The sequence below is a fragment of the Microplitis mediator genome, chromosome 6 (assembly GCF_029852145.1).
Source record: "Microplitis mediator isolate UGA2020A chromosome 6, iyMicMedi2.1, whole genome shotgun sequence".
NCBI classification, from domain to species: domain Eukaryota; kingdom Metazoa; phylum Arthropoda; class Insecta; order Hymenoptera; family Braconidae; genus Microplitis; species Microplitis mediator.
The window spans coordinates 16093167-16154114 of record NC_079974.1 but is presented as its reverse complement, the minus strand read 5'-3'; the positions used below and the strand labels follow the sequence as shown (position 1 = coordinate 16154114).

At 29.4% G+C, this 60948-nt stretch overlaps 8 protein-coding genes across 9 annotated transcripts; 5 read left to right on the top strand and 3 right to left on the bottom strand.

Moving 5' to 3' along the window:
- The first annotated feature begins 399 nt into the window (after positions 1–399).
- Positions 400–3434, top strand: LOC130670329 (cap-specific mRNA (nucleoside-2'-O-)-methyltransferase 1). The gene is made up of 2 exons (XM_057473698.1): positions 400–636; positions 793–3434. The coding sequence occupies exons 1-2, from the start codon at positions 555–557 to the stop codon at positions 3366–3368; spliced, it is 2658 nt and encodes an 885-aa protein (XP_057329681.1). The 5' UTR covers positions 400–554; the 3' UTR covers positions 3369–3434.
- On the bottom strand, positions 3431–6880 carry LOC130670334 (nudC domain-containing protein 1). Its single transcript, XM_057473704.1, has 3 exons — positions 6703–6880; positions 5263–6238; positions 3431–4236 (listed from the first exon to the last, which is right to left on the bottom strand). The coding sequence occupies exons 1-3, from the start codon at positions 6815–6817 to the stop codon at positions 3681–3683; spliced, it is 1647 nt and encodes a 548-aa protein (XP_057329687.1). The 5' UTR covers positions 6818–6880; the 3' UTR covers positions 3431–3680.
- A 937-nt stretch (positions 6881–7817) lies between these two features.
- LOC130670338 (N-alpha-acetyltransferase 60) lies at positions 7818–11081 on the bottom strand. The gene is made up of 2 exons (XM_057473709.1): positions 10299–11081; positions 7818–8977 (listed from the first exon to the last, which is right to left on the bottom strand). Exons 1-2 carry the CDS (start codon positions 10759–10761, stop codon positions 8400–8402), a joined length of 1041 nt encoding a protein of 346 aa, XP_057329692.1. The 5' UTR covers positions 10762–11081; the 3' UTR covers positions 7818–8399.
- LOC130670336 (tether containing UBX domain for GLUT4) lies at positions 11060–15273 on the top strand. Of its 2 annotated transcripts, none has more exons than XM_057473707.1 (8): positions 11060–11178; positions 11330–11568; positions 11632–11687; positions 12997–13246; positions 13321–13812; positions 13886–14243; positions 14791–14956; positions 15047–15273. In XM_057473707.1, the coding sequence occupies exons 2-8, from the start codon at positions 11482–11484 to the stop codon at positions 15240–15242; spliced, it is 1605 nt and encodes a 534-aa protein (XP_057329690.1). In that variant the 5' UTR covers positions 11060–11178; positions 11330–11481; the 3' UTR covers positions 15243–15273. The 2 variants fall into 2 exon arrangements, with proteins under 2 accessions (XP_057329690.1, XP_057329689.1); XM_057473706.1 differs by having other exon boundaries at positions 11235–11568.
- LOC130670333 (protein ecdysoneless) lies at positions 15270–18492 on the bottom strand. The gene is made up of 3 exons (XM_057473703.1): positions 18108–18492; positions 16995–17488; positions 15270–16796 (listed from the first exon to the last, which is right to left on the bottom strand). The coding sequence occupies exons 1-3, from the start codon at positions 18352–18354 to the stop codon at positions 15702–15704; spliced, it is 1836 nt and encodes a 611-aa protein (XP_057329686.1). The 5' UTR covers positions 18355–18492; the 3' UTR covers positions 15270–15701.
- Positions 18493–20145: 1653 nt separating this feature from the next.
- On the top strand, positions 20146–25465 carry LOC130670328 (xylosyltransferase oxt). Its single transcript, XM_057473697.1, has 5 exons — positions 20146–20600; positions 20760–21244; positions 21657–21799; positions 21930–22096; positions 23283–25465. The coding sequence occupies exons 1-5, from the start codon at positions 20418–20420 to the stop codon at positions 25215–25217; spliced, it is 2913 nt and encodes a 970-aa protein (XP_057329680.1). The 5' UTR covers positions 20146–20417; the 3' UTR covers positions 25218–25465.
- A 3431-nt stretch (positions 25466–28896) lies between these two features.
- Positions 28897–30670, top strand: LOC130670337 (TD and POZ domain-containing protein 2-like). Its single transcript, XM_057473708.1, has 2 exons — positions 28897–29109; positions 29199–30670. The coding sequence occupies exon 2, from the start codon at positions 29416–29418 to the stop codon at positions 30535–30537; it is 1122 nt and encodes a 373-aa protein (XP_057329691.1). The 5' UTR covers positions 28897–29109; positions 29199–29415; the 3' UTR covers positions 30538–30670.
- Positions 30671–32887: 2217 nt separating this feature from the next.
- LOC130670341 (E3 ubiquitin-protein ligase ZNRF2) lies at positions 32888–38880 on the top strand. Its single transcript, XM_057473711.1, has 5 exons — positions 32888–33069; positions 33157–33835; positions 35712–35807; positions 36468–36573; positions 37731–38880. Exons 2-5 carry the CDS (start codon positions 33445–33447, stop codon positions 37786–37788), a joined length of 651 nt encoding a protein of 216 aa, XP_057329694.1. The 5' UTR covers positions 32888–33069; positions 33157–33444; the 3' UTR covers positions 37789–38880.
- Positions 38881–60948: the final 22068 nt, after the last annotated feature.

Below are 60948 nucleotides of genomic sequence, written 5' to 3'. Positions count from 1 at the left end.
AAATTTTCAAATCCAATGAGTGTAAATGTAGCAGATGAGACAATTTATAAAATTGAAATAAATAGATTAATTAATGAAAATGCGCGTACTGGTTTTTCAATTATCTAAGTGCGCATTTTTAAATTTTCATTCTCACATTTTATTTTTTTATTCTTATATTTAAGAAATTACCAATTGTCGGCTACATTCACACTCATTTCAATTCACTCTTATATCTTTATTTAAATTTAATTATTAATTACATAATAATTTTACTTGAATTTAACTCAGAACAATTAAATGTTTTTTTGTTCGCCGGTAATTTAATTTAACTTGAATAAATTAAAGATTCAGATTTTTTTATCGGGTTTAAAACTTATCAATCTATAGTTTATGTACGCAAAAGTATCATTAACTTCCTATAGTCAATAGATTTAGTACCAGACACATACACGTTGATCGTGTGTGTTCGTCGTTATGGTTTAATTAACAATGTTTTTAATTGTTAAATAAATAAATAAATAAAATAATAACAGTGTGTCAGCAGTGTTAAATTTACTATTAATAAATAAAAAATGTCAATAGCTGATGTTTTAACTAAAAATAATAATTTATCACTAACAAATTCAATAATGGAATCTTCGAGGTTAAGTAGTGGTATGTTATTAAATTTATTTTGTAAATAAAATACTTTTTAAAAATATTATTATATTTAAATAATGAAAACAATTATTTATTATTTATCTATTTAATATTAAACATATTATTTGAATATCCATTAATTACCAACATATTTTAAATTATTTTTAAAAGATTCTGATGGAAGTGCGCAGAATTATTCAATGATGCCATCAAAACACAAATTATCCGAGTCAGAAGATGACTCGGATCATGATGACAAACGTCCTAAGTTTGATAATGATTCAGACAATGAATCAAACAGAGAAATGTCACATCAAGTGACACCTTTAATGGAGCAAACAACTTCGGATAACGGTCGTCGTTCAATGCATAAGTTTGGTAAACGTAAATTTCATAAGTCAGACGACTTGGAACCCGATGACAAACGCGCTAAGTTTGATAGTGAGTCAAACAGAGGACTGTCACATCAAGAGGAACCTTCAATGGAGCAGACAACTTCGGATATAGGTCGTCGTTTGATGCAGAAAATGGGTTACTCTGAAGGACGAGGTCTTGGTAAATACGAGCAGGGTCGTGTGGCTCCAGTAGAAGCGTTTCAGCAGAAAGGTCGTCGTGGTTTGGGTCACGATAATAAAAAATTAACAGAGGCTACACTTAAATGGGATCCATCAGCAGAAGTGGTTGATGTCCATGAAAATATGCTTTGGCTTGATAACTCTAAAACACCACCTTCGCTCGACGAAATGGAATCATGGATTGTTTTAGGACGTAGACCAGATACTATTGACAACGAAACAATGTTTTGTGATCCCCAGATTGTTCAGCAAGTTGTTAATTCAAAAACAATATTTGACACACTAGATAAAAATGAAATGCATCGGGCACGTAGTCGTTCAAATCCTTATGAAACAATTCGCGGAGCTTTTTTTCTCAATCGCGCTGCTGTTAAAATGGCAAATATTGACAAAGCATGTAATTTTATGTTCACTCAACGAAACATTGATAGCAATGAGATACTTTATTTTGCTGATGTCTGTGCTGGTCCTGGTGGCTTCAGCGAGTACGTTTTGTGGAGAACTCAGTGGGGAGCAAAAGGTTTTGGTTTTACGCTGCGCGATTCAAATGACTTTAAGTTAGAAGATTTTTATGCTGCATCACCTGAAACTTTTCATCCATTCTACGGTCCAAAGGAAGATGGTAATGTCTATGATCCAGATAATCAACAAGCATTTAAACGTATCGTTATGCAGTCAACAAGAAATAAAGGTCTTCATTTTATGATGGCCGATGGTGGGTTTTCAGTAGACGGCCAAGAAAATATACAAGAAATACTTTCAAAACAATTGTATCTCTGTCAATGTCTTGTCGCACTGATGATCGTCCGTGAAGGCGGTCATTTTGTTACCAAATTATTTGATTTATTTACCCCATTTAGCGCGGGATTAGTTTATTTAATGCACCGATGTTTCAAAAGAGTTTGTATCTTCAAACCAAATACTTCTAGACCAGCAAACTCTGAACGTTACTTAATTTGTGAAAAAAAATTACCAGGCACTGAAGACGTCATACAATATTTGGATCACGTTAATAAATTACTTCTAAAAAATGATTCAAATCGTGATGTCATTGGTCTAGTGCCGCTGGATATTCTACAAGGGGATGAAAATTTTTTTATGTACTTGAAAGAATCAAATGAATCACTTGGTAGTAAACAAGTAGTTGGTTTATTAAAAATAGCAGCTTACTGTGAAGATCCTACCCTCAGTGAAAAAAGACAGGCTCAAATGCGTAAAGAGTGTCTTCAATATTGGGAACTTTCTGATGAAAGTCGTAAACGACCACGTGATGAAAGACCCGATGATCGACTGCAAACTATTATTGGTTCACCACTTCAAGCACTTTACACAAGTGAACCAATAATATTAAAAAATGAAAATTTAACAACAACAATATTGTCTCGCCCTTGCAATTGGTTTTGTTTGCCATGTGAAGCTAAAAATTCAGCGGACGTTAAAAAACTTCCGACTTTTTATTTCAGTGCCGGTCGTACTAAAGTTTATCGTTACGTTCGTAAAATGTGGTCGCGTGTTGAAAATATTGAGTTACCAGCGCACACATTTATTTATGCTGAAGTTGTCACTGAAATGCGCGGAGAAAGCAGAACCCAAAGAAGAACGAATGCACTTCATATTATCGATGCTTGGTTTCTTGGTAATAAAGAAGTTAATCAAAAGTACTTACCAGATCGTCATGCTATGATTGAACAATTTTGTGAATTATTGTGGTCACCGGGTAATAAATCAACGATGCGCGTACGTCCTAAGCCACTTTACTCATTGGACGATGATTTACCAGCTGTAATGAATTTAAAAAATCGTGTTTTGAAAAATAATTCTCAAGTAGAGGCTTTGCATCCTGGAGAACCGATTTATTCAATAAACTCCGAGGATGAACGTGATGAATATTATATTGTACCAAATAGTATGATATTTTTAAATTCTATCCAACCTCCGTGGGCTAAACATCTGAGTCGTAGTACTGGTTATCATTACTTCTTTAATTCACAGACAAATGCTAAATTTTATAATGACAGAAGACCCGATGAATCGGCTGCTGATTTTGCCAGTACTATTTGCTCACGTATTTTTTGGTTTTGGCAGGATTCGAATTCTCCAAAGTTATTTGATCTTAATGCTAGAATAAAAAATGTATGTCCGGGTAATACTATTACTAAATCATCAAAGTAGTGATTAAATAAATTTTAAATAACATTACATATTTTTTATTCAGTCAATTTATTATTTTATTCATTTTAATTAACCTACTTAATATTTTATTTTATAAAATTGAATGTTTTAATTTTATCTTTCTTTGATTTTACGTTAGACTGATTTAACTTTCAAAATTAATTTTAAGTAATGTAAATATTGTACATTTATATAAAATGATTGTGAGAGGTTTTTTGTAAAATACAAAAACGATAAAAAATTATGTATCATGTAATTTAAATAAATGATATCAATAAACTTATATGATGATTTAAAAAAAAAATATGACAATTATGAAACATTTAATTTATACAGTTTATCTTGAGTTAATAAAATAATAAAATTATCTGTTGCAACAGCACCCAATATTGCCGTTGAGTCAACACCTATATCAATTATTTTTTGTTTAGCAACCAGAGCATTTTGTTGAGGTTTTTCATACAACAATCCACGTTTTTTGTGTCCAATGATAGCAACATAACTGCGGTTACATGGTGATATACAAAATTTTTTGTTTGTTTTACTGGCTTCGACGTAACCGAAACCAGGAAAAACATCTTTATGAACTAACTCCCATTCTGCGTCTTTGTCAATCGATTCCCATACACAACCATCGTGATTATAACGCACACAGAGTACTTGGCATGTTTTTAATTTATGAGTAAATAGTATACGGTTGTGTGGAGTCAATATGGTTAAATGTGTTGTCATATGATTTGTTAAATTTATTCTCTGTAATGTATTTTCATCTCCTTCTAAATCACATTCTTCTAATTGTTCAGAATTAAAACCAATTGCCGGTTGGTCCCTGCTGTTACTTTGTTGATCTGAACACAGATGGGCCAGTCTAGAAAATAAAATTAATTATCTATATTATTAAGAGAATAAGGAAAATTTTGTTCCAGCCATATGCCGTAAGATGGACGGTGGAGTCGAATTAGATATTTCCTATTTGCTATTCTCGACATCGGATAGCAGAAAATAATCATGGAAATGAATAGCAAAATCCATGATTATTCTCATCTATCCTCATCCTTTCTCAGTAAATGGTTCAAGATTCATACTTAAAAGTAGTAAATTTCTTACTCTTTGTTTAAAATATGAATTTTCTATCACATCTACATGATTGAATAAGTTAACTTTATTAAATTTGGTATCATTAGAAAGGTCTTGACCTGGATTTCGGCCTTTTCATGGTTTAAACTCTTTTTTTATTGCGAAGTATCGAGATAAATAAATTTATCTATATTATTTGAATTTCATTTAAATTGCGCGGGAAAAAGACGATCGTATTTATTTTCTTTAAATAAATTAATATTTTAATTATTCTGTCACTAAATATGACTGAATATATATAACTATTATATAATTAAGAGAGAATAAGAAAAATTTAGTCTATGTCATGTCTACTATGATAATAAAAATTAAACAAATTTGATTTGGTATCAGTGAAAAATATATATATATATATATATATAACGACTAACAAAAAAAAATTTGAACGTGTGTAAATGTTTTTTTAAGAATCCCATGATTATACAATCATAGAAATCAATAAGTTTGTGAGTTAATGATGAGATTTGTCTCATTAAATTTCAATAATAGAAATAAACAAAATTCTAGAGTTAATTTTAGAGTATAGATTTTAATAAACAGTTAAATTCAAATCATATTTTATAAACTTCGTAGTAATACTCGGGTAGTCACGTAGTGACTGTAGGTTGCTCGTTTAATATTGAACATCTAATTAATTACACTAACTTTCATGGTTTTCTTTATTAAAAAATTTTCTGATACTTCTAAAAAATTTTTTACTAAAAATAAAATTCTGAATTTAATTTTCAGTCTTTGAAAAATTAATTTATAAATTTACCTTGAATGGATTTCAGAAGCTAATACATCATTAGGTAAACATTGGCCGTCAGTATTATTCTTAATTAATTCATTCCACATTTGTCCTGTTTCCTGTTTCATTAATTCTAATTTTAATGTATCGTTTTCGCAATTCCAAGTCGCTAAATCATGATCAAGACAAAAAGGTACTTCTCCATTAATTAAAATCTCATCTTCAATAAGAACTGAAATTTCCGTTGCTGATACTTTAACTTTAGGCTTAATCCCCGTGTACTTTTGTGGAATTTTAACCCAAACTGTGACAGATTCTTCATCCTGTGACCAAGAATATTTAGGTATTTTTATATCATTATTTTTATTGACTTCATTACAATCTTTATCTTGAATACTTTTTAATGAATCATAGGTAAATTTGGCTGGGTCTTGACTTAATAAATTTATATATTCGCCATTGGGTTCAATAAAAGCATATTCAATGGGACCTTTCATTGTCAACTCTTGTTTCTGATAAATTTCAATACCATCAGATAAATTTTCGGTGTTTTTAAATTTATAAGACAGCAAAACTAATTTTGAATGCTTTTTTCCATCAATTGTGACAATTGTGTACATTGATATAATCAATAAATTTTTTTCTTCAACATAACGAGCATCGAGTAAAATTCCTGGTTCAATGTTTTGAATTTCCAGTGATTTAGATTCAAAATTAATCATAATTATTTCAACGGTTGTGTCACCACGTGATAGAACAACAATACCGTCATCAGCAAAAGCTATTGTCGGATTAAATTTACACGAGTCATTAACAAATGATGGTTCTGTTGTTTTTATTTGATTAAGAGTTCCATCGTCTTTTAATTGCCAGACTTGATAGTTTTCATCCCAGAACCAACATGAAGAATCATATGGATTTTTAAAAAGATGATTGTGAAATGCAAATAGTTTAGCTGCTAACCATGAATCTTGATCACTTGATGGTTCTTTGTGCTTGACATCTATAATTTTTATCATTTTTAATTAAAAAGTACCCCCTGATTTAAAAAATTCATTGAAAAGAATGGAAACTAATTTAATACTTTTTTTAAATTCTCGTAGCATTTACTGATTGGAATGAATTGAGAAGAATTCGACGTCGTGAGTTCATTTGAATTTTTTTAATTGTAGAAGAGATCAGAAATTTAGTTTTATTCACTGATTGAAATCAATTCAGAGAAATCAAGAATTTTTTAAATATTAAAATTTTTTTGAATTTTCTACGAGACCAGAAATTCAATGAATATTTAGTCATTGAAAAGAATGGAAGTGAATTAGTTTCATTGATGCGGAGAAAAAATCAAGGAATTGAAATTAATTCATATTTCATTTTTTTCAATTCTATTCAATGAATTTTTTTTAATCACAACTGCGTGTATAATCTGAGGTTAAGATTAAATAAAATATCAATAAATATATTACTTACGATTCGATAAATCTATTTGTTCAGTTATTGAAATAATGTCAGGTGAAAATTGATATTTTTCAAATTTATTGTTCAATAAATTTTTTTTCGGACGCAATTCTATTATTTTTGTCATATTTATTTAATCCAACAAGTACGTGTGTGTAATCAAAATATTTTCATTTTGCAGCGCTATCTAGTTTATTTTTTTAAATTTTTATTCTAGTATCTACGATGTGGATCAAAATATTCACCAAATAATAATTTTTTTGCGCAGCAACTTTCAAATAATGATAATTAATTGAAGATTTATATAAAATTTAGATAGGACAAATTTGAATAATAAATTTTTATCTTCTAAAGTTAAAATTTTTTTTTAATTTTCGGTTGTCTTTAAAAATTATTTTTATGTTAAATTTTGCTTTATAATTTAACACTTTAGATCTGTATATAAATAAAATGATTAATTTCTGCCTGATGTCTGATTATAATACTGAAGCTAGCCGACGTCTAATAATTTTTGAATTTTTTTTCAAAATAAATCACAAAAACAAAAAATATTTTGAGAAATTGCATCTCTAGTTTTTTTCATTTTCGACATGTTCATATTTTTAGTATTTTTTTTTTTTTGTAATTTATTTGTCGAAAAAAAAGAATTCAAAAATTTTTAATTGGCTGCAAACTTAAGGGTCATTATCTGATTAATAACAGATTTAATTACAATCAGAATGTTTCAAATGCTTCTGATTCATCGATTGAAATTACATAGAAAATAATTCAATAAATAATTTTCAAAAATTCAATATTACGGTTCTAAAATAAGTTTTTTAAATTATTGAGAGTTTACAAACTAGTTCACTTTTAAACTTTGGAAGTGCAAAGATAAATAATTTTTATCACCACGACGTAAGTAGACACAATTTAAATTTTTAAAATATTTAAAAGGACATTTTTTAAAGAAAATCAGTCCTCTAAATTTTTTTTAAATTTGAAATAAAAAAACTACCATTGTAAAAATGCTATTTATCATATATAAAATTCATAGATTGTTTATAAATTTATATTAGATAAGTAATTCAATTAATTATGGGTAATAATTATTTATCAAAATTAAAAATCATAATATATAAATTTTTATAACGTGTCAATTTTTATTAAAAACAGTAAATTACACTATATACTTTAAATATATATATTTATATATAATATATACATTATATAGAATTAAAAATATGTGATTTTAATAAATAAATGTGTAACTAATCCTGCATGGTTCAGTAATTAATCAAAATAAAGTAACAATACCAATTATTGACCGAGCTCCAATTACTGACTGGGTAAAAGACTCGTAAAAATTTTTAAATTGTGTATTTAATCCATGAAAAATTTACAACATAACTGCATATTTTTCCGGAATTAAATTCCACATTTCAAAAATAATTAAGAGTCTAAGTACCCAGTCATTAATTGGAGCTCGGTCAATATTTCGTACTGATTAGAGAAAAAAAAAAATAGTCGATAAAATTTAAAAAATAGTTAAAGTATTAAAAGTAATCTTTAATAAAGCTTTAGTAACATATCTTAGTAACATAAATAATCTCTTATAACACTTAAATAATAACTAATTTAAATTACAAAACTAATTTCAGACAAGATCAATAAAAATTCTACTGGTCGATTTTATTATAAAATTTTAATCTCATCCGACAGTTTAAATATCATCTATGATAAGAGAGCAGAGTGGCAGCCCACATTAGTCGTTGCCATATCCAGTGTGGAACTCTACATGGTCCTAAACTAGCCATAGCACCGGCTAAATGACGCATCCAGTCACAAATACCCCAGGGCGGATGCCCACCATTGACATAAAGTACATATGTAAAACCATCACGGCATTTACCACGTATTGAATAATAATATGGCAGAAAACTATGCAATCTAAAATTACATCTTTGGTAAAATAATATTGCCGGTGCATTACTCGACAGTACATGTAAAAATACAGCTTTAACTGTTGAACGTTCTGGTGCTGTTACGTGTGCTAATAACTGTTCAAGTAATAATGAAGCAATACCATTTCTTCTATAAGCACGACGTACTCCTAAACTCAATATATAACCAACGAGTGATTCTTTACCCAAACTTGAACACAATATACCTTGATCTTCTTTATTCAATGTTGCAAATGGTTTTATTTCAGCAACTATTAATCCAATAATAACACCACCAAATACTGCTGCTAGTGCATAAAATCGTGATGAACTTGTTATGTCTTCGTACCATGAATATGGATAATCTATTGTTTAAATAAAATAGATTAATAAATAGCAATAAATTTCATTTTAACCCTAATCCCTGGAACATGGGTCGTTTGGGTCCATTAATTTTCAAATATTCTGCTGTAAACAGCCTACATGCCTCCGAATTTTTATGAAAATGTTTATTAAAAAAGGGCTTTTTGGAGCTGGCAATAACTCTATCGCATAGTTAGGAGTCCAAAGAAGATCTACGAATTTTTTAAGATTTTTCCTTACAGAATAACATACCCTAATAGCCATTTTATCCGAAAGTTGGTAGCAACTTGAAAATTAAATTAACTCGAAATCTACTGCCGGAATTTGATTACAAATTTACAGCAAAAGTTTAAAAGAAAAATTTCCGGTTAGTTTTTCGACAATTTGTACAGTATTTTATGACCCTGAAAGTAGCAGACATCTGACAAAAAATTAGTTTAGCTAAGGATATCTAGAGTAATAATAAAGTTATCACAAATTTGAGAGGTATCACTTGTTCATTGGCTCGACATCTTTAAGTAGTAAATTTGAAAAAAAAATTTTTTTTTTTTAATTTTTGAGACGGATATTCGTTGCCAAAAATTCCAAGAAATTTCGGAAATCTGACAGAAACCACATTTAGATAGTCGTCAATAGTCAAACATTACTAAATAAAAATTTACTTTTAATAATTTGTAATCCTGGGAGAGCCATCTCAAAATTATTTTTCATTATAAGAACTTTTGTATTAAAAAAGAAAATTTTTTGAAATCTACCACTTAAAGATGTCGAACCAATTAACAAGTGGTACCTTTCAAATTTGTGATAACTTTATTATTACTCTAGATATCCTTAGCTAAACTATTTTTTTTCGGATGTCTGCTACGTTCAGGGTCATCAGTATTTTATCTTTATATTTTGTAGTCAAAAAACAGATTTATAAAAGTTAACGCATACTTGCTGTCAAATGATACTGAAGTTGGCCGACGGCTTATAATTTTTGGAGTTTTTTTGAAACAATAAATTATAAAAAAAAATTGCATTTATAGTTTTTAAAATTTTCTACAAGTTCATGTTTTTAGATTTTTTTTTTGTACTTAAATTGCTTAAAAAAAAAAAAATCCGAAAATTGTTAATTGTCTGCTAATTTCAGGATCATGCTGTCAAATGGAATGGCAATTCGTTCAACAATTTTGAATTCGGTTTGCTTGAAACTTACTTAGTAAGCAACCCTGGCTATTATAGTAGTTAAATGAGCGACGAACGCTAATGACCCATGTTCCAGGTTGACGGGTGCTGAAAACAGTGACATGGAATTAGGATTAATATCACAAATAAATTTACCTATTGGGAACCAATCTTGACATAACGCGCGCACTTCTTCCAAATCTTCTGGACAAAGAAATCGTAATTGTACATCACCCAGAAGACACAGTGGTACTGTCACAGTAGATGACGAAGATGACGTTGATGACTTATTACAATTGTATAAAAAATTTTGTGGACGGTTATTATCATTTTTATTAATTTCGTTATTATATTTATCATTAGCTGATGTGGCTGTTGACGGTGACAATGACGATGATGATGACAATGAACCAGCTGATGATACTGCTGATGTATTGTAACGTTCTATTGAAATAGCCATTTCATTAAAATCATTGCACTTACGTTGTTGTTGATGTTGATGGTAATAGTGCTGTTGATTTTGTTGCTTGTAATTATTTGGTGGTACGTTTCTCATTAATTTATTGTCAATTAATATTTGAAAATCCGTATTTCCTCCGATTGCAACAACGCCAGCCATCACACATTTTATTTACCTCAATCCACATTTTTATTCATCATTAGATTTATTTTTATAAACTTCATTCATTTAAATATATAACGTTATATATTTATAAACAAACACTTGAATCACGTCAAAAATTTAAAATGAATCACGTCACCAGTTTTCCCTATCAAATATTTTATTTCAATGTAATTTGTCATTTTAATTCATTGGTTCATTGTTATTTTTATTTTTAATATATACTTTTTTATATAATATTGTATTATATATACATATATAAATAAATATACTATTTATTTATTTATTTATTTAGTTAGTTGTAGGTTAAATTTGAATATTTGGCGTTTAAATTGTACTGCTGTTAACGTTAGAAATGATCGATGTATAAATTAACGATAATTGATAATAATCGACGATAGGGATAAATTAATGGTATGTATGAATGTACAAAAGAAAAAGTTATACACAAGCAAGTATTTTTTTTTTAGTTTGATGTTTGGACAAATCTAAACAGCTGTTTTGACGTAACTGCGCGCCTCTACAGTAATTTTATATATGTTATATATTTATTCACTACATACAGGATTGATAAGACAATTAAAGATGAGTTTGCTCCTTTTAAATATATGGTTTTAAAATTGTAAAATATAAATCAATTGAAGAATTGCTGTTTTAAATAATATCAATTGAATTATTTATTGTTATAAATTATTTAGTTTTATATTAAACAATAAAATGGCATCAAATAAAAGTGTTACGGTATTGGCACCAAATGGGAGACGTCAAAATGTTAAAATTACTCCAAATACAACAATATTACAGGTAATTTATAAAAGTTATATATGTTAATTTGTAATTATTTATTGTTATTTTTAAATGCTTCAGGTTTTGGAAGAAGTTTGTCAGAAACAAGGATACGCATCAAAAAAGTGGGACTTGAAGTAAGTTTTGGGTTATAAATTTAATTTTTTAAATTTATAAGATCAAATGATATAAAATATTGATAGTTTGATTAGCCAAATATTTTTTATAAAATTATTTATGAAGGACTGGATAATAAGCAGAGAAAAAATAGTTTTTGTTCATGTCATAATTTATTTATTTAATTTAAATGCCAAGGCATAAATTGAATGGTAAAAAGTATAAAAATGTTTCAAGTTAAAGTACACGTATATATAAAGTAAAATAATAATAATAATTATCTAGATTTATGTGATGTAAGAATGTTGAAATTAATAATTTTATTAATTAAGTTTAAAAAAGATATATACCCAGATTAAAAAAAAGAATCGAAAACGATCTACAATCCCAAGTAGCACACTTGCTTTTGAGAAATCTATAAGACATCAGTTTTTAGGATATTTTTTTAAATATCGATAAGGCATCAATATGTTGATCAAACGATCAGAAATTTATGTCGACGAAAAAATATCTACATAAAAGACTTAACACAAGTGACGACAAAAAATAAATTACAAATAGTGGAACCAACGTTTGCATTTCGTATTTATACCAAAAAAGGTGACTGACAAAAAAAAAATTTGCCTTATCCTTTTAAAAAACATCTTTAAGACATCTTAAGGTTGACTCTGTGCTACTTGGGATGTTAAAGCTCCATAAGAGAGAAGGAATTAAATTTAAAAGAATTGAAAGTATTCAGAAGTATTAAAAAGAATTCAAATTTCATCATTTTTAATACTTTTCAATTTTTTTTTTAATCAGGGAAAGTAAGACTATAAAATTAACGAATATTTTTCCTGGATTGTCCAGCTCATAGTGTGCCTATGACCTTTATAAATTTTTAAATAAGAAACCCAATACTCGATTAGGAAACTAGTACCCGATTACTCATGTTTTTGTATATCCATAACTACTAAATTTTAATGAATGTAAATGTAGCAGACGTACGACAGTTTTTAATTACACATAAAAAAATTAAATAATTAAAGTAATAAAATTTTTAAAAAAGGCATGTACTGAATTTTGAATTGTCTGAACGCATTTATTTATTTTTATTATATAAAAATTTTAGATTATTATTTCAAAGTTTTAAAAATTGTCAGATGTCCGCTAACTTTACTATCATAAAAATTTACTAAATATAGATATACAAATAAATGGAGTGATCGGGTACAAGTGCATTTCATTTCTAAATTGATAGGTTTTTAAAGAAAAGTTTAAACAAAGTAGAGTTTGATAATTAATTGATTAATAAATTGATTGACATAAAATATTTATTTGAATACTTAGACACTTCAATACGATATTGGATGTGAATTCAATATTTCGTTTCACTGGATTGCCTAATAATGCACAACTGGAGATGACACCAAGGCCAACAGAACGTGAAATGTCCGTAGTAACAATTGGTATCCAATTGGAAAATGGGCAGAGATTGATGGGTGATTTCAATCCTGATACGTCATTGAGTGAAATAATTAACACTCTTTGTTCTAATGAGCAAGCTGATGATACTGTTATTGTTTATATGCATCAAGAAGTAAAACATATATTTGTTATGTTAATAATTTGTGATTCATCTATTATTTATCTATTACTATTTTTTATTTTTAGTTACATGGACGAGATAATTTAGAAAAAACAACGTTACAGTCACTGGGACTAAACAACGGACGTGCTATGTTGAGATTGATACATCGTGATTTAAATAAATTAAATACCCAAGCTCATGTCGCAGGACAATTGAATTCAAAACCCAATAAATCGAGTGATAAAGAACGCGGTGGAAAGAGCAGTCAGAAATCAAGTGGTACCTCTGTTACTGATCAAATAAAAAAAGCTATTAATGATCCACTGGCGTTGCTAAGGTCTGAGAAAAGTGATAAAGGACACAACAAAAATAGTGGTAATAAATCTGGTGGAAGTAAAAAAATGCCTGGTAGTGGACACGTTTTGGGAAGAGGCGAAAGTAAAATTGAAACTGCAGTACAAGCAGAAGAACAAGCTAAAGTAGAAACTGGTAATGAGGAAATTAAAACAGAGACTGATGCTATGGAAACTAATCAAGACACTCATAGTGATGTTATTAATGAACCAATAGACTTTGTAGGATACATTTTTTTGTACTTAAAAATATATATTATTATTTATAAATAAGTGTCAATACTTTTTCTTTTAGTTGGGAGAAAGAAACGCATTGGTGTTCAATCAAGCGGGAGCACAAGCGGTTCCGCATGAAGATTTGCCAGATAATTTTTTTGATCTGACGGTTGATGATGCCAAGGCATTGCTTCGTGACGCTAAACGTCAACGAGACGACATGGAAGGAGCACCACTTACTACTAATGCTCAGCGAAAGTTGGAACGTGATCGAGCGACTCTTAATAAACTTCATAAATATCGACGCACTATTTTGAGAATACAATTTCCTAATCAAATGGTCCTGCAAGGTATCTTTGGTCCACTTGAAACTGTTCAGATGGTTAAAGATTTTGTCAAAGGTTATTTAGCAGACTCTGAACAAGATTTTACTTTATGTAAGAATTCCTTTATATATTTTTTTATTTATAGTAATATCATGCTAGTATATTATTGTAGAATTGATAGAAAAGCTAAAGAATGACAAAAATTGAAAGAAAATTTGAATCTATTGAAATTGTTCACTCAGTCAACTTCAGGTTTTTTTTTATAACTTTTGAAATTCCATAAGAATTTTTTTTATAGAGAATTTAATTCCCAATAAAATGATATTCGATTATAGAAAATAAACAAACAAGCAAATTTGTCATCAATTCGTGATATTTTTTTCAAATTTGATTGTTTCGTTAATTTTTTCTTGTGTCAATATTAATACTGAGAGCTTAAATTTGGCAAGGTTTTTTTTTTATGTATATCCGGAAGGATTTAAGGGGGCGCACTTATTGAAATTAAATAATTAGTATTATGAAGACCCACTGATATATATTTATATTCGAGTGTATGCCCAAGAGGGCGAGGCCACGGCCTCTGGTCGGCGGAGGCAGACTTAGGTCCCGTTACATTAATTACTTATATGTTTATATTAATAATAGTAATTTATTTTAGATTGTACACCACCGAAAAAAAATTTAACACCTCAGTCTCGTCTTATTGATGAAAGTCTAGTGCCATCAGCAATTATTTATTATTCAGGGCCATCAGAATTGAAAGCTGATTTAAATACAAAATTAGTTGATCCTAAAATTGCTAGTGTTCATGCTATTAAATCAAGGTAAATATTTTACAATTTATTTACTCGGTTATTTATCAATAAAATATGTAAATAAATTATTGAATAACTTATTTTATTTTTGATTTTCAGAATAGCTATGACTCGGAACGATCCAGATAATTCTGGTGATTCAAATGCAAATATTGAACCGGAAACTATTCAAATAAGAGAAAATATTCGAAATAATTCAGTACCCAGTAGCAGCAGCGGTGAAGGGTCAAATGCATTCAATACTGATCGTATTAAAAATTACACTCCAAAATGGTTCAAAAATGCCTTCAAGTAAAGATGAAAAAAAAAAAAAAAGTTAATAAAAATCAAGTGATTATTTTATAATTTTCTTTTTTCAAATGAACAATTAAAAGTAATCATGATCGTAGGAACTTGAATTAAAAAAAAGAATAATTGTATAGGCAGAAATTGGTGCATTTATTGCAGCTATTGGTGTACATCAGGATTCAAGCGCAAACGCACCTTTTTTTTTGTTCATTTTCTTTTTTTGATTTTTTTTTCTTTTTTCGCTGTTATTTACATAAAAGAGTAAAAAGAATTACAGTAATGATAAAGTGTAAAAACAACAATAAAAATCAAGTTTTCTTATTATATTAAATGAGTGATGTAAATGATTAATTATTATTAATAGCACAGTGTCTTTTTATGTATCAAGTATAAGTATAAAGCTTTTTCTTAGCGTAAATTCATTAATATTAATAGAATAATAATAATAGTAAACATTAATTAAAAATTAACTTTGAAGATCAGGAGGGACAGTTGTTGGTGATTGAAGTTGTAAATGCATTAAACGTCGAACAGGACCACCAATGATATTACCAGCAGGACCAGCGCCACCGGCTTCCTCTTCTATACTTTCCATTAAATTTGATTCAACGGAGTCTTTAAAGCGACTTGACATACTGTCATTATCTTTAGCTAATTCAGCTTCAAGCTGTGCATCCATTAATTTCATATATTTGTCTATTTCACCACCACGTTCATCTTCTTCATCACCACCTAGAGAGCCCTCTGAGCTGCCATCAAATTCACCATCACCACCAGGTACCACGAGATCCAAAATGTCACGCAAAGTGCTATCGAAAACTTCTGGATCAAAATCTATTCTTCCAACATCTTCAATGTCATTTTTATTCTCGTCATCAGCACGCGATCCGCTTGAAAATTCAATACCATCGACGTCACTTTTTTGATTCAAAAATACTTTAACTTTATCCTTGAGATTGAGAGGCTCTTGAGGTGGTTTTTTGTTACCGTGAATCCAGTGTTGTCCCAGCATGTCTTCTAGCTGTGCGGCATCGACATTCAACCAGCTGTCATCGTCTGGAGGACTGAGAGAAGCTTCGTCTTGTGCGTGCATTTCAAAATCTTCGGTTTTAACATTTTTCCAAGCTTCGAAAATTTTCATAGCCGCACTGTCATCGGTTGACACATGGATTGCATTTAATGGATGAGCTATTAAGTACTCTTTGGCTGTTTGTGTCAATCTCTCACGTTCTTTACTACCTTCGAGGGTACTTCGAAAGTATCCACTGGCTTCTAAACGATGACGATATTCTCTCCACTGATTGTCATCTATACTTTCAGATGATTCTTTACGTCTTAGTTGTTCGTTTGCTCTGGCTACCAGCATCTCTAAGCCACAAGCTATTTTAATACCTAATAAATGTGCGTTATACTTTGGACTGTTGGTTGGTGGAAAATTCCAACCGGTTCTTGGATCACCTGTGTAACGACAGTGTGAACTCATTGCGTATAAACACTTGGTCATTTGGACATTCACCATAGTACGTTGTTCCGGTGGAAAATATCTCATGGCACGACATACCTGAAAATTTTAATTGTTTATTAAAATAATTAATACTCTAGTTGATAAATTTCTACATTTCATTGATGCCATTAATGAAAAACTTGAAAAATTTTAAATAAAAAATTTACTAATACTAAAAATTGTTGGTTACAAAAAAGTTTAAATGCTTTAACACAAAATTTTGCAAGCTGGTAGTAAAAAAAAAAAATTTGAAACCTTTCTTTCCAATGGATCCGAATGAACGATCGTCCGAATCGCTGAAGCAATAAGTCCTGGATTTTGAGCAAGTATTGAAGCAGCTTTTTCTGGCAAAAAAGCGCGTGCTTTATGTTTTCTTAATTTTAATTCATCTGGATAAACAGCTAGACGTTTTTTTAATGTCTCTTGTACCTCTCGAGACAGTAAATAATTTTGTGAATTTTCCGAAATACGTTTTAACTGTTGAATTGGAGGTACACGTTTGTCTTGGACGACGTGAATTCGTCCATCAAAAATATAAACACGATCTTGGCAGGTTTCTGGCTCAGCCCAACGGGGAAGATAATTAGCAGTCTCAATTAATAAAAATTCACCATCTGAATCTACAAGTCGAGCTATCAATCCGTCAAAGGATTCAGTTAATTTGAAGATTAGGAAGACGGTAAACCATTCGTCTCCCACATCTTCGTCAAAACGAAGCGATGCATAAATATGTGGTACTAATGATGATTCTAAATAAATAAATGAATGAATAAATTAAAATAATAATAATAATAATAAAAATAATTGCACTGTAAAAAATTTTCGGAGTGAACGCGGATGAAATCCGGAGATGACAGTAAAGTTGGCGGACATCTGACAATTTAAAAAATTTTTAAATGATAAAATAAAATTTTTTTAACAAAAAAATTAAAAAATGGACTTTCAGAAAATTCTAAAATCAGTACATGCTTTTTTTTATTTTATCAATTTAATTGATTAATTTTTTTATATGTAATTTAAAAATTGTCGTATGTCTGCTACATTTACACTCATAATCCGAAGTGGATTTGAAGTGAATGCGGAGCGGATGACTGTTTATTTATTTAATCCCCTGGAAGTGAAATTTACTTCGAAGGGGAGTTTATTTTAATAATAAAACTCCGAATCGGAATGAATGCGGATTCAAATAAAATCCGGACCACTCCGCGTGACGGATTTTTTTTTTAAACTCAGAAACTCCGAGTGACGGAGTAAATTCGAATTTAAATAAAATCCGTAATCACTCCGAATTCACTCCCGATTTTTACAGTGTAATCTCTATTATGCTGATGAATAATTGATTTGAAATTAAATTTTGAATATATTTACCTTGAGATACAGTTGAAGTATGAAGCATTTGATTAAGTACTATTGCTTGTTTGGTTCTTGGATGAAATACTAAAGAATCGTGATGCCAAAGATAATCATTTGTAAATTTATTAATAAACTCATTATATTTATTAATTTCTTCATTGAGTATTGTTTCACTGACACTATCTGTTTCCATTGAATAACAAAATTTTGGATAAAGAAAACACTCAAGAGTATCTTCATTTTGTACTCGATTGGCAGCCATTTTTTTTATTGTTTAAAATAATAATTGTTAAATAATTAAATTAAATTATTTTTATTAATTTTGAATTTAAATAAGACGAAATACTTTCAGTGCGTTTAAAGTAACCTACAAAACAAAAACCTAATAATCACTTATTAGTTTTGGGTTTTACCACTAGGGTCAACTTTTTTTTCCATATTTAAAAATAAATATTGATAAACAATACCGGTAATAACGATTATTAATGTATGTAATAATTAAAATAGAAACTGTAGCCTTCATACGTTCAGGTTTTGGAGGAATGAATTTGCTAATAAACGGTAATTGTTTGAATTTTTTTTTGCGTATAAATATTCGCAAATATTGCGTGTAAATATTTCTAAAAATATTGGGTATGTTATTGGTAACGATATTGATAAAAAAGAAGGGAGCAATTTAATGACAGCAATAAATATTTAAAATAAATGATACTGACGTTAGCCGACGTCTCATAATTTTTGGATTTTTTATAAAACGACAAATTATGAGAAAAAGAATATTTGAAAAAATTGCACCTATAGTTTTTTTTAATTTTCTACATGTACATATTTTTAGACTTTATATTTTTGTCATTGATTTGATAAAAAAAGCTCCAAAAATTGTTAACTGTTAACTTCATGATCATTTAAAAAAAATTTATTTGATATTTGAAAAAATTAATTTTGCATTTTTAATTGCGGATAATTAATTAAATATTATATTTTATAACTGGAGCAAATGCGAATTCTAAAAGAATTTAGGGAGCAATTTTTTGGGATATCAATTTTTAAAAGCATTCAAATTTCGCGGCAGTTTATAATTAGTCTTAATAATTTTATTTTAAAATATAGTTTTAGAAATGAGTCAACTAAATATAAAAATAATATGGGAGATAAATTTTGTCATCAAAAAATTAAAACTTAATTATTTAACTTTGAATTTTAACGAAATGTTTTTAAATAAATGCCAAAAATTTACAATAATCAATTTTATTTCACTTGAAAAATATGTTGTCGTGCAAGAATTTAAAAAATGAGAAGACTGCCGTCTCTTAATAATAATTATTCATTTTTTTTTATTTCAGGTCAAGGCTATGGCTATTCTGTTGTTACAAAGATGACAAGTGTTGGTAGAATAAATTATTGAGCTAAAAATTCAGGCTTTATTTTTACCGGCGTCTAATAGATGATGGCTCGAATTCCTAATCATTTACTATTTCCTATGCATGCTGACATTTAATTATTTTTTGTTTTTCAGATAAAAGTACTTGTACACCTTCAAAAGAAACAAATAAAATTGAATGAAAAAAAAAAAACCAATAGTAGAGTATAAATTTTCTATGAAATTTTGAATTGGGTTCAATGAAATTTTATTCAAAATTTTTATTTTCATTCATTCTGATTGCTTTTAATTGGATTTCAGTAGATATTTAATTAGATTTTGTAATCAGAGAATTTTAAATTTAAATGTATAATTAAATTTATACAGAATAAGATACTTCCGCTACCCTCGAAGTCGATTCTTACCCTCTTGATAGCTGAGTCGATACTAAATTTTACGATTTGTTACATTTTCAAATAATAAATTTTAAAATACATTTAATTTTAATGTCAACTGATATCTATTATAAAATAAAATAATTCTCTAAATTATTTGAATTATTTTTTAAAAAATTAAAATTCGATCGGTTAATTTAAATATACCAAAATTTTATTAGTCAGCAAATTAACGGGTCCCTAGACAAAATAACTCCAAGGCTGAACTAACGTTAGCAAAAATTGACGTTATAAATATAATTTTAAAAAATAGCTTTTATATTATGAGCATACGAAAAATTACCCTTAATCGGAGCATGATATTCATGCTTATATATATAATATATATACAGAGCATTGTCGAGTTAAATAGTAATAGCAGCAGCAGCAGCAGTAAGTAGAGCAGTGGCAGCAGTAACTATAAAAGCAATAAAATTTTCATCTCTCTTTACTATACGTTGTGAGAGATGATGATCAAGTACCATCACTACCATCGTTGCTGTATAGTTGAACATGAAAGCCAAATGAAGTATGGTTCGTTCACCCAAAATGGCAGCAAAAGGGCTGCTAGAAGGCCGGTCATCAAATTGTTTAAGAAAATATCGTATATTTTTTATTTTTGTCGGTACAATAATGTGCGTACAAGTTTATCTAGCTTATTCCTTTTTTAAATTTGAAAATCAAGACCAGACGTCAGTACATTCTTCTGACGAGGTAAATAAATCTTTTTTTAGTTAACCTTGTGCTATTTAACACTCGTCGTTTAAAATAAATAAATAAACAATTAAAATTATTTTTTATTTATTTTAAAATTAATTGGTAATGATAATAATAATAGTGATAATAATAAGGACAATATTTATTTAATTACAGGTTAATCCTGGAAAAATTGACAGGAGTGATGGTTTACCACAACAATATAAACAATTAAAATTACCGCCTGACAAACATGTGAATAATGGCAATAGTAATAATAAGTTGCTGTCGATGCAAAATCGTACGGCTAAAATAAGCAAATTGGACAGAGAATCATTGAACTTTGTACCGAGTTGTGATGTGACAGGTCGAGAAGCAATAAGTGCTGTCACACGTGCACGCAGTCAAGCCTGCAAAGAATTAATAGTCAATGTGTCATGTTTGAGTCAACAGGGTGAACTTTATCCTGAAAGATTATACTCGTCTTGTCCACATTCACTTGGTTTTATCAGAAGTCCTAAAAGTTTAGGATGTTTTAAAGATGATAAAATTCTAAGAATTTTATCTGATTATTATATCACTTTTAAAACAAATAATTCTCCAGAGAATTGTGCCTTTTTGTGTTTACAGTCTGGTTATCCTTTTGCAGGAACTGAATATTCGTATGTATTTTATTGTTTGGTAAACATTTACAAGTGGGGGCCACTCCATTTTCAACGCTTTATAAAAATCATAAAAATGAGATATTGTTTTTTTTACAATTGTTTCTTTTTTTATGCAGTCTTCAAAATAAAATATTATATTATCCGCGAAAAATCATATGAAACAAATTTCAACGAAAAACTGAGAAATTTTTCATTTTTCGTACTTTCAATCGCGAAAAAGTCATTTAAATTTTAATTTTCCAACATCGCTTTATTTTTTGTCACAAATGGGCCGTAAAAACATCGGAATCCAAAAAATAAACGTTGAAAATGTTAATTTTTCGCCTAGATATGGCCCAAAATAGAGTGGCCACTTGTAAACAAATACCTATTGTTTTTTTTATTAATTAATTAACTACTTTTATTTTAGAACTGAGTGTTTTTGTGGAATAGATGAACCATCGTCTGTAAAACGTTTACCAGACTCTAGTTGTAATATGAAATGTTCGGGAGATTCTAAGCAATCATGTGGTGGCTACTTAGCTATCAATGTTTATCGTACTGGTATTCAAAGTAATTATTATTTGTTATCTTTTTCATGTGTTCTGATAAGAAAATTTATTATTTTAAAAAGTTATCAGTCAAAATAAAACTAGTGGTCTAAATAAATTTTATTAATATTTGTTTTTTTTTTTTCTTACAGAATTTAAGGTACAAGAAGCAAGAAATTCAAGTATCAAAACTGGTAAAGAAAAACCAGCAAGAATAGCTTTTTTATTAACAGTTAATGGACGTGCTAGTCGACAAGTTAAACGTTTAATTAATATACTTTATGATCCATTACATTTTTATTATATTCATGTTGATGCAGTACGTATTTAAATTATTTATAATAATTATGAAACAAACAATTACTTAGTTTTTAAAAGATTTTGTCTATAGATTTTTAAATGCTGGAGACGATTATGCTATCAGCAAATTTTTCTTACGCTACCGTTTAAAGATAACAGCAATTTATGTTTTAGAAACATCTAATTTTTATTATTTCTAATTACCGAGATATTAAAAGTTGAGACATAAATTTTTTTACAGAAAATAAAGTTGTAGCTTAAGAAGTTCAATTCATTTCTAAAAAATTTGGACTTGATATTTATTTGATCAATGGTTATTTGGAAAATTAGATCTCAGATGTTAATTTACGACACCAGGCTCAGCATTTAAAAATTTATAGTTAATTTCAAGTGAAAATTTTGAGGACATTTTCAGACAGTGCCCTCACTTTTTAAAAATATGCAACGACTTTCAATTGTCATAATCGTATTCAAATTTTATTAATTAATTAAAAAAAAATTAAAACCTAAATTGAAAAAAAGACAATGTAGTTGCAATTTCACCGAGGTATAGAATTTTTTAAAAATTACTAACAGTTGTTATCAAATTTGGAGTAAAACGAAATTTGTTGAATAAATTTTAGCCTACGAAATTTGAAAATTCGAATTATAAAATTGGTATGAAGATTTTACTGAAATGTATTTTCCAAATTTCGTTTAACTCCCAATTGACGTCAACTAAGTAATTTTTTTTAAATCTATACCTCGGCGAAATTGCAACTACGTCGTCCTTTTTTCAAGAAATGCTTCAATTTTTTGTTTAATTCATTGATAAAATTTTGATACGCTTATGACAGTTGAAAGTCATTTATTAATTTATTAACGCCTACCGCAATTTACAAAATTTTTCAATATTCATTTGCTTTATCACAGTGCGAATAAAGAAAAAAACAGCAACAATAAAAAAAATTTAAAAAAAGAATAACAATGAACCATAAAAGAATAAACATGAACATTCAAACAGTTTAATTATTGGACTCAGTTTTTACTCTATTTTCCATTTCCAATCGAATTGACTTCTTGAATGTATTTATAGATCCACCAAAACAATTACCGATTTCGAGTAGTCATTTACTAATATAAATTTGAAAATTTTTAAAAAGCGGAGGACACTGTCTACAAATGGCCTTAATAACGTCTAATTAAATAAAATTTATTTGTTCTAGAGACAAGATTATATGTATCGTGAAATGTTGAAAGTGGAAAAAGTGTGTCGAAGAAAAAATATTAAAGTTGCAAGAGGTTTAAACCTACGGCATGCAAGTATATGGGGTGGTGCTAGTCTACTAACAACATTATTGACCTCAGCTCAACAAATGTTGCAACATTCACAGCATTGGGATTTTTTGGTAAATTTATCAGAATCAGATTTTCCAATAAAAAGTAACAAACATTTAACTGATTTTCTGACGTGGAATAGAGGATATAATTTTGTTAAATCACACGGCAGAGAAGTTCAACGATTTATATCAAAACAAGGTCTTGATAAAACATTTGTTGAATGTGAAGCGCGAATGTGGAGGTTGGGTGACAGAAAATTACCTAAAGGTATACAAATTGATGGTGGTAGTGATTGGGTAGCCCTGAGTCGTGATTTTGTTGAATATGTTGCTGATTCTCAACCTGATGATCTTGTTACTGGTTTATTAAAAATATTTCAATACACATTACTGCCAGCCGAATCATTTTTTCATACTGTTCTCAGAAATTCTAAGTTCTGTGATACTTATGTTGATAATAATTTACACGTCACTAATTGGAAACGTAAATTAGGATGTAAATGCCAGTATAAAGCCATCGTTGATTGGTGCGGTTGCAGTCCTAATGATTTTAAATCTGATGATTTCACTCGTATACGAAATACCGAAGATCGTAATTTATTTTTCGCTCGCAAATTTGAACCAGTTATCGATCAACGTATTATTGATAAAGTTGAACAATGGCTTTATCCAGACAAATATAACGATAGTAAATCAAAAAAAGGTTACGATATGTATTGGCAAAATTTGTATCATCAAGCAGATTTAAGTCCAACATGTGACGATACACTTCTGACTATTTCAAATTCATTAGCAAGACTTACTTACGCTAAATTTAACGTCAATTCAACTTATATTCGTCTTTTAGAAACAACTGCGTTCTTTAAAAATAATAAATTTAATAGTATTTTAATATTAGCCGAGTTTAATAATGCAGTCAAAGCTTCTGAGACAACTAATTTATTAATTAATAATAATAATAGTAGTAGCAATAATAATAATAATAATTTTCCTGAGCGTATTGAAGCATTAGTTACATTGAAACGTAATTATACTGTCAATAAAACGTGGTCTGGGCGCATAAACTGGTTATCAGTAAATACAGATTATGATCAAAAGGAACAAACATTTAGAAATTTTATGGGTGGTATTGGTCCAGTATCGTCGCCAATTTTAGCTTACGAATTTGATTTATCTCTCGTGACACCGAGGAATTTAACAGTACTGTGGATAAATCCCAGTGGGAGTTTAGTTGATGTTAATTATTTGCAAATTGAAGAGTCATCATTGATTGGTTCTGTCAAACCACAACTTGATGAACCATTGGCTATTGGAAAATGGAATGTTTTATTGATTGCTGATACAGTATTAGCTGCTCAGTTAACATTCTTTGTAACTCCACTTGAGTACTGGAAAAATCGTAAAATTACATCTAAAAAAGCGCGTGAAATTCACAATGGTAACAATAAATCTGATCGTTTACCGCGGGAAATAAATCGCAAATGGTTGGATATCATAAAAGACAGTGGGTTATCACGTAGTAATGATAATAATTACAATGAAAACAATAATAATATTAAAAATAATAATAATGAAATTAATGAGAGATTAGGACTGGATTTAAATAAATGGATTGATGAACTTGTAAGACAGTATTACTCTATCGATGATTTGTGTATCGTTAGTAAAGGTCAGTTACGCAATAAAATTAATTATAATAATAATAATAATAATAATAATAATAATAATAATAATAATAATTTAAAACAATGTTATCAAACTAATTGGAGCTCTATGAGTCCTGATTCTAAGGCTGATCTTTATAATTTATGTGAAAAATAATTAATTATTATATTTATTATAATGAAAACGCCATTCACGTGCCATCATCATAAAAATCAACAATAATTTTAAACTATTATCATTTACTGTTAACGAACAAACGATAAATTAATATAAATTTAACATAATTAACAAAAATAATTAATCGCCTTTGTATAATAAACGGTAAATATTTTTGTAATGAATATCTGTATATATTATAATTTATAATGGATTTGTATATAATAATAATTAATATACAAAATGTAATTAAAGTTAATAATATTGATTAAAAACATTTGTTTATATTTATTACTCCTTTGACGAAATAGAGATTTTTGTTTTTAATTTAATTTCATATTAAAAAAACCTGAAAAACAGTTGATCCTGTGGGCCAACTCCAAAACTTTTCGCTATATTAATACACTTTCTATTGTATTAATTCATTAATAAATCTAGATAGATAAAATTATTGGCTTATCATGTTGTACATGTTATTAAAATGAATTTCTTTTACGTCATCATTAAAGAAATTTATTATTGACCTTTGTCAATTACTTTGAATATTTATACAGAGTCAAGACTTTATTCAATCGCGTTAAATAATTAATTATTTGCTTAATATTTAGAATATTAATTAATGGGAATTTGAAAAATACATTATCATAAATTTGAATTTAAAAATTAAATAGTTGGTAGTGTGTTGGTAACAATGTGTACATTGATGGTGTAGTAATCGGACCCTCCGCCCGACGCACTTGTGCGCCTACCATTTACCCGGAAAAATTCAAATTCAGAATTAAATTATTATAGAAAAAGAGTTAATAACCAATAGAAAAAAAAAGCCTGTGTTAAAATTCTGAGTGAATTTTTAACACTTTCGTGTGTCAATTTAACACCCAGTATTTATCTTGTTTGAATTACTGCAATCGATTGATTTTTTAACACACAGAAATGTTATTTTATACGAAAGTAATACTTTTTATATGTTACATTCAAATTAACACACAAAATATGTTAAAAATAATCTCGATTATCACAAAAGAATTCTGGAAAAATTTGTTACTTCTAACATATACGAGTGTAACTTTTGCTACACTCACGACATGTTAAAATGACATGTACATAAGTGTAAAACGTTCGTTTTACACACGATATGTGTTGATTTTGACGAATCCTTTTTTACTGTGTAAATCGGTAAAATATATAGGTGTAATTCTGGAAGATACACTTATTTGGTCATTACAAATCTGAAATTTCTAAGAGTGGTATAAGAACACTTGTGCAACTAAGAATGAATGGTGATATCTTCATCTTACACATAAAGAAAAAATTAGCTGTGACCCCGATGAAAAAAGATTTTATACAATTGTATAGAATTATATATCAAATATATATAGACTATATATAATTATATATAGACTATATATGATTGGATAGAAAAAATGGCCCGATCCAATTGTATACAATTTGTATAGAAATTGTATACAATTCTATACAAATTGTATACAAGTCTATATAATTATATACAATTCTATATATTGCAATTATATAGAATTGTATAAAATTATATAGAATTGTATATAATTTGTATAAAATTGTATATAAGTATATAGACTTGTATACAATTTGTATAAAATTGTATACAATTTTTATACAGTTGTATACAATTGGATCGGGCCATTTTTTGTATATAATTTTATACAATTGTATAAAATCTTTTTTCATCGGGACTTAAATACTTCCAATTTTTGACTATTGTGCTGTAATTAATACTGATATTACTAGTCAATAACAAATTAGATTACAGAGACAGCTTAATTTTTGTGTTTGTTATATGTTTAGGATATCGAAGTAAGAGTATGTAACACGATATCCCTGATTAAAAAAAATGATTAAAAATGATTTCACACGTTAAATGTCCATAAGAGACAGGATTAGAAATGATTTGAAGGATTAAGAAGTATTTAAAATGATTAAAAAACAAATCATTTTAAATACTTTTTAATCATTTTTTTTAATCAGGGATTATAAAAACTTACGCTGGCTTACGTTAAAGTCAAAGCGTGAGTTTTTCTTAACTTTTCTGATATATAAAACTTTGTATTTAAATCAAAAACCATTAATTAAAAATGATTTATCTACACTTATGCAAAAAATTAGAGGAACAAGAAAATTTTATAAATTTTTTAGTGATTTTTGGAAGGCTGTATTTTCGTGAAAAATGATCGTATCGAAAAAATAAAAAAGCAAATTGAAGCTTAAAATCTCTAGTTTAAAGAGAAAAAAAATTGTCCAAAAAACGAAGAAAAAAAAATCCGAGTAAAACATAGAAAAAAAGTAAAAAAATTCTTGTTTTGTCTCGTTTTTCGGAAAAAATTTTTTTTTTTCTCTTCACCTTACATTTAGTGAATAACTAACGCAAAAATGAAAGAAAACCAGAAAAAAATTAATTTTTTCATTTGGTAATGATTACACAAATTAAGGAACAAAACACGTTCCTTTAATAGTTTTGTAAAACTTTGAGCAATCGGCCGGACAAACGGTTCAATGGAACAATCTGAAAATTTCCAGGGTTTTTGGGGGTACATTAAGCTGTAAAATCACCTGGCAACATTAACCTTTGCATCAATATTTGCAAAGTAGCGATGAGTTGACTAAAAAACCAGAAAATGGCCATTTTTTGTGGGTTTTTCAAATTGATATTAAGGATAAGAAAAATTTTTTTTTTTTAATCGAAAATGGAACTTGTAGGCTGAGATATCGATAATCAAAGACAAAAGGATCTTTTTTCATTTGAAGGCTGATATCTCAGCAGCAAATTGTCGTACAGAGAAATTAAAAAAGCAAATTGTAGCTGAATAAATTTCCTAAACGAGCCATGAATTGGTTTTTTCGATAAAAAATTTCCCGGCCCCGTAGACCTAAAAAATAAAACTAAAAAATTTAGAAAAATTTTGTCTCGACCTATTTCTTCTGATTCCGCAAAAACCGTGGTTCAAAAAATTATTTTGCTGAAAGATCTTTAAACTAGAAGTTTCAAGCTTCAATTTTCTTTTTTCATTTTTTCGATACGATCATTTTTCACGAAAATACAGCCTTCCAAAAATCACTAAAAAATTTATAAAATTTTCTTTTTCTTCTAATTTTTTGGATAAGTGTATTATAGAGCCTTATTTTCGCAGAGGTGATATTCGTCAAGATTATCTTGTGCTGCCAAATTGTCATAGTACTAAATACAATAGGTCATTTCTGGTTAGTACTATCAGAGTTTGGAATGAGTTACCAGTCAATTGTACACAACAGCCAACTTTTTTGCAATTTCGTAAATCAACTTATGTATATTTTTTGAGTATGTAATTAATTAGGAGTTAAACAAAATTTGTTGAATAAATTTTAGCCCATAAAATTTGGAAATTCGAATTATAAAATGGACATTTTATAATTCGAAGATTTTACTGAAATTTATTCAACAAATTTCGTTCAACTCCCATTTGATATCAACTGTAAGTAATTTTTTTTTAAATCTACATCTCAGCGAAATTGTCCTTTTTTAAATTTATGGTTATTTCCTTTTTTTCTAATCATTTATTTATGGATTTTAATTTTCCCGGGTAAATGACGGGCACTCCCGTGCGCTGGGGTGGATGCTCGAACACACCATAAGTTATAGATTTTTGAAATCTATGATGACAAACAATTGAAATCCCAACTTCCAGGTGACGAGTTTTACATTTCAATTCTCATTGTTACTTTTTTATCATAATTTTTTTCAATTATTTTCTACTATTTGTTTAAGTTAATAGTGCAAATTAAATATTCAAAAGTGTTTTGATAAACTGGGATTTCCATTTTTGAATTTGGTCTTTCCAAAACAAACTATTTTGTAGCAGCCACTTGTGGAAATTAACAGGTTAAGTATTTTATCAGTAGATTTTAAAAATTATTTTTTGTTTTAGTGAATAAATAATTTTTTATTATTATTTTTCTTAATTTTCATAGCTGTTACCCTAGTGGCAATATTGATCAATTTTGGAGCAAATCTTGAGCAAGTCAAGGAGAATACAGCGAAATATTATATCTATATATACTGTGATTTCAAGATCTTGACTAAAAGATACCTACTAGGGTACAAGGATATAAAAAATATATTTGGATTTAGCAGATTGAAGTAGAATTTTTTTGATTAGATTTATCGAGGGTTAATTCATTATAAAACATGACAATGAATGTAAATTCAGAGGCAGAGATAATAAAATTTACGTGGAACATTGATTCTGTGATTGGTGTTAAGTCATGGGTTTGCTCGGAACAGTTCTATTCAGCTGGTACAGCTCCAGTTAGTTTTGATCTCGGGTTACGGCAGGCTGATTCTACTCCTCAGAGATTACTTTATCTACGAGTACGAAAAAATAACTTGAGACAAGTAAAGGATAGTATACAGATTGATCAAATTCATACACCACAAAAGTTTGATAACCCACCAAAAAAATTTGATAATCCACCACAAAACGTAAAATTGTCTAAGTTCTATTCTAGAGTATTTAGTAACTCTTCTATTCCATCTATTCCATCTATTCCGTCTTCTTCTATTCATGCTTCTAATTTCAATAACACAAAACCTTCAGTAACTCGTTTATGCACATTAGAAAGAAATAGATGGAAAGAGTCTTTAATTCTTAATATTAGAGAATATACAAATGAATCGTCCAAAGTATTGCCTGATGATAAATGTAATTCTTATTTAAAGATGACGATTGAATGTAAAATCATTTTACAAGGTTTTATTAGTGAACAGCCTGAAAAAATTATGCCAATCAATTTTCATAAATTTCTAAACGCAGATGTATTCAACGACATCACTCTAATAGTTGATGGTAAAGAATTACCAGCACACAAAGTTATTTTGTCGGTGCACAGTCCGTATTTTAACGCGATGCTAACCACCGACATGAAAGAAGTCAAAGAAAATCGTATTACAATTAAAAATTTCTCACTTGATATTATTACTGAGATGCTAGAATTTTTTTATACCGGAAAAACAAATGCAATTAAAGACGTCGACGTTGCTTTGAAAATGATTGAGGTTGCAGCGATGTATCAAATCATCAACTTGATAGAAATTTGCGAGCGCACATTATTAAAAAACATGAATATTGATAATGTTTTATCTATTACAAATGTTGCTGATGATTTCAATCTTACTCAACTACGTCATAAAGGGATTGAATTTATATTTGATAACAAAAATTTAATTGTTAAACTTCCTGAATTTAAGGATTTATGTCAAAATAAACCTTTGTTGATGTTTGAATTAATGAAGTGTACTCTCTTAAAATGAACCAGTGAATATATTGGAGAAACATGATTGAGTTTTTTTTTTGTCAACAAAATTAATCTAAAATGTTTGTACTGCGTTTTTTAAAATATTCTTCAACTGATGTATTATTGTCTTGTAATTTTTAATAAATTCAGCAAAATTTTGTAATCACTCAAATAATATTTATTTACATATATTTAAATACATATGGGTCATTCCATCAAATAAAGTAATTTTTACGGGGCGACCCTCGTCAATTTGGTTCAACCCAGGAAAAAATCGGCATGCACGATCATGCGTAATTCATGTCTGATCATGCATATTCCATACCTACTTACATGTACGAGATCACATACGTTGGCCAGCGCAGTGGATAGCATTGAATACTTGGAATCGGAAGGATACCGGTTCGAGCTCAGTAATCACCGGGGCTTATTCATCAACCAAAATCATATCTATATTTCTTTTAAGTAACGCTCCCAGATTAAAAATACTCATTGAAAAGTATTGAAAATTATTTCAATTTTTTTCAATCCATACGGAAACTTTAAAAAATATTAAATGGAATTGAAATTTCGGTCATTTGAATACTTTCTAATTCCTATAATGGAATTCAAAAGTATTGAAAAGAATTCAATCTTTTATCATTTCAATAACTTCCACGTAATATAAAATATGGAACTATTTTAGTATTGAGAAGGATTTAGAAAAATTGAAAATTCTCAATTTTTTCCAATTCTTTTCAATCCTACACTCGATCCAAAATATGGAACTATTTTAGTATTGAAAAGGATTTAGAAAGATTGGAAAATGTGAATTCATTAAAATTTTTTTCAATCCCACACGTGACCCGAAATGTGAAATTATTTTGTTATTGAGAAGTATTCAGAAGGATTGAAAATGTCAATTCATTTGAATCTTTTTCAATCCAACTTTAAACCCGAAATATGGAACTATTTTGGTATTGAGGAAGGTTTAGAAAGATTGAAAACTGTCAATTTATTCGAATTTTTTTCAATGCTACTCTTGTAACCCTAAAATTCGAATCTTTTCTGTTATTGACGAGGATTCAGAAAGATTAAAAATATCAATTTATTCGAATCTTTTTCAATTCTTTGGAAGTTTGGAAATTCTTATATTATTTTTAGATTCAATATAATTGAAAAGTATTAATTTTATGTCCAGATGAAAACCTTGTGGAATAGGACTTATTAAAAAGTATTCAATTCTCATCTTTTTTAATGCTTTTCAATGAGTATTTTTAATCTTTCTTAGTTTTTTTTTCGCAATATAATTTTTTTTTTGTGCATGCTCAAGTAAGATCATATATGCTCATGACTGGCCAATATTCAGACATGATCATGCATGAGATTAGCGAATGATCATGCATGCCGATTTTTTCCTAGGAAACTTTATGGAGCCGTTCTATATATTCAATAAAAAATTCTTTGAAAATTTAAGCCCTTAATATGCATCCGTTTCAGTCACAATTTTTTTGAATTAAAAAAAATTTTTTTTTTTTATTTTAAGTTTCAGGAGACCCTTTAAAATCGATTAACATGAGTAATTGAGTACTAGTTCCTAGGATACTCAGGGACGCCTGCCATATACCCGGGAAAATTAAAATTCATAATTAAATTAATAATTAAGGTCATTCTAAGGCAGTGCCCCCCACTTTTTAAAAAGTTTCAATGACTTTTAACTGTCATAAGCGTATTAAAATTTTCAAAAAATTACTTACAATTGATATCAATTGGGAGTTACACGAAATTTGAGAAATAAATTTCAGTAAAGTCGTCATGTCAATTTCATAATTCGAATTTTTAAATTTTGTTGGCTAAAATTTATTCAATAAATTTCGTTTAATTCCCAATTGATATCAATTGTAAGTAATTTTTTGAAATTCTATATCTCAGCAAAATTACAACTACGCTGCCTTTTTTTAAATTAAGATTTTAATTTTTTTTTTTAATTAATTAATAAAATTTTAATACGCTTATGACGATTGAAAATCATTGCGTATTTTTAAAAAGTGGTGGGAACTGACCGAGAGTGCCCTTCAATTTTTTTTTATTTATATTGATACTATCTATAAAGATTATTTATAATCGAGATACTAAGATCTGTCGACTTAAATTTCACTTTAATCAGCACATTTAATAATTTATACATTCACTTTTTTTCTAATAATTTAATCATAAATTTGAATTTTCCCGGGAAAATGGCAGACGCTCCATGCGCCGGACGGAGGGTCTGAAGCCAGCATAAAATGCAGGCAGAATTACCAACACATTAGAATAAAAATATTAAAATTTGTCAATACTCTAGAGATAATTCTAGTAAAATCTTTAGTGAAAAAAATATATATAATCGCTTAAGATGTCGGTGTGATTGTTGTTTCGTGATGAACCCATTAGGCCGTGGATATTATTATATTTTATCCCGAAATGACTTGCTCGTTGTGGCAAAAATATATAAAATTTTGGCCTAAATTTATAAATAACAAGTGTTTCATTATTAATAATTACTATTATTAAACAATAATCAAATTTTGTTAGTGTTTTTATACAATACTTTTTTTTTATTCTTTCGTTTTTTCTTTTTTTTTATTGTTTTATTTTTATTTCTTTTTTTAAATAGACTAACATTTAATTCTTCTTGAAGAAGAGTTTTTACAAGTGTGTGTAACCACCAACGGAGATTGAAGAACCAGTAGGGTCACAGACTGACGATACGAATCGACTTTTTACCAAAAAAAAGTTAATTAAATACTCGGAACGAACGCGTGTTTTTAGGTATATAAATAAATATATACTGAAGTGAATATAAAAAAATATATTAATAAAATTTATTTGTTTAAAAATAAACAAAGCAGACAATAATAATAAAGTGTTGAAGTGTAATAAATAAAATAAATAATAATTTGTTATGGGAGCAAAAACAAGTACCGTAGCACAAGCTACGGGTGGAAATGGACAGTCTTCCACCGGTACAACAGCAACAAATGATTCAACAACAACAGCAACGACAATGCAGGGTTTTTCAATATTAAGATCACTACCTGGTGGTGTTAGTTTACTACAGCATCATAATCAACCTCAATCATCACGAGTTGCTGGTGATAATAGACAACGAGCAAGATCATTGAGTTCAGTGCCAGATTTGTCAGGGGAGCAGGCAGTTAACCTAGCAAATACTGTTGGTTTAAATGTTGGACAAGCACTTGGATTAGGTAATCTTGATTCTGATGACGGTGACGAGGACAGTGGTAGAGTTTACGCTACACACAGCTTGCCTTCACACATCTGGTCATTTAATGGTAAATTTAAACTTAATTTCAAATTTTAATGCTTTTTTATTATATTTTTTTTTCAGGTTTCCATCCTCTGATTAAGAAAAATTATTTGAAATGATTCAAAACAATTTGAAATTATTTAAAACAATTTGAATCGACTAATATATAGATATACACTTAGCATGGAGTAAATCATTTTTCTTAATATGATAGTTAAGTTAGCGGACATCTGACAATTTTTAAAACTTTAAAATAATAGAAAAGAAGAATAGTTTAGATAATTCGAAATTCAGTAGATGCATTTTTTTTAATTTCATTATTTTAATTATTCAATTTTTTTATACGTAATTAAAAAATTGTATGTCTGCTACATTTACACTCATTTCTTAATCAGGGTCATGCTGTTTTTTTTTCTTTTTTTTTTTTTTTTTTTTACAAATACCTCTAATGTCATTTTGAATAAATAAGATTATCTATTACAGTAAGAGTACCAGACAATATTTTTTATATTTTTAAATAAATAAACTAAATGTTTATAAAAAAATAAATTAAAAAAATTCTTACAAATTATTTTTTAAAAATCTACGCAAATTTACAAATGCGTAATTTGTTAAGAGAAATTAAAAAATTATCAGACTGTTATTTTAAGTATCGTTATTATATACTATTTATTTTATACATTAAAATAAATATATATAATGGTAAAATAAATACATAAACGTTTAAAGTCCCCTACTTTATTTTCATTCTTAATTTTTCCAAAAGATTAGTCACTAATTTCTTCTAGAAGCAATTAAAAGTACATTAGTATTAAATCGTAGTAATTTACCGAAAAATATTCTATAATTAACTTTAAATGTCCATAAAATTTATACATACATATACAAATATATGAAGATATATGATAAGGTTATGTACGCAATAATTACAAGACGTAATAACAACAAAATAATTTTCTGCCGTACTGTTGATAATGTCAGTGACGACAACAACGACAATGACAACGAATTACTACCGCTGGCAATTCACTAGTACGTTTATATATATTTATATATATATATATATATATATATATATATATATATATATATATATATATATATGTATATGTACGTCTTATAAAAGTGATGAAAGAATCATTAAAGTTAATATCAAGTTAAAGTAACACGAGCGAACATTCGATCTGATTTTTTTTTTATTTAAAAAATTATACGCAGTAGTCTATACCTATATATTTTTGTATACTAAATATATGTATATATAGATTGTGGATATATTGTATATATTGTATAGTACAAAGAAAAGGAAATACGTGGGTGTTTAACGGCATTTGTTTTGGCGCGTGTTGCTGAGGTGGTTGGCCTGGTAACCGTGGGTACAATCGATGCCGGCAGCGGCCCGGCACACGTTAGGTGATTTTATTGATAGTGTATATAAGCTGGTGTGTACATAGTTTCCACGATCTAAATATCAAGGCTACTGTTGTACGTACATCTGCACTTAATCATTGCATTGTTTTTTTTTTTTTTTAAATACTTTTTTTTTGTTTTGTTTTGTTCGTTTGTTAAAAATGTTTTGATGGTGATTTTATTTAAAAGTTTTATTATTTATTTTACTTATGGTTTGAATTGTTGAAGACTAGGATGGTGGTGATTAGGTTAGGCTAGGTCGCGAGGGCTTGGTGGTGATCACGATATGGGAGTTATTGTAAGCTCGTGTTTAAATGAATCAGAGACTGAAGTTGTACCAACACATCATGCAAGACGTGTTATCTATGGTTAGATTATTGCGTATTAATAAATTTTATTTATTTATTATTGATATGATGAAAATAAAACTTATATTTTTAATTAATAGTGATATTTAACTTATTGTAAATATGTATTTATTTTTTTTTAAGGTCTGAAATGCCCTGTTTGCTCCAAATTTATTCTGCCAGATGACATTGAGTGTCACTTGGTGATGTGCCTGACAAAACCACGTCTTAGCTACAACGGTAACGTATTTATTTTTATTATTGTCTGTTAAATTATATGAGTGTCAATGTATCAGACATCAGACAAATTTAAAACTATAAATAAATAGAGTAATTAATTTAAAAAATATTATTTATAAAAAGTGCCATTATTAATTTTAAAATTTTTTAAATGCGCATTTTTTAAATTTTATTTTATTACTTACTTAATTACTTACTCTATTTATTTATAATTTTAAATTTGTATGATGTCTGCTACATTTACACTCATTAAATTATTATAATTATTTTTTTTTTTATCATTGTGTACACGGTAGTTTATCGTAAGATTGTGATATTGATTTTTAATTATTACTTACATTCATTTCATTTTATTTATTGTAAAAACATTTTTTTTTCTAACTTGTACTCTTATTTTTATAAAAAAATTTTAATTGTTTTTATTAATAAAATATTTACTTTAATTAATGTAAATAATGGAATTATTATTAATATAATTATCATTGTATTTATAAAATGTTGATAATTGAGTAGAAGTTTGAACTCTGACTTCTTAAAATATCATTATGTTTAATAATGAAATCGCAGTATTCAATTTATCTCAATGTTTTAAACTCTTTTTTTTTTTTTTAATTGAATTGTTATTGATATCAATTATAATATATGTTATTATTATTACAGAGGATGTATTAGCCGATGAGAAGGGAGAATGTGTTATTTGCCTGGAGGATTTACAACCAGGTGATGTGATAGCCCGCTTACCTTGTCTGTGTATATACCACAAAAAGTAAGATACATAATTATATATATTATTAAATATTTACTGGATAATTATAATAAATGATATGTAGCAGGAATGTAAACAATACATTGAAAATATTAATTATTGATTTAGTGACGTTTCGATTCTTATATTGAATCTTCCTTAGACATCTATATAAATATTGTATATAAACGTTATATATACACGGAAAAGAATCGTAGTTGCTACAACAGCAGCTGTCGTTGAGGTTACTACAAATTGGAGTAAAAAAAATACCATTTCCAACTTGGAATAACCTCATCCACATGTGTAGTAACGTCAGTACTATTTATGTAGTATCCTTTACTACATATTGGAGAACCACAATTTTTTTTCCGTGTAACATAAAAAAAAAATTGGGTACAAAGTTGGTTCTTCCAACTCAATTACAAAACGCACGCTCGCTTATGAGATTTCCCATTTAAATAACATGGGAAAATTTTTTTTTAACTTTGAAATTTTATAACTCGTTGACGGATCAATAAATTGAAACGACCATAACATATTTTTGTAGAGGATTGAATGCTCTACATAAACGGTCTCTTATAATTTTTTGATAAATTTAACCGTTCAAAAGTTATTTTTTTTACCAAAATTTCACTTTTTTTTCCAAATAATTAATTTGTAAAACCTGTAATTTGTGAACTATGAAAATAAATAAACTATTCAATAATATATTAGCGATAAAACTGATAGTTTTGCTAGAAAAGTAAAAGGAATGAGGAATTTACCGTAAATTTGAATTAAAGCTTCAGTTACTTATGAACTGTTATATCTATCAAAAAATTATAAGATACCTTTTTTGTATAGCGTTCAATTTTCTACAAGAGTATTTATTAGTTATGTCAATGCATTGATCAGTTAATGAGTTATAAAATTCCAAAGTTAAAAAAAAATTTTTTCCGTGTTATTTAAATAGGAAATCTTAATTAGGCAAGTGCGCGTTTTGTAGTTGAGTTGGAGGACTCAACTTGGTACCCAATTTCTATTTATATTACATACAACAAAATTTATAAATCTTATTAATTGAGAAAATTAAAACATTCCTACTTTATATAATTTATTACTTATAACGAATGCGATTAAACAAAGTGATAATTGTAACAATTACAAGAGTAATAACAATGAAACTTTTATTACAGCTGCATTGATAAATGGTTTCAAGTAAACCGCAGCTGTCCTGAGCATCCTGGTGATTGATTTCCACTCGGTGAAATAAAAAGTAATTTAAAAATAATAAAAAACCGTAAAATAAAGCAAATCGAAATCAACTGAAAATGAAAAAAAGTGAAACAAATAATTGGTTAAATAAATAATAATAATAATAAAATATAAATATTGGACTCGAAGAGCAATCGATGAATTGTAAGTTGAGGAGTGACAGGAAAAGTGAGATGGGGGGGTTTAAAAAAAATACATATTTAACTAGTCAAGGGTGGCCGCTAGTCTGCGATGGTGATTTCTATTCGTAAACGTGGCGTTCGTTTGATTATAAATATTTAAATAATAATAATAATAATAATAATAATAAAAAAAGAAAAATAAACCAAGACTCGACTTTGATAAATTTTCGGGTTAAATTAATTAAGTAAATAAATAAGATAAATAAACAATGGACAGATTTAATTAAATTTTTAATTTTTAATATTAATAATGGGAGTTTCATCGCCATACGATACAGCTATTATGTGCTGATTATCTTATATGTACCTATAATTATTATTGATTATAATTATTACTATTATTATTATCATTACTACTATTATTATTATTATTATTTAAATTTTACTATTATTTAAATTTTAATTATTATTATTATTTTTATTCTATTAATGCTCTTTTGCTTGATACCGATTGTACCATATTTATAAATTTAATTAACTTAGTTTTACAATTTAAAGTCGAAAAAAAAAATAGTGTTTAAGCATAAAACCATTACCAATTAAGATCAATGAACATATTACTGTAATTATTATTATTACAATTCTGATTATTTTTGAGCGCGGGAAAAAGTGATGTTTAGTCGAAGATATACAAATATGTGTCTGTTTTAAAACAGGTGAGCTGTATCTTAGATAAATTATTATAATTATTAATTTTAATAATTTTACAATTGAGATAATGTATTGTTTTTTGTTGTCTGTTGGGGGATGAGTGCTAGAAAGGATATTTTTGATACTTTCATAAATGGGAGAGAACCAGGATGTGAAAGATATATTAATATGAAGTAAAGGATTTGTCATTGTGCTGTTGACGCTGTAGTAATAATAAAGGTTCTAATTGAATTTTTTTTTTTAATCTTTTTTTTTTGTACTAAATATAAATTTATCCTGGTGGTAATTGTTATTTTTACACAGAAGAAAAAGATTTTTTGGCGCAAAAAATATTCACTCGCACCAAGAAAATTTTTATTTGTCCCAAGAAATTTTTTGCATTATAAATTGACAACGCAAATTTTCTTGGGGTGAGAAAAAATTTTCTGAGGCTAGAAAAAAATTATTGCGTCAAAAATTTTTTTCTAGTCTTAGAAAAATATTTGTCTTTATAATGGGGATTTCACGGTTTCCATGGCGCCGCCAAATGACTGCGAATTCTTGTAGACCTCGACAAAATAAGATATTTTTAAAGAAAAACAATTTTTCGATATCTCGTTTAATTTTCAAGAAAAATAAATTTAAAGAAAAGCGCGATTTTTTAAAAAAAGTGAAAAATTTCGTAAGTGTGAATGTAGCAGACATCATACAAATTTTAAATTATCAATAAATAGAGTAAATAATTAATAAAATAAAATTGTCAAAAATGCGCATTTAAAAAATTTTGAAATTAATAAGTGCATTTTTAATAAATTATATTTTTTTAATTATTTACTCTATTTAATTATAATTTTAAATTTGTCTGATGTCTGTTACATTCACACTCATAACATTTCATAGATTTTAATATCTTAAATTTTTTTGTATTCTTTTTCGGAATCTACATTTAAAGACAAAAATTTTGAAAAAAAAACCGCTGAATTAGTCCATTTTTGAAGAAGTTATAGCTATTTAAAAAAGTCTTATTTCGTCGAGTTCTACGCAGTAAAAATTATTGTGGATCTGTGTTAAAAACGGTCCGTGTTAAAATTTTTGTGTTGACTATTTTGTGTCAAATCAACACAGTTCTTTGTCTTACTTTAAAATTTTTAATCGATTTACTCTTTAACACTTTAAAAGAGTTACTTAGTATAAAAATCGATATTATCAACATTTATTAAGTGTAACTTTAAAATCAACACAAAAAAAGTGTTGAAATTTTAACACAAATTTTGTGTTGAAATTTAACACAAGTAGTCTGTGTTGAAAAATAACACAAATATTGTGTGGACCGTTTCTAACACACAGATTGTGTTGATTTTAACACAATATTTTTTACTGGGTACAAGAATTCGCGGTCATTTGGCGGCACCACGGAAACCGTAGACTTATTAATGCAAAATATTTCTTGCGCCAAGAAATAATTTTTTTCTGTGTACTTATTAATAACTTTTAATAACTTCTTCAGTAATTTAAAAAATTTGCTAAGTATTAAATTTTTTTTGTTTAAAATTTTTCAAGATAAAAAATACTGAATTATTTAACTGTTGATAATAAAGTTTTTTTGTCATTGTTATGTCAGTAGGAAAAATGGTAAACTACGAATTGTGTAGTTTGCTTATTTATCATCAGTATCAACTGTTGATAAAATAAATTTATAAATAAATATATATATAATAAATAAATTTTTAATTTTGTGATAATAAATATCACACAATGGGAGATATATCGCAAATTAATTTTACACAATAATTTTACACGACTGATTATTTAGAATAAATGTTTAATTAAAATTAATTTGAAACTAAACATGTTTATTAAATATGAAATAAACTTTAGTAAATTGTAAATAAATAATTGATGATGAAAGTAAAATGGATTTAAATATTATTATTTTTATGAAATATATTTATTAAATTAAGTATAATAATTTGGTGAATTGATAGGTAATAAAATTTTCCAGAGGGTTGAGTAGGAGAAAAAAAAGGATAATGGTGACACGTGGCAATTCCCGTGCCTGGCCATACATCACAGTGAGCCTTGACATCGATGTGACTCCCTTAGAATTAAGCTCGCAGTACCCTCTGCTCCGCACGCCCCAAATATTCAGACCGAATGCCAGGTGCATTGTTTCGTGCTTCCGTCATCTACGATTACCGCGAACCCAATCCCTTTCTGACTCTAACATTCTGCAACCCTCTACATAAGCGATACTGAAAGAGTAATAGTTGTAGTAGTAACAGTAGCAGTAGCAGTAGCAATAGTAGTAGATGTCACCCTTCGTAGGCAAAGCGATCGTGTCCTTGCTTTAGGGTCGATGTCATCACCACTTGCTTCGTTATACACTTGCAATACCTGGGATGACAAGTTCTAATTCCTGTTCTTTGACACTCTCTTCCTTTCTTTCTTCATTTTATTTTTTATTTTTTTTTTTAAACATAATAATCGTTTGTAAAATTCGCTATTCATCTTACGGGCAACATCTAGATGACTTGTAAAATTTCAATAAATAAAATAAAATTTTATCCGCACATTTTTATACCTAAGATTTGATAAAATAACTAAATTAATGAAATAAAGTAAGAAAAGGTGGAGAGGCAAAAAAATTCCATATATCCTGTGGCTAAAGGGACGAAGAATAAAACAGTAAGGATATTTCTGGAATACTTGGCACAAGCAAAGCACCAAAAGCTCAAATGTCTCGTATAGGTTTTTTCCTACGTTTAATCAAGAAATTCGCGGTCGGCTGGTCGCGGGTATTCCCGACTACGAGAGGATTGTCACGAAAGCTCATTTTGTACCTGGTTTTTCCTTGCTGAGTAGAAAGCTTTTGCTCTATAGAAGACGATGAGTAAAAAAGATCTGGCTTAACAAAAAAATAAATGAAATAAAAAAAGCTTGAGCGTATTTTGCTGTCAGTTAGATTACGAATCTCACTGGGGCCGGATAGTAATCAGTAGAAACTACTCGACTTACTTCTGGGATTACTCACAAGTTTCATCGGGCTGTGAGTCAATTAAGAAAGATAATCGTTAATTTTTTAGACTACATAGTATTTATATTTATTATACTTGATATGAATATTAAAATGTATTAATACTACTGATGGCGGTACTTGCTCTATTTTCCTAATAATCATATCAATTGTCACTTTTATTTCATAATTAAACTATTGTGCTTTTGTTTAATATAAATTTTAAAAAATAATTATTAAATTAAATTTGTTTTACTCTGCTATTTCTCGACTAGGGCCCATATCAGGTTACCCTTATTTCAAGTAAGGTCCAGATCGGGATATCCTGACAAGGAATTGATATGGATGAAACGCTAATAACCCATGAGTCCTTATCAGGCCCTTACTAGGACATCCTCATCAAATTCTTATCAGGGTTGCCTTATTAGTAATTATTAAAAAAAATGTTAAATTGCGAAAAAAAAAAATAAGAAAATACACGCAGAGAAATTTTTAGTGAAAATTACCCAAAAAGATTGATACTGTAAGGACATGTGGTAAATAGGGGAGATGGGGCAGAGTGGACCCCTTAAGGAAAATAATTATAATATCATTCCTTTTTTTTACGCGTTTACTTCTTTTTAGACCCTTGATACTTATTTTCACTTCATTATTATGCTGCGTCCATGAAAATTTAAAAATCGAAAATTAGGGGCAAAGTGGACACTCCAAAAAATTTCGGATTTGATATTTTTTATTTTTTACACGTGTGATATTTGCAAATAACTATAAAAAAATTGTATTTTAATAATATAAAAGTCATTTTAATAGTCTGCTGCGATATAACTTTAAAACGTAATTTTTTTATCTTCAACTTTCTTAATAAATTATATTTAATGAACAGTTTTGGTGGTCTATTTTAGCCCTCATTGTATAAGAAATTTCGATAAGCTTATCCGTTCGAATTTATTAGTATATATAAAATTTTGAGGGATCTACTTTGCCTCCATATTTTTCAAAGTTTTGAAAATTTTAAGGGGCCTACTTTGCCCCCTCCTCCCCTATATAAAATTTTCCCATCCACATTGTAAAATATACTACTCGAAAGCATGTAAATGAAGTGCGATTTCTACTAACAACATAGTCAAAAATTAAGTTACTGGCTAGATGTCCTTACGGTATACCAAACTTCATGGGTCATTTTTACTCAAAAATTCTCTGCGTATATTAATTGGATCCGGAAAGTGATCTATTGTATTAGGAGCATTACTTAGAGGAAGTAAACATGTTTTTTATTGATGGAAAAATTCCGATGACTGCTAGGCTCGAACCCGCATCCTCCCGATTCAAAGTCCTTTAGTTATATTTTTTTTTAAATAATAATGTAGAGCGAAAAAATTAATAGGAAAATTCATCAATTGTCGTAAAAATAAAAATTTTAAAAGCCATCAAATTCATACGCATGTGCCAATTACTATACACGTAAGCGATGATAATGGTGTTCACTGTAGGTGCTATATACGAAGACGCATTCTAGCTTACGTACTACACCTATTGCATTCACTACGCTTCATACTATCATTACATAGGGTGCACTGTATCGTTTTTGGCTAGTTTTGGACACTTCAAAAATTTAAATAAAGTAATTTGTGAAAGACGCAATGACATAATTAATTCTTCAAAGGTGTACACAAAGATTTTTTTATCACCACTGCAATGGAAATTTTATTTTATACTTTTTCTTTTATTAAAATAAAGTATTAAATGTCCAAAAATAGAGCAATGGCTACAAATGGTTCTTCTAACCTATACCTTGTCTGGCTTTTTGACTATTTTGCTCTACGCAATTATTTTGCTCCTTACACATTTTCCTTTCTCTTTTCATGCCCAACTCTATATTTATATTTCCCCTTTTATGCTACTTTTCTTTCTGTGTTCACTCGATTTTAAGACGTACACCTCACTAAAGAAGTTTCACTTCAAAAAGTTAAAATTTTTCATTGTAATTTGTATCAAAAGCTTTGTCACAAAGTTCTAACCCTTTCAAAAAAAATTTTTTTGTGCCTCCATAATTTCTTCTTGTTATTGTTTTCCAATAATTTCTTAACCTTCATAAATTAATATCAAAACTAGTATTATTTTAGACACTATCAATGATCAAATTGACGTTTTATATAAATGATATTGAAAGTATTTGCATATCAATTGGTTTATTGAACAATTTTAGGTAATTTGAAAGAAGATATGATAATAGCAAAAACTCAAGAGTCCATAAAGTGATCTTTAACCTAAAGTCTTCAACTCTTGGTATTCCTCAATGTTCCCTTGAGTCCATTGCGTATATCGTGATGTGTCCCCAACGATTCTCGTCCGCAAGTGAAGCGCGAGAAAAAAAAGTTCACTCAGATATTCAAAGTTGGAAATAGTTTATTCATGGCTGGTCGGGAACTTCAGGAGTCAGAAAGATATTGGAACCGGCCGTGTACGGCAATATTGGTCGGGCAAAAGTGTCCCCACGGGGAAATGGAAAACGGCATATAGTAAGGGACATCGTCTTACCGATCAGATGAAGAAGCCAAGTGACACCCTTGTGGTACGATACTACTTGCTTTTCTATCTTTTCTATCCTTCCATTTCTTCATGATCCTCCATCCTCTCCATCCATACTAACTCTTATATCCCAAGGTGATCTGCGTGCCGCGTGACAACCGAGTTACCGATAAAATTCAAATAAATTCTGTCTTGCATACTAAATTATCACATCTTGATCTTCCATTACCCATCCTCAGTATCACTATATATTATATAATACTATACTATCTATATTATCTATAGCTTACATACATAAATACATTTATACATTTCATTCCATCTTATATTTCACGTTTCAAATTACTTATATATATTTTTATATTCTTGCATCATCTAAACAATTCAACTCTTATCTGCTTGCAATGCCTTAATGTTTCTTTTCATCTTAATCACAGTACGTGACAATATAATAATCAACAGCTCTATTTATATACATATATATATCAATGACTATTAAAAAAAATTTATCACCATCATTAGAAACAGTATTATAGTATAGAACACTAAATAAAATCAGTCAATGTCAAAGATCATTAAATGACACAGCAATTATGATCCTTTCAACTAAATATATATGTGTATATCTATATAGTGTGATGTAATATTTCTCCTAATTCACGGTATCACACTCATAAGTATCCCTTATATACTCTGGAGTAGTATTTGTTTATTTCTTGCCCTCGACAAAGCAGCTGTGCTTTTCCCAGAAACGCCCCAGATTTCAACATTACTCAAAGAGGATCAACCTGCCAGAACTGCTAAGACCATTGTTCCTTATTTTATTTGGTCGTTACTTCTTACGCTTTCAATAGGTATTTACCAGGTCCATTAATACCTATGCGATTTTTCCAGCTGAACGTATTTTGAATTTTTTATTTTATGTGTAATACTAATTAGTGCACAGAAAAAAAGGATTTCTGCTTTCCCCGAGAATATTTTTATTTTTAATTCATAATGCGAAAAATTACTTGGAGCGAGTAAAAATTTTTCGCGCCAAAAAATTCCTTTTTTCTGAGTGATAAAAATTTTATAAATATAAAGTAAAGAATTAAAAAATGACATTTAGTTACAGAGTCTAGTGATTGAGTTAATTTGAAAAGTTAATTAAAAAGAGAAAAAGGCTTAAAGTGCATCAGTATAAAAGGTGTGAAAAGAAGAATGGTAGATGGTCTTTTAGCGGTACACTGGGGGATGCCTTTAACTTGGTATAAGAAATTAAAGTGAGCTAACGGTGGACACAGCATCAGCAAGCTTCAAGAGTCAAGCCAAGGGAGTGAGTTAAGGGATGAGAGTAAAGGTGTAAAGGAGAACGGAGAAAGGTGATAACATTGCTATCCACCCTAACGATTATACTAATAGTCGGGGCGTAGACTACTACTCAATATAATAGGGGATGAGGACTACCTCGCAGTACTAATTGTTTTACACCCCTTCAACACTCACTCTTTTTCCTTTTTTCACTCTTGTTACAGACAATTTTCGATACTCACCAACACACTTGACATCTAATCAAATTGTTTTATTTATTTTAAAAAACTTTTTTCTTTTACCATTCATTTTACTTCATAATCATATTATTATAAAAATAATATACGAATTGATTTTTGTTATTGCGTAGCCAATTGATTATTATCGCGACAGATCGAGCGTAATCTTGCGATAAAGGATCAACGGTTAAGGGTGTGTGCGCTTATATTATGAATGCACCTGATTTAACACACTTGTTTTCTATTATATATTTTATAGTGTAGGAAATTAGACATTTGTAGAGTGAATAAGAGTTATGTACATATATGTATATATATACGCAGAAAATTGAAACCCCTTACGGGATAATGTCTCCATTGGACGTAAACCAGGGGTGCGTTCTGCAATTTGTTGGACTATTGTGGCATTGCGGCACCCTACTCTCAACTTGGCTCGCGAGAACGCCCCTTCGATTCACGGATAATAAATCTATCGTACAGTTTACATATGTGTGTATATATTTATTTATTCGTTAAAATTGTGTAAGTGAGCCATCGATAATCGAGGACAAATCGTTAGTTTATATTGTATAGAAAAAAACAATTAAGACAGCTTATTTATAAATATTTTTAATTATTTATTCATCTCATTGCTTTATGATAAATTTGAATTTATTTTTTATTATGCAAATATTAAGTACTGATACGAAAAATTTATAGAGCAAAGTAGTAAATAAAATAGTAGAATTGAGCGAAAAAAAGAACATCCAGTAACGACATATGGCCATTTAAATTACCAGATAGGGCGGCAGTAATAATATTTACAGAAGGTTCGGGGAACCCCGGTGTTTTGTCAAGACTGCAGCGCCGCGGGGAGTTAAAACGCGATGGTAGCACATAAGCGTTTAAACGGAGGCGTCCTGTACTAACACATTGTTGCAATATACTCTTTATACTTTATTAGTTTTTCATTCACTACAACACAGACTGAATTCTCTTGCTACTGGTAATCCAACGTAATGCTCTTGAGTGATCTCCAGTTCACAGCCGTGAGTAATAAACCCGCCCTTACATCCAATTTCAATCGACTTACACCTTGTTCTATGTTCAAGCCGATTAGCATTTTGATTGTGCTTTATGCGGTTTTACTTTGTCACTTTGTTTTTTAACAAGATCTTTATATTTCTTGTTCTTGTAATATAATTAAGAACTATCTGTGAGGAGTTCGGAAAACGATGGGCAATCCAAGAGACCAAAAATTTTACGTAGGGTTTAGATAAAATTGTAATTTCATCGTGATTTTAACTGAATGGCATTCAAATTTGACAAAATTTTTTTTTTCAAGAGTTGAAATGTAAGAAAAAATTCAATTTAAAGCCAAAACAGTCTAGTAAGTTAAGGGGGACCACTAGCGTTTTTTTTTATTTTGCTTATTATCGGTTCTCGAAAATACAGTTTTCAAAATTGCTGCAGTTATAACTCGAAGACAAATCATTCGATCGCTTTCATTCGGATTGCAGCTTCTTTAACATATGTTTCTAAGTACCATGAACCTCCAGTTTTTCGATCGAATAAAAAATGTAATTTTGTCAGGTCAAAAATCATTGAATTTTAGCGCAAAATTTAAAATTCGTTTTAAGAACTCCGCCATTTTGTTAAATTTAAATTTTTTCCTTAGTCCGAGGATCATGGTACGGGGAATACCTTCTAGTTTAATAAACTTTTTGGTTTTTTTGCACAACTCATAATGCGAAGTATTAGAGAGTGCTTTACGATCGAAAATTTTTTTTCGCCACCTTTTTAATTTCATCCACTGTCAAAGTCGCTCTCTGCAGCAGTGAGGGGACTTTTTTTTTTGAGTGTTGAGAGATTGTGAATAACTCGCTGAATTTCGAATTTTTTGGTCCACAAATTTTATTTTGTACTCATTATATATATCCCCAAATATATCCTTAAAACATTAAAAAATCATCTTTTTTCTCGGCGGTCACACTAGTGGTCCCCCTTAATGATTTTTTTTTGTTACTTGGAAATTAATCGCAATAGAGGTAATATTTAAAAATTCTGAAAATATGAAAAGAACGTAGTCTGCAATTTCAAATTGGCCCAAGTACCTCATCATGATGCCCCAATTTTCCCAAATTATTTTCGACATTTTCAATTTCAAGTTGTTGAGCTTTTGAACACAACTATTTTTATTATTACTCATTTTTTATAAACTTGGCTATACATGGAACAAAATTTTTATGCAATGTTTTGGGTTTCTATTTTAAGCTGTTGCGAGACATGAATTTTCTAAAAATGATTTTCAAGTAAAAACGAGTAAATTTAAAAAATAGTATATTATTGAATAAAACAAGTGTCAATCAAGATATAAGTAATTTCTGTACATCGTTTATGTTGTAGTTGTAATGAGATTAAAAACGTGGCTGATAAAATTGGGGAGATTTTAGCGTGGGATATATTTGCTCAGAAGCTTGGCAATCACGTCAGGGTGGTCTAGCATCATTGGATATAACTTCCAACAACTTGCCCTACGGTATACTATTGGCGACTTTGGTATTAGCGAGATCATAATCAACGGATCGTTGATATACGTAGGGTAGTAGTAAGATCAGAATGGGGTTCCAAGGTGTCAAATGTCAAATCTCCAGAGACGGGGTTGCGATTTATTTTCAATGATTATATTTAGGGTTCTATATACATATATATCTATATACATACATGAATAACATATTTACTAATTTAAAAATTAAACAATAATAATAAAATAAAAATAATTGCGACATAACTTTTTTATTTTCTTTGAATGGATAAAAATGAGTGATGATGAATCAGCGCGGAGGATATATTAGAGTTATAGAGGTTCCGGGTGTCTAGAGATATGACTTATACACAGTTGTGTCCCTCTTCAAGACACTTTACGACTCTTGGCCTCTTACTCTTAAAGTTTTATTGTAGTAGAAGAGTGTAATATAGTAAGAATCATAAGATTTGCTCGACAAATGCGTACAAATGGTAGAGGGCGTGGGAACGTCAATGGACATGGATATAGTGAAACTACTCCTGCTGATGGTAATTGTCGTAATTGTGATGAGTGATTCACACATCAGGATCGACTGTTGCACTGAGTAACCTAATGTGTAATGTGTGTATTATAAGTACGTATATATGTATATATATACATATGTGTAAACGAGAGTAAGAGTATAAATGAGAGAGGGAAAATGGAAAGAAGGTTTTGAACACTGTGCGATAATTCGCATTATACAAGCTTACTATATACTACATTACGCGTATATGATACGCTTTTTATCTCTTTATTTAAAGTTTATTTTCATCTCTCTCTTTTCAACATTATACTGCTATATATATGTATATATACTGAGAGAGAGATATGTATGAATGTATATATTAAAGCATTGTATATACTGCACGGCATCTGCGCGGGATTTCGGAAACAATTGCCGACAATTCTCGCCACTTGACTCGCGGGCCTGGCTATTACCGTGAGAATCCGTTTAGCGTGGACGACTGCCACTGAGTCTCATGAGGTCATCTTCATTAAATCGTTCACTGCTTAATGAGCGATTCTTGTTTTTTGCTTTTTTTTTATACTCGATTATTGCAAGCTCTATCGACTAGCCTCTTTTTTTTTACACACCCACGTTACATTATTTATCACAATATAGAAGACAACAAATATCTCTATGAAATATATACTATTTTTTATTACCATTATTAATTTAACCATAGAAATTATTTTTTCATAAAATTTAATTTAATTAAAATAAAAAATTTTATTCTAAATTAGTAACTTCTAAAATCATATTATCTGTAAAAAATAAAACTGAAGCTTAATAAAATCGAAAATAAAAAAAAAACAATAATTTATTTAGTTAGAAATAAATGTATAAAGTACCGGTTAGTGCAAGTAGTCCATGGATATATTTTTTATTCTTAAACTACCCTCAAATGTCGTGCCAAGCAATACAGTACATATATACATATATAGAAGGCAGCATTGCTGTACAGTAAATCGGATTTGGTCCAACTATCCAGTAAAGAGAATTGGAGTCTGAGCCAGTGTCTCGGGGGTTAGTGTATGAGTGCCCAATGTAGTCTGTATAGCCTCGATCCTCAATTCTCCACATCTTTACCCCGTTTCGTTTTATTCTCTCACTCACATACTCATCCATCCACTTACTCATCCATGCACATATACTCTAAAACTTGATTCTCGAGTTTACTATCTCTCTCATTTGCGTGGGGACTAAGGGGCTTGATAAGGCTATCGTGCATCCCGTGCATTTAGCATACATTTGAATAACGGGCGGCCAGTAATCCCTTAAACGGGGGAAGCCCTCATTCCGTAACTAGGTATCCTTTCATCTCGCGGCCCGTTTCCCCGAACTGAGTTTGGAATACCAGTTCAGTTCCTACCCCTCTAGCTGCTGGCTTCACTTGCACTGAGACTCTATCCATATATTTATACCTATACCTTTACCTAGTGGTAGTATTAGTAGTAGCAGTAGTGGCGCAGCAGTAGTAGTAGTAATAGAAATAGAGAGAAACTGCGTTTGTGAATAGTAGGTGGTTCAAAACCATCCCATCCTCATCCTCTTGTAGCTCTACTCTTTCTCCTTGTACGACCCGTTTAAAGATATTTCGTTAAAATAACAGTTCTGGTCTGGTCTCGTCTCTCCTGATGTTCCTGCTCCTCTTCATCGTCGTCGGCCTCGTCGTCGTGATCGTGGTGGTGGCAGCAGGACCTGCTGCGGGTACGAGTACGCGGTAAAAAGAGGGTGGCATTTGCAATGCAGAGCTTAAATGAGAAGGATGAGATGAGCATCACGTTGATACACAGACTCGATTGCTTTTTTACTTGCCGACGGATCTTTTAATCTTTTTTCACTTTTTTTTATACTTCCCGTCTTTATAAGTTTTTATTATTATTATTTTTTTTTTCACTAACGCCTATCATGTTCGACAAAATTAAATAAATAAGAATGAGAATAAGATTATATATAACATTTGAAATAGTAGAATTTTAAAATATAATCTTTTGGTTTTGTATGAGAATATACTTTGTATGCATGTTGTTATATAACTATGGATGTGTGTGGATATTAATATACATCTGTATGTGTATATAGAGTTGGCTCTACTCATATATGTAGATTATTATACAAATATGAGAGTTGGGAAAGGAGAAAAGGAAGATTAGTCCGGTGGTTTTCAATCCCATTTTCATCGTAACATTTTTCCCCGGACGCTTTTCATCCCTCTGGGCGTATTATTGGAACTCATACCCTCTTTTTTATATATTTTTTTTTTTTACAATATACCTATTCTCGTTTCTCCTTTTCCATTTCATTCGCATGTGCATAATAAGCTCATGCGTATAAATCATAAAGTACGAGGTGGAATAAAAAAAGAAATGAATGAAAATAATAAAAAAAATGTCTTTTTTTTTATTTTTTTCAGGTAAAATGAGGAAGAAAATGAAGAGGAAAAAAAATAGTGACGTGTGATGGCAGGTCACGAGTAAGAAGAAAATCAGTCGACGTTGCGTTTCGTTGTGTCATTGGATTATTAATCATAATAATAGTAGAGGGTCAGTAAAATACGTCAGATTTAATGCAATTACTAATAAGCATCAGGAACTTGATGCTTGATGTCCTAATACATGTACATCGAGTGACAAAGTGAGTGAAGGAGAACAGTACTATAGAGAATAAGGGAGTATATAAGGGAGTAAGGGATAGTCATAGTCGTTTTTGATTCTCAAGGGATAAACACGCCCGTTGGTTCACGCTCAACTCGCACTCGTTGTTTCGTTTTTGTCGTATCCCTTGAGACGAGCGTGTCTCAATATACTTACGTACATGTGCACATACTCTTAAAAGTTACGTCTCACATACGGCGTTACTTTGCGTCATTTTTAGTACTACCTAAAGCTAGTATAGTTACATATGTAACAAAGGATGTGTGCACATATAAGTGTACGTAGAATCGCGTGTTGGTGCGCAGATAGACTATTATGGCAAGCAACCAAGTCCAGGTCATACAGCGAAGCTATTGTTGCTGTGTTTAGTATATATCTTTTTACGAATAGCCTGCCGACACGCCACGTCTCTATCTCAGTTCTATAAACTTCTACGACACAACCGATTCAATTCAATTCCATTCGAAATTTTTCCTCTACACCCTCTACCTTAAGGGAATGTATGTATGTAAGTGTGGGTGTGTATCTGTATTGGTTTGCGGGTGGTTCCAGCTCTTTCTGGTCCCGCGAGAACGATACATTTTACTCGCGACGACTAGAACGAAAAGTTTTCGAGATAGTTGAAGGGTAGATAATGCCACAGACACACGGATATGCTCTGTATTTAATTCGTGGATTATGTAACACCTTGTTATATGGTATGTCAAGATTATTTTTAAGGATTTAGATTTTACTATTATTTTTTATTGTATAATTTATTAAAATTTTTATTCACGATAAATAAAAATAAATAACGAATTATTAAAAATATTTTCAAGTAATTATTATTGTTAATTAGAGCGGCAGAGGCAGCCGTTCAGCAATCGTGTGGCTCGGCCGATCACCAGAGTTAGGCAGCATCAAGCATGATTGCTACTTGAGTGGGTGACCGCTTAGCCACGCGTCTGACTTGAACGGAGGTCTCTGAGTGTTAGGCGCAGGATGAAAATCTAGCGATCGGTAAAATGGGAATTTTACCGATCACTAGAGCTTCATCTCAGCCGCACAATGAAGGCAGAAGGGAGAAGTAAGCAGTTTGTGAGATAAAAGGCAAAAGTGTACAAGGCCAAAAAGGCTATACACTGCAACTTCTGATATTATTGTTAATTAAATAGGAGATAATTATTTTAATTAATCGTACATATTGTGGCAAGGATTTCAGAAGAAGCCGAGTTGGCTGCGATTACTCGAAATTTAAATTAGTGTTTAATCTGGTACTAAATACTACTTTTCATGATTTGCTGTCAAAGACTTCAGAAAATATAACTTGTTTTTTTTTCGTACATTGTTTTGTATTGCCCCATACTGTTATAGTAATAATTACCTATAATATTTGAGAAAAATTTCCATAACTATGAGAACAATTTCTAATATTATGGTAACAGTTCCTATGTCGTATGGTTATTATCTTATGGGTAATGATTACCATGCTCAGGAGAATAGTTCCCATAGGCAGATAAGAATAAATGCTATTTCCAGATTGGTTCGGTTCTTAAGTGCATATGGGAATAAACCTTTTCATCATGGAAATCGTTTCAATAATATATCTTAAATATTCCCATAATCTTATAGTAATCGTTCCCAAGATACTACTAGCTGATAAAAAAAATAATCATTACCATCTTGCAATAGGGAATAATTACCACACTGTAAAAAGAGCGGTGTTAAAAATAGACTCTTTTCAACTCCGCCCGGTGTTAATATGAAATTACACCGTTGAAGGAGGCGTGATTCGGCGGCGTTAAACCGGTGTAAAAGCTGGGTAAACTGCGTCCGCTTGAAGTATTAACTGTAAAGATTATAAAACACAAAAAATGCCAATTCTTTATAAAAATTAATAAAAAATATCGTTTATTAACAAGTATAGTGATCGAGTAAGTAAAAATACTCACAAAGTAAAATATTTTAACACCGGTAAAGAATATCTACACCGGCGGCGGCGTTATTTTAGCACCGGTCTAGAATATTTACACCGGTGGCGGCGTTATTTTAACACCGGGGAATTTTTTTTTAACACCGGTACAGAATATTTACACCGGCGGCGGCGTTATTTTCACACCGCTTTCGGTGTTGAAATTTAACACCGCCGATTTTAACACCTACACCGCTTGGACATCCCGGTGATTTTTTACAGTGGAGGAATTAAATTCCTTTAGATAGACATGATTACCATTATTTGTATGGGTGTTGTTTGTATAATCGGTATTTAAAAAGAAACTTGTTCACATACGACATGGAAGCCATTTCCATGAAATATTGTAATCGTTACTGTAAATTTTTCACCATATTTATATTCTGAAGATTATATTAAAATATTTATAACTTTTCACAATGTTAATGAAAGTTAAGTGAATAATTAAATATGACAAAATGTTACTAATACAGAAAAAAAGAATTTCTTTGCGCGAAAAATTTTTACTCGTCCCAAGAAATATTTTGCATTATAAATTGAAAACGATAATTTCTTTGGAGCGATGAAAAGTTTTCTTGCAGTAAAAAAAAATTTCTTGTGTCGTGAAATTTTTTCTAGTCCTAAGAAAATTTTTATCTTCAATTCATAACCCGAGTCAACAACACCGCTTGGACTTACCCCGGTGATTTTTTACAGTGTAGGGTACCAATACAGAGAAAAAAGGATTTTTTGACGCGAGAAATATTTTGCATTCCCGAGTCAAAAAACAAATTCTAGTTTAGTAGTCCTCAAAAGGCTCAATTCCATTAATGTTTTATTTGCCCTTCAGAAAGTAACTCTATTTTAGTACTCAATCCTCAATGAGAATTATGAGGTCTAAATGCGAATAATTTATCGATTTTTAATTATAACCAAGACCTCAAAATCCTCAATAAATGAAAAATTAGATTTCGACTTTGAGACATTTCAGATAGAAAAAGGGAGAAGAAAGAATACGTCGAATGAGACTTTTGAGGTTCAAATGCGGATAAAATTATTCCTTTATGTTTTGAGTATTTTGAGGCTCTAATCCAGATTATGTTATTCCAGTTTAGTCCTCAAAGTGGTAAAATTGGTCGTAACTACTACTTTGAGGACTAAAATAGGATAACTTTCTATACTGTTATCAATCTTAAAATTCTAAATCAATCCTCAAAAACGTCATTGAGAACTTTGAGACTCAAATCTGAATTTGTTTTTTGACTCGGGTTATGAATTGAAGATAAAAATTTTCTTAGGACTAGAAAAAATTTCACGACACAAGAAATTTTTTTTTGCTACAAGAAAACTTTTCATCGCTCCAAAGAAATTTTCGTTTTCAATTTATAATGCAAAATATTTCTTGGGACGAGTAAAAATTTTTCGCGCAAAGAAATTCTTTTTTCTGTATTAGTAACATTTTGTCATATTTAATTATTCGCTTAACTTTCATTAACATTGTGAAAAGTTATAAATATTTTAATATAATCTTCAGAATATAAATATGGTGAAAAATTTACAGTAACGATTACAATATTTCATGGAAATGGCTTCCATGTCGTATGTGAACAAGTTTCTTTTTAAATACCGATTATACAAACAACACCCATACAAATAATGGTAATCATGTCTATCTAAAAGAATTTAATTCCTACACTGTAAAAAATCACCGGGGTAAGTCCAAGCGGTGTAGGTGTTAAAATCGGCGGTGTTAAATTTCAACACCGAAAGCGGTGTGAAAATAACGCCGCCGCCGGTGTAAATATTCTGTACCGGTGTTAAAAAAAAATTCCCCGGTGTTAAAATAACGCCGCCACCGGTGTAAATATTTTAGACCGGTGCTAAAATAACGCCGCCGCCGGTGTAGATATTCTTTACCGGTGTTAAAATATTTTACTTTGTGAGTATTTTTACTTACTCGATCACTATACACGGAAAGAAAATAATGGCAGCGGTTCCCATAATTCTGTGAAATTTTTTCCTATACCATCATAGGAATTACGACCATAATTATAGGAATAGTTCCTATAATTATAGGAATGGTTCCTATAATTTATAGGAATACTTTCTATAATAGTATAGGAACCATTCCAATTGCATTATGGGAATCATTCCCATAATATTATGGGAATGGTTCCCATATTATCATGAAAAAATTAATTTAAAGAAGTGTGGTAATCACTTCTACAATACACAGAAATATTATCAAACATAAAAACAAAAATTCAAACATTGAAAAAAAAAATCGTATTTGGCAAAAAAACATTAAAATTTTTAACAAGAATTTTTTGTCAGCACAAAACATTCAAGAAAATTCAAATTTTGGGAAATTTCTGCACTATTGTGCAAAAAAAAAATTTTATGATATTATAGGGATGGTTCCCATAACATTATGGGAATAGTTCCCATAATATTATAGGAATAGTTCCTATACCAATATAGGAACCATTCCCATAATAGTATGGGAATGAATCCCATACCATTATGGGAATGGTTCCCATAATGGTATAGGAACTATTCTTATACTATTATGGGGATGGTTCCCATAATATATGGGAACCATTCCTATAGTAGTATAGGTACTATTCCCATACCATTATGGGAACCATTCCCATAATGCATAGGAAAACTTCCCATAATTTTCTTTCCGTGTACTTGTTAATAAACGATATTTTTTATTAATTTTATAAAGAATTGGCATTTTTTGTGTTTTATAATCTTTAAAGTTAATACTCCAAGCGGACGCAGTTTACCCAGCTTTTACACCGATATTACTCCGCTTTTACACCGGTAACCCCGCTTTTACACCGATATTACTCCGTTTTTACACCGATTACCCCGCTTTTACACCGATTTTACTCCGCTTTTACACCGGTTACCCTGATTTAACACCGGTTACCCTGATTTAACACCGGTATTTTTCACACCGGTGAATTACTTCTCCTACACCGGTGTAATTTTATTTTAACACTGGGCGGAGTTAAAATGAGTCCATTTTTAACACCGCTTTTTTTACAGTGTACCCATAATTCGGTCATTTATTATTAGTAACTGGTATTAATAACTTTTTTTAACCACATTCACCAAGTTTGAAATAGTATGAAATAAAAATGAAAATTTTTGTGTTTATTTTTGTAACACTTCATCGTTCAGCGCGACTAAATAGTCGTCGTCTGTTATCAGTATAAATATATAAATATATATTATATACTAAACACACTATACACTTACTATAAATGTACACGCGTTTGTATATTAAAGTTGTAACAAACCGATTGTTAACTGTACTAATTAATTGACACCCAGGGGCTAGACCGTTGCGTGTTCCATTCGTGTGTGGTGACTAATTCAATTATCGTTCTGGCTCCCGCCGAGTGTTGATAGGTTCTCGCGTTTTGGCACTTCTCCGCGTCATTGCCAAACCGACTCCGCATTGATGATTTTCTATTCTCATTAATTAGTCTCTAGTACTTTTGCTTTACAACGAAGAGTTAACGATCACGATCATCATCATACTAACAATCATCAGCATCAGTAACAGTAAACATCAAATCAATAATAATAATAATCATTCACAAGACGTTTATTTAATTAAATGACAGTCAATAATATAATACTATTAACTAATTTATGTAATGTTTTATGGTGTTAAATTTTGATTAATGACATGAGCAATTGAAAGCGCGGTTGAACTGGTGGTTTTGAAATTGATATCAAGGGATGATCTTGTTTGCGTTTACCGCAGTTTGAATTAGATATATACAGACAATCATCAATCTTTTCGCATAATGCTACGTATATATAATATAACCTGATGATATAAATGCTCATCTACGAGCGTAGTCTCTCATCTAGCGTCCAGGCACTCCCGGGTGTCTCATTCTGAATTGGTCAGTTAATAACGATGACCGGTGTATGCTACAGTCTAGCCATTGCCCCGTGGTTAGAGTTGAATCAGCCGCATTGGTGGTAGAGAGTACCCACTGTGTATTAGATAGATATGGAAGGTGGATGTTCTGCCCCGTGTACGACAACATTTCCGTCCGGGAAGCTTAGGGCTTTACCGTTTATGGAAACACAACGGGGTTAAACCGTTGTTGCTTGAAACCGTTCCCGCAATTTATATATATGTATATGTAGGACTGACCAAAGTGTCCGTTTTCCTCGCGAATTGGGACTTGTTCCTCGTTTTAATTAAACTAGACAAGAGAGAAGTCATCATGACCTCTTCATTTTATACTATCTCGCTCATATTCTATTTTATTTGTTATATACTTTTGTATCTTTCTCTTTTTGTTTTTGGTGTTGATGATGATGAGGCGCATGTGTGATGTGATATGCGTTTTCAAGAGCATTGTCATGAATTTAGTAAAATTAAACGTTATCAGGATGTGCGCGCAATTGCGTTTATTCTTGGTAATTCCGGTTTAATTAAGTATACTCGATTCACACAATGCTTTTATCTCAGTTTTATGTATATCTTTATATAAATATACTATTTTTTAAAATTATATTTTATGAAAAAAATTTTAGTAATTAAGGTTATTATAAATATTTTTTTTTTTTTAACTAAAGTTGCATTTAAAACTTCAATGAAACATCACACATTCATTTTTTTTGTAATGATTAAGATATTTATTTTTTATTTTTCTATAATCGGTAATTGCATGAACACAAGGGAGACATTTCAAGTTTGTCAGTTGCGGAAGAAAGGAAATAAAAGAAGCAAGAAAACATAAAAAAATATGAGGCAGTTACTTGCTCGTCAAAGTACGAATTATCTGCCAACTTATTACTCGTGGCTATACCTTTTTTTATATCTTCACCCCTATTCGTTTTCTTTTATGGTTCTTTTATAATCTTTAATTTTTCTTGTTCATTGTTAGTAGTCGCGAGATAAAAAAATCTCATCGTATCGAGCCACGCGAAAGATAAAAAAAAATATCGCTCTAACCCTCGAGACATTTCGGTTGTTAATGAAACAACTGAGATATTGCGGTTATTTTTTTTAACTCGTCTTATTAAAAATTTTCAAAATGATAAATATTTGAATTAATTGTTTATTCTAAAAGAAATTTCGTTAATTTCAGACAGCTAAGATAAAAGGGTGAAAATTCATTTTCTTTTTTTTTTATGTTTACTTCACGGAGAGAAATTTATGGTAACCGTTCCTAGTACGTTTATGAAATATCATCCCATACCGTTATGGTAATGATTACACTGACAGAAGGATTTCTTAGTATTTAAGAAACTATTTCTTAAACATCATCTCTTTGTATTTAACAAATATTTCTTACTATTTAAGAAATGATTTTTTAATAGTTTTACTGTTTCAGATTTAGAGAGTATGAAATCTTTTTTAAATGCTAAGAAATCCTTCTATCAGTATACTTGGAATTATGGGATATAGGCCCATAATTTCTGGGAAAAGTTCCCATAAGTATGTGAACAATTTCCATCATTATGGTAACAGTTCCCATATCGCATGTGAACGAATTATGGTAATGATTATCATAATATTATGGCAATCGTTCCCATTATTCTATGGTAAACGTTACAATAATATTATGGTAATGGTTACTATATATTATGGTAGCCATGTCATAATATATGGTAACAGTTACCATAATATTATGGTAACGATTACTATAATATTATAGCAATGATAACTATAATATATATAGGTGCCGTTCGTATAATCAACATTTCAAAAAAACCGGTTACCATGCATTATGGAAACCATTCTCATAAAATATTGTAATTGTTACCATAAATATCTCTTCTTGTAGAGAGAAAGTAATTATTGTTGAAAACGAGGAATAAGTAAAAAAAAAAATTGATTGTTTTTACCGAATTTGACTTTACTTCAGTCGCCAATCAAAATGAAGCTCTCTCAAAAAAATTAAAATTTTTGTTTCTTTTTAAAATTAAATTTACTTTTTTCACAACTTTCATATTTTTACTTATGAATCGCGAAGATTTTAATTAAATTATTAAAATAAAAATTTTTAGGACTGGTTACGAATTTTTCGTAATAAATTGTGTGCGCTTCAAATTGCTCCATAACATCCATATATGTGCTTTTAAAAAAAATAGTGTTTTCTGATCGATTTCAAGATCTTGACATTAAAATGGAATTAACTAGAAAACAATGCGGAATTTTGAAAAACTTTATCACAAATAATTTGTAAGAAATAAAATTGTCTACAAAAAAGATCCTATGACATTTGGTGATAAGTCTGATACACGGAAAAAAATAAATAGAACTGGCTACCATGTCAGATAGTAGTCAGTGCCATCTGTAGAAAAAAAAATTGAGATAGCAGTGGGTTCCATCTACTGGTTACTGGCTACTCTCTACATTGTACTCAGCACCATGTCGGATGTTGCTCACTACTATCCTACATATTACACTCTTACATGTTGCCCAGTTCTATGTACATAGTAGCCAGTCGTATGTCAGATAGCAAAGGTTACTTTTCAAACATATTACACACTGCTTTGTGCAGCTAGCACCTGCGTCTATTTTTACATATTGCTGGTTACTGTGTATCATAGTAGAGAGTTCTATGTAAGATAGCAATGAGTACTATCTGAGATATTTTTTTCCGTAAGGACTTAAATAATTTTTTTTAGGGATGACGCTAGTATTTATTATTGACAACGAACAAATAAAATTATTATCATAACTAAATTAATTATGACTTATTCAACTACGTTTACGTATTTAAATATATAATTATTGATTATATATGATATTTTTTTTTATTTGTTTATATTTATTTATATTACGTATTTCAAAATATAATTACATCATATGAGTTCGTTAATTGCTGAACACTTAAATTTTAAATTTTATTTTATAAAATAAGTTTTTTTCATTCATAGTAATACTTTATTATAACAATAATTATTATACAATTACAATTATTAATTATAATTAATGAACACTTGAATTTTGAATTTTATTTTATAAATTAAGTTTTTTTCATTTATGGAAATAAATTAATTATAATAATAATAATTATTATTATAAATCTACTACCGTAAATGAAAAAAACTGATTTTATAAAATAAAATTTAAAATTTAAGTGTTCAGCAATTAACGAACTCATATGATGTAATTATATTTTTAAATACGTAATATAAATAAATATAAACAAATAAAAAAAAAATATCATATATAATTAATAATTATATATTTAAATACGTAAACGTAGTTGAATAAGTCATAATTAATTTAGTTATGATAATAATTTTATTTGTTCGTTGTCAATAATAAATACTAGCGCCATCCCTAAAAAAAATTATTTAAGTCCTTACGGAAAAAAATATCTCAGATAGTACTCATTGCTATCTTACATAGAACTCTCTACTATGATACACAGTAACCAGCAATATGTTGACATAGACGCAGGCGCTATCTGCAGATAGCAGTCGGTAATATGTTTAAAAAGTAACCTTTGCTATCTGACATACGACTGGCTGCTATGTACATAGAACTGGGCAATATGTAAGAGTGTACTATGTAGGATAGTAGTGAGCAACATCCGACATGGTGCTGAGTACGATGTAGAGAG

Bases quoted from the DNA above. Each gene is read 5' to 3' on its own strand.
- LOC130670329 (XM_057473698.1), top strand. From the start codon at position 555: ATGTCAATAGCTGATGTTTTAACTAAAAATAATAATTTATCACTAACA. The intron at 637-792 runs GTATGTTATTAA...TATTTTTAAAAG, and splicing joins ATCTTCGAGGTTAAGTAGTG to ATTCTGATGGAAGTGCGCAG.
- LOC130670334 (XM_057473704.1), bottom strand. From the start codon at position 6,817: ATGACAAAAATAATAGAATTGCGTCCGAAAAAAAATTTATTGAACAAT. The intron at 6,239-6,702 runs GTAAGTAATATA...TAAAAATTATAG, and splicing joins ACAAATAGATTTATCGAATC to ATGTCAAGCACAAAGAACCA. The intron at 4,237-5,262 runs GTAAATTTATAA...TTTATTTTCTAG, and splicing joins GCTTCTGAAATCCATTCAAG to ACTGGCCCATCTGTGTTCAG.
- LOC130670338 (XM_057473709.1), bottom strand. From the start codon at position 10,761: ATGGCTGGCGTTGTTGCAATCGGAGGAAATACGGATTTTCAAATATTA. The intron at 8,978-10,298 runs GTAAATTTATTT...TTTAAACAATAG, and splicing joins TCAAGATTGGTTCCCAATAG to ATTATCCATATTCATGGTAC.
- LOC130670336 (XM_057473707.1), top strand. From the start codon at position 11,482: ATGGCATCAAATAAAAGTGTTACGGTATTGGCACCAAATGGGAGACGT. The intron at 11,688-12,996 runs GTAAGTTTTGGG...TTGAATACTTAG, and splicing joins TCAAAAAAGTGGGACTTGAA to ACACTTCAATACGATATTGG. The intron at 14,957-15,046 runs GTAAATATTTTA...TTTGATTTTCAG, and splicing joins GTTCATGCTATTAAATCAAG to AATAGCTATGACTCGGAACG.
- LOC130670333 (XM_057473703.1), bottom strand. From the start codon at position 18,354: ATGGCTGCCAATCGAGTACAAAATGAAGATACTCTTGAGTGTTTTCTT. The intron at 17,489-18,107 runs GTAAATATATTC...TTATTTATTTAG, and splicing joins TACTTCAACTGTATCTCAAG to AATCATCATTAGTACCACAT. The intron at 16,797-16,994 runs GTTTCAAATTTT...TAAAATTTTCAG, and splicing joins CGGATCCATTGGAAAGAAAG to GTATGTCGTGCCATGAGATA.
- LOC130670328 (XM_057473697.1), top strand. From the start codon at position 20,418: ATGGTTCGTTCACCCAAAATGGCAGCAAAAGGGCTGCTAGAAGGCCGG. The intron at 21,245-21,656 runs GTATGTATTTTA...CTTTTATTTTAG, and splicing joins TTTGCAGGAACTGAATATTC to AACTGAGTGTTTTTGTGGAA. The intron at 22,097-23,282 runs GTACGTATTTAA...TATTTGTTCTAG, and splicing joins ATTATATTCATGTTGATGCA to AGACAAGATTATATGTATCG.
- LOC130670337 (XM_057473708.1), top strand. From the start codon at position 29,416: ATGACAATGAATGTAAATTCAGAGGCAGAGATAATAAAATTTACGTGG.
- LOC130670341 (XM_057473711.1), top strand. From the start codon at position 33,445: ATGGGAGCAAAAACAAGTACCGTAGCACAAGCTACGGGTGGAAATGGA. The intron at 33,836-35,711 runs GTAAATTTAAAC...TTTTTTTTTAAG, and splicing joins ACACATCTGGTCATTTAATG to GTCTGAAATGCCCTGTTTGC. The intron at 35,808-36,467 runs GTAACGTATTTA...TTATTATTACAG, and splicing joins ACCACGTCTTAGCTACAACG to AGGATGTATTAGCCGATGAG.